Source organism: Aythya fuligula, chromosome 20, assembly GCF_009819795.1.
Source record: "Aythya fuligula isolate bAytFul2 chromosome 20, bAytFul2.pri, whole genome shotgun sequence".
NCBI classification, from domain to species: domain Eukaryota; kingdom Metazoa; phylum Chordata; class Aves; order Anseriformes; family Anatidae; genus Aythya; species Aythya fuligula.
This window is the reverse complement of record NC_045578.1, coordinates 7,187,977-7,257,617: the sequence shown is the minus strand read 5'-3', so window position 1 is coordinate 7,257,617 and position 69,641 is coordinate 7,187,977. Positions and strand designations below refer to the sequence as shown.

Genomic DNA, 69,641 nt, shown 5'->3' with positions numbered 1-69,641 from the left:
ACAGCTCCTCAGCTACACGCACTGCTCCAGGGTCTCTGGGCCAGCTTCACAAGGAGAAGAAGATGCACGGCGTGGGCACTGGGGCAGGATCCACGTGGCCTGCCTGAAGAAACTGATCTCTTGTTGCTGGTTGTGGTTGCTTTCCCAGACAGAGCAATGCCATGTAGCCATCTTATTTAGAGACGACCTCGAAGGCAAGTTCTGCTACCTGATCTTCATTTCTTTGGCACCAGCAATGAGCACTTATCCCGCGCTGTGTCCTGGTTCTGGGAGGTGCCGTACCCTGAGCGTTGGCTTCGGCAGCTCTGCCCCTCAGGTGGTCATTTCTGCAGAGCCCCGGCCAAAGGGAGGGGACAGCTTTAACTGGATTAACCTCCAGAAGAGAGTGTGGGGATTTAAGGATTAAGGAACCGAAGGCAGCCAGCAGTCACCGACAGAAAACCTGCAGTGAGAGAGCCAGTCCCTAGGCAGGAGATACAGCCCTTCCCCAGCTGCACGGTGAGAGTGGCGGCGTTTTTAGCCTTGGAGGTGATACAGTAGATGGTATTAGGGATGCAGGGGACATGTAGGGTGTTTTTCTTAACACTTGTGTATCAATTCAAGGCTCTGCATAGTTGGCACCTTTGTAAGAGGAGCCGTGGAAGTGCTGAGTGCTCAGGTGAGATCCCAGACCTGGCTCACGGAAGATGTGTTGGTGTCTTACTCCGATACAAGAACACCTGGGTTCAGGATGCTTTTAGCCCTCCTAACCCCATGCACTGCTCTCACCCCCTCTATGCCTGCCCTGAAGTGTTTGTCATCCCTTACATTTTTTCCACCAATGCTGTTCCGCATCCCCTGCAGGGAAAATCCTGGTAGATGGCAGGATTGGTAGGAAGACGGGGAAGGATCGACAAAACCCTGTTACTAGGGAGACACGAGCTGCAGCATCGTCTCTGATGGCCGGGCTGCCGAGGGGGGAACAGATGGTGGGAAGGAGCTGGGATTACGCAGCCGAGCACCGCAGGGCCACGCGGCTGTAGGGCTGGGAACTTCAGGGGTCGGGCAAAGCCAGGCGTGTGCCAAAATTTAGCCTGGAGGTGGCTGTGTGAAAGCAAGAACCTGGCCAAAACGTCGGACTGTACCCACCAAGGCCAGGCTGTACCCGCTGGCAGTGACATTTACAGCCCAGGAGGGGAAAATAACCCAACAGAGCGCTGCTTTCCGGGTCAGAAAGGGCTTTTTCCTGTAACCTGCAGGAACGTGACTTCTTTTCCATCCCAGGAGGACGGATGGCTGCTCCCAGCTTTTGACACAGCCCGGCCTTTATGGCAATATGATGTTTCGCAGAGCCTTACGTTTCAGGAGCGCTGCTCTCACCTCTCTCTGGGGGCAGATGTGGGGCAAAACTGCGGGTCTGGACCGAGCCGTGGGTAAATCAGCAGGGGCACAGTGATCCTGCCCGAGGAGAAACACTGCCAGAGCTGCTCTGCTGGAGTTACATTAGGATCTGTTCTTCTCCTGTTGAACTTCCAGGCTGTGTGCACGAGTGTTGCAATAAGCAGGGCACTGGTTCGTTAACAGACGAAGAGTACTGGATGGCTGCAGTGCTGGAATAGCTGGACAGCATTTCCTTTTTTTTTTGTTTTTAATCTCTTTCCTCCCACAGCAATTTGGACTGGAACCCAAATAAACAATAACAAATAGATTTTTGGAGGAGCTGGCTGGGAGAAATAACAAAAGTCAAGGGGCCGTCATTATGCAACTCAGCTCTGCTCGCATCTGACCGCTCCAGAAAGCCTTCTCTCACTCCTCAGCTTCATTCCTTTCTCTTTTTCCTTCCACCCCTGCTGGAGGAGGTGCTGTTGTATTTTTGTATTTGCTGCCTTGGTTTTGGTCCCCCCCACCTGTGGGGAAGGCACACGGGGCTGGCCGAGCGTAGGCAGAGCCGTGCTGTGGGGAAATGCCCCACGAGAGCGCACAAACCCGCTTGGATCAGGCAATAAAACAGCTCGGCGTGTTGGCTCGGGTTCCAACAGCATGGCACTAATAGCTGGGTGTGTGCTTTTTTTTCCTTTTTTCTTTTCAAATAACCAATTCTGGGTATTTTGTAGCTGCTGTGTGCCGGTTTTAGCAGCGGTGGTCTCGTGGGAGTGGGCAGCCGGGGGCTGTTCTGCTCCCGGGGGCTGAAGGATGGGAGCGAGGGGTGTGCCAGGGGGGATCTGCAGCCCTTGCCTGCCCTCCAAAGGCTCCGCTTTGTGTCCTGCACATCCAGACAGCTGTCCCTGCCATTCCTTTCAAAGTTTTGCCCGAAAGAGCTGCTTTTATTCCTTCCCCAAGCCGAGTCTAGGGGTGAAGAGACTTTCCTGCCGCTTCCTCCGCTGATACAGAGCCTAACCTCCTGCTGGGAAACCTCTGCCAGCCTCCTGCTCCTGCTCCCCCGCTGTGCTCTGCTCGAGTCCCACGGCACGCCGCGGCCGTCTGTGAGAGGCAGCGCAGATGCTGCTGCATCCAGGCACGCCACACGATGTTCTTGCTTGGATACCCCCGTTTGTGCTTTGTTTTTTTGCTTCTCACGAATGCCAGGTAACAATCAACACTTGTAATCGCGCCGCTGAGCACCATTTCAGATCAACCACCACTAAGAGCTGACAATTTCAAACAGGGCTGACCTCCTGCCCTCCTCCCCTCCCGCCCGTATTGCTTTATAGAGGTCGAGCATCATGGAATTAAAAACATAGAGTGTTGCTCTGCTTCCTTTTGAGCCTGTATTTCACCTTCTTAAGTCTTAAATAACTTCCCACGTGCAGATTTTTTTTTTTCATCCAGAAAATTGTCTTCTAATGCTTGATGCAAGAGGCCCAGGGCCTCGTAGTTGGGTAGGTCATGAAGATATCTGTGCTGCTCCCAATTCATCCCCTGCGTCGTCTGCTCCTTACGTCAAGGGGGGATTTGGCCGCAGCTGGGAGGGATTGGATCTCGCAGGAGCCGAGTGGGTGAGAGGCTCTCTGCCTGCTGGCAGGGAGAGAGATGCGCACGTGTTACAGCCACTGCTTGGGTTTAGGCTTGTACTCCTGAGATTTTATGGGGTGAAGATTCAAATTAAACATGCTTTAGAGATGGCTGCGTGTGCTTCTGTCCGCATGGCAAGCAGTGGAAATGACAAACCTGCCCACGAGTCGGAGCTGTGCTGGCACAGCTGCACAGGGTGGGCACAGGGCACAAATGGGGCCAGTATCCAGATAGCTCCCCTCCCGTCCCAGCACAGCAATAATGCAGTATTTCGTATGATGCAGGTGGATCAGCAGTGCTTTGGGGACCCGATGATTAAGGGAAAAGTCAAAGCTCTGGGGCCGAACTGTGCCTGCACAGAGCCCCGGAATAGCTCCCTGGTTTTTGCTGTAGGTAACTGCAGTGGGATACAGATACAGATACAGGGGCTGTTGTGAGCGTGCACCTGTGTGCAAAAAGAAGAAAAAAAAAAAAGAAAGAAAACAACCCAAACTTATTTTTATTCGTAAACTTGATGCTAACAGGAAGATGGCTGATTGCAAGACAAAGACCCTTCCCTTTGCAGCGTACCTCCCTTCCTTCCACCCTCCTCCTCCTCTTAAAATAGCCCTTTGGGTTTAGGAGCAAAACCCAAATATTTCCCTTTCTATGAAAGCCCATTTCATGTTTATCCATTTCAATGGGAAACGTAACTTTGGTGGCTTAAACCAGAAGCTGGTGGTGTGCATCAGCCATGTCTGCTCTACATCCTTGTCCCTTGTAACGTGTGAGAGTACTGCTCATGAATTATAGAAGATCTCGGCTGCAGTCCCAGGTCTCCAGCTTCTCCTCGTACAGCTCCTTACCGGCTGGTTTGCTTCCCCAGCTTCCTCAGCCCTGTTTTGTTCTTGCTGCCTTTGCCTCTCCCAGCAGGAAAGGGGCCCTGAGGCCAAGACCTCGGCGATGTCGGGGATCTCTAGAAGTCCCACCTGGGATCCAGCAGTGTACGTGTGCATGTTTTTGACTTGGTCTTAACCAAACTACACCTGTGACATCAGCAACGATTCCTGGTGTGAAAACTGGAGTTATAGCACCCATGTTTATACAGCAGATGAGTTTTCTCACGCTTGTCCCATCACCGTAAGCAGTTGTTACTGCTGTGGGGAAATGAATGCCTGAAGATTTAAAGATTTCCAATGGACAATTTCATTATCTTTGCCTGAAAGGAGAGTAAGCAGATACCTTCAAGGTTCTGGGAAGCATTGCATTTAGCAGAGAATCATGATTACGTTAAATACCAGTCTTTACTGTCATACGTGCACTGTGTTGAAAGGCCAGCTAATGTTAGAGGAAAGATCTATTCGGGGAGACGACAGATTTTGGTTCTTAGTGTCTGTACCTCTCTAGATGGTGCCGACTGATACGCCACTACAGTTTTTAGAGAGAAGCCATGTGTAACGCTGCTTCGGTGTAGGGTTTTCATGTGGATATATAGCGTTTGGGTTATTTTTTTCCCTTGGGTGCGCCTCTGTGATTAAAGCAGAAGCTGTTGTGCTCCCCATCAGGCGAGCTTATTTCGCTGCAGAAATTGACCGTAATCTCCTTTCCAATCTGCTCTCGCAGGGCAGCGTAGCCGGCTGTGTCACACTGGATTTCTCATCCTGCCTCTTGTTGTTCCAGTTGGAGGCTTCTCATTCTTGTGCTCAAATGTTTTGAGTTTCATTTCTGCAGTTTTCAGTGAGGTCCAATCTAAACAAAGTTTGCATAAATCCCTTAGCTCCAGTGGAAAGATGAAAGCTTTGATAAGGAACTTTTTATTTTTCTTCTAGAGCGAGAGCACAGTGTCTTTGACCTAAATATACCGGTTACTGACACAGCAAAGCGATGCAGAAAACAGTCTGGAAGGAATGGCAACCTGTGAATGAAAGCCTGGCTGCAGAAAGCTGCTGCTTACGTAGAACCTAATGCACAGAAGAAATGCGAGGAGGAAAAGGTGTTCATTCAAACTATTTCATGCAAATAGTGATGGGTGAGGGAGAAACTGCTGGGGAAAGCTGCTTGGTTACCCCTGGCACGGCGGCTTTGGAGAGGTAAAAACACTATGCAAAGCACTGCGTAGCTCTCCCCTTCCCGTCTGGGGCCTCGTTTGCTCCGCTTAGCTTTCCAAAGAACTTTAATGTCAAACTTGAAGGCTTCCTGGCAGCAGCTTCTATTTTTGAGAAGAGTTTGATGGCAGATGTAAGTATTTCCAAAGGTGGCCACGAGCTAGTTCCCTAGAGCATACTCGGGGACTTTATTAATTAGCTTCATCATTTTTAATAATGGCTAAGGTTAACCTTCTCCAGAGATCAAGGGATTCTGAAGTGAACTGGTTTTGAAGCCAGCCTTGAGACCTGTCCCGTGCCTGTGAGTGCTCGCACGCTGCTGCCAGGGCGATGCTCTCCGTGGTCTGCTCCCTGAGTCAGTTCGCACAGAGCGCTGCGGGTTCTGCTGGGCTTTGTTCTCGCTGTGCAGCTGGGGAACTTGTGAACTCTGTCCATTTATTTTTTTGTGGTCAAATCTCCCTGTTTAGTGCTGAGTGACTGCTCCTAGATGAAGTCAGGCTGGAAACAAACCGTTGTAGTTCAGCTGGCTTCCTCCTGCTGCCCCGGAAGCTCTCGCTGGTGAATTTGGGGGCATTCTTCAGCTTTTTAGCAGAAAAAGGGAACCTTTTCTCGACCCAGCTTTTCAAGTCAGCCCTTGTTTCTTTTTTACCAGCCAGAGTGTTGTTGCTGCCACTTCAGCCTTGCTGCAAATGCAGCATGTGTGGGCTTTATGCTAACACAGTTTATTTAAGAGGTTGATACAACTCTGTGAAAGTCTCTGCTACAGAAATAACGTAATAGATATTTGGCAGTCTGACTCAACCATTTGTCCTGTTTTCTTCCAGCAGATGATTTGAGATCATTGATAGGACCAGCCTTACCCAGGGCACGCTGCTAAATAGACATCAGTTGAGTATTTATTTCATCTTGGAAGGTGCTGAGCTTTGTTCCTGCGTGATATCCGTGACTTCTGGTCCCCTTGACTTTAGGGGCTTCTGTTCGGTCGCTTCTTTGGGCATCTCATGCCAGAGCTGTGCAGACCTCAGGTACCCCAGGGTGGCTGTAATGTCACCGTGTCTGTGTCAGCAGCTGAACTGAGCCCTAAGGAATCCAAACGTGCAGTGGATGCTCACATCTCTGGTGGTATTGCGTTAGGAGAAAGGCTGTGGCTGCAGAAATGGCACGCTCTGCAATACTCAACCAGACTGGGGTATTTATCCACGCATTTGTGTATGTTTGAACAACTGGATGAGATCTAGCCAAGGGAAGGGTAGGCAGGGAACTAGGAGGTCGCTCTTTAATTATAAATCTGGAGTTGTTCACATGACAGTGGCCTGACAGTGATCAGTGAAAAGCCTCTCTGATGGCACGGCTGCATCTTGCTGCGGGTTTGGGGGGATCCATGTTAACTCAGCTTCTGTTGTATAAATAAGAAGCTGCCGGTTGCCCTTCGCTAAGAGAGGTGAAAAAGCTTCAAATTGGCTGTCTCACAGCATTTTAAATTAGCTTCTGTGCTCTTACTCTTGCACAAGACCTCAGCTGATTTAGTAAGGATCGTTTTTAAAAAGAATACTATTGACTTTGAAATTTAGCAGCTTCAAGAAACGAGAATAACTTGACATCCAGTTCTTGGTCTGCCTTCCTGTAGGGAATTTGGGATCACTCACTAGTGGTGTTTGTTACTGTGCAGAAGATTTCTATAAAAGCATGCCAAACGATGGAAAATAATGAAGTTGCTCACACAAAAAGTAACACCTAGCCAAGAGTTAGAAAATGGAGAAGGGGAGAGAAGTTCTGCAAATGTTTAAGTGTGCACTTTACAGCTATTAGCAAAATGTTGAGGCTTGCAGGGTGACAGAAACTCTAATCCTTGTCCAGTTTGGGGTGTCAGTGCTTTCTTGATTTTGATGGCTGTGGCGTGCTCACGCTCCTGATACAAACACTTCCCAGGCATTGTCTGTGCAGTCAGGTATGTTGGCATAAAATTGTGTGCAGCAAGCAGTTATTACCTTGGAATCACTTTCAAGGTTTGCAAGATGTGTTTTCAGGGTGTAGTCTGTGTGAAGAGGAGTCTGTGTGAAATGTTCCCTGGTTAGTAAAAGTGTTGTGAATGTTAGATGCATGCCTTATGCTAATAATCCTATCTCGTACAACAAAAGAAGCTGCTCTGATGTTCCCAGTGTTAAATGCAGGCAGACAGCTCCAGTCCCTGTCCATAACGCAGACTGAATCTCGTTTATCGTTGCATCAGTCTGCAGAAAGGAGGTTTCTAAGAGCAGAATTGTTTGCGTGACATGGAGTGACTCCCATTGTATGGAACAGAATAATGCTCAAAATTTTCTCTCTTCTCCCTTAGCCTTTTGATGACAGATAGTTGGCAGCGGATCAAAGCGCAAACAGGATTAATGTTTTGCATATTCTGTCCTACACGGCCTGAAAGGAGCAGAGATGGAATTTTTTCATCTTCCACTTTAAACTGCATTTAATATGTGGCCTAGTTTAGAGCTATGCGACTCATTCCTTCCGTTTCCCCCGAGGCCTGTGTTTCTGGTCAAGGAAAGCAGGGCACGACTCCCTCTGGAGCCTTTCGGTGCTGCTCAGCTCCCTCCTCCGTGCAGGCCGGGGCCGGAGGCTGCTGTGGGGCCGGAGCAGTCCCACATCAGGGGGCTCCACATTCCTGCATGGATGCTGTCATCTCCTTCACCCTTCATTATGGTGTGGGTGCCGCAGGGTGTGGGCAGCCCAGGTTGGGAGAGGAGCTGAGGCTCTCGCTGCCGCCACCACCAAGTGTGGGATGGCAGCCACAGAAGTGAAGCGGGGCGCTGCCACAGGCTGTAGGGACTGGGGTTGCTGCCCAAGCACAGGATCATAATGATTCTTTAATCATTAAGGTTGGAAAAGAGCTCCAAGATCATCTGGGCCAACCATCACCGGTATCACCCACTAAGCCGTGTCCCCAACCACCTCGTCCAACCTCTCCTTGAACACCCTCAGGGACGGTGACGCCACCACCCGTCCCAACACCTGACTGCTCCTTCTGACAACAAATATCTCCTCATTTCCAACCTGAACCTCCCCTGGCACAACTTGAGGCCATTCCCTCTGATCCTATCACTAGTTATGTGTGAGAAGAGGCCAACCCCAGCTCCCCACAACCAGCAAGCTGCTCCTCAGAGCTGCCCCCAGAAAGGGGCACCCGCAGGCCGTGATCCACCACAGGCCGTGATCCACCGCAGGCCATGATCCACCGCAGGCCGTGATCCACCGCAGGCCGTGACCCATGCCCTGGTGCAGCAGGGCACTGGCAGCAACGTGGCCTTCTGACACGGCCGAGTGACGGGGAGCGTGTTGTTTTAGCAGACACGTCAGTCGGAGCTGCTGCCTCCAGTAAAGGCTGCGCTCGGCCATGGCTTGGCATCGCCTGCCCTGTCCTGCCTCCCCCTCTAGTGTTGCGGCTCGTCGCTGCAGCTCCACCTCGCCGGACACTTCGGGCTTCGTGTCTCTTGCAGTTGCAGGACTGCAAGGTGTGCGGGGCTCAGCACAGAGCTGCCGGCCAGCTGTGTGGTTATGGGGTGCTGGTGTGGGAGAGGAGAAGTAGCAGTGGTTGGGTATGTGTGGTATGGGAGCGCTGGAAGCGTCTTTTTGCATCCCCAAAGCCTTCTGTCCATGAGATGTTACGGGTGCATTTGCAAAGGAGGTGGTCAGTGGGGTAAGGTGATCACAGGGATGTGTTAGCAGCATTCAGCCACCCAAATCTCAGCACCCTGTAAATAGCAGGACACAAGGGGGATGCAGCGAAGGAGCATTTTATGCACTGGGATGGCTGTCGTTGCTGAGGAGGAGGGCAGAAGCGCCTCGTGACATCCTCAAAGTGAAGGTTAGTTCTGCTCCAGATAGCATCCCAGGCAATGCATCTCTTGCTCAAATCACACTTGTCTACAGCCAGCCAGCTCTATTCTGCATAGATGTGCTCCTGACACAAATCTGCTACATTTATGTCTAATATTAAAGAAATCCTGTAAGAGCTTCGGCAGAGACAGATGGTGGTTGACTGGGCTGTGTCTAGCCTCCTCCACATCGAGCTCTTGAGGGCTGAATTTTGAGTGGAGCCACGTTAACGAGCTGCATATTTCAGGCTCTTCTCCTGTCATTTGTGGGACTTCTGGTTATGGCGTGCCAGGCTTGCCAGTTGCTGTGACCTGATTTTTTTTTTGGCATGTGGAAATGGCCATTCGTTATCATTACCATACTGAAAATGTTTGCATAGCTGGGCTTCCTGAACAGCACAGTAGAGATTGCAAGTGTTCTTTCAATTGTTTTTGTTCTCTGGACAAATACGTGCTCTTGAGCTGTTTTGGCTTACTCAAAAAATAAAAAATAAAAAAAAGTCTTCAGCTATCCTGCATGTATGAGAGCTCTTCCCCCCGCTCTGACCTCTTCCCTTGTCTGTGTCTCCATGTCCTCTCCATGCCCCTCATCAACTTTTTCACCAGCCCATGGGGAATTCATCAGAGTCTATGCTCTGGCAGGATCTGAGAAGTTCCAGCAGTAGCACACACCCACAACAGCTAGTGGTGCTTTCGGAAGGACTTCAGATAGACAACAAATTTGTTCAGAGGAATTTAACCGTGTGGCTGGCACCGGCTCCCAGCTTCTTGTCTTGCTGATCTTGTCTGGGACACTTGGCACGCCAAGGCCCCCAGGTGATGCGCTCTCCTGGATGCAGGGCGTGTGGTTCCAGTGTCTTCCTTATTGTCCCCCACATCTGATACTGCCATCCTAGTGCTGTGAGGTCGCTGCATCAAGTTGTGCCACCCCAAGTGACGGTGTGGGGCTGGGAACTGGTCAATAGAATCACAAAATATCCCAAGTTGGAAGGGACCCACGAGGATCATTGAGTCCAACTCCTACAGCTGGTCAAAACCAGTGAAGACAGCTGTGGTGCTGCTGTCTTTGTCAGCTCGTGGGGCTCTCCTGCTGATGGTACTTGAGTGACTGGTCTTCTGCAAATGCGAATCCTTATCCTGCAAATCTTGTGTGCAACTTCTGGTTTTGTTTTGCTTTTAACATTCTGCAAGGACTTCTAATAAGGAGCCATCCCAACAGAGCCTCACAAGCTGTGTAAGTTCTTGCAAGACTCAGCAAGGAGGAGTGTGGAGGACGTTCCACATCCCTCCATTTCTGCAGGCAGGTCTCCAGAACCTAGTGCAGAGTCTGCCCAAGGTAATCCAGACCTTTGTTTTCAAACTGGCACCTTTGTTTTCAAACCCAGATATCAGCATACAGATAGCTGTCTGCTCTGGCACAGCCCGAGGTGAGTTTAGCTCTGCACATCGCTCCAGTTTGCTCTAACTGCTGTGTGGCACCGAGGAGGTGGCCTCTGTGGCTTCTGTGACGATGCTGGCTGCCCGACCGAGCGTGTGGTCTCAGCCATCAGAGCTGCCCTTTTCACCATCGGATTTTCCGCTCCAAACCACTGGGAAGCGCCTGCACTTTCCGGTGCTGGGGTGAGAAATAAAATATGCACTCTCCTGGGAAGTGCTGGTGGTTCGGATAACAAATTTAGGGGAAGAGGGCAAGGAAAGGAGGTATGTGAAGTATTTAGGACTGACTTAGACTTTCTTTGCTTGCTCTAGAAATGCAAATACTTGCTGTTTTTGTGCTAGTTAAGCACGAGCCAACTTCTTAGAAGTGCTCGATACCTTGCTTCTGCAAACTTAACATGCTGCTGTTACCACCCGTCAAGACAAAATACACCAAAGTGCAGAGAGTAGCATGGTCCATGGGATAACCACTGGCCCTGAGGTGTTAAGCAAGCAGTTGAAGTGCACAGAGACTCTGGCCACCCTGGGAGCACAGATTGCCAGGACAGCTGTCCAGTGTCTGGAGCCGTGGACAACCGTCAGGCAGATAGGTCTTGAGCCAGTGTGGTTATTGCAAAAGCTTGAATAATGGAAAGTGACTTTATGCCGTTGGATTTCTTCTTTCGCAAGGCCAGCCTCGGGTCTGGAGCCCAGAGAGCATCCAGAAGTGTCCTGCCAGCCCCTGAACGCAGCTGGAGGGATGCTGACATCCCATCGCAGCAAGGAGGGCTTGGCTCCCCGCAGAGAAACTCTGCTCCCCAGGTGGCTGCTTTTCACCCGTGCTTTTGCACCTTTCTGAATGATGCTATGGCTTGGTTTTTGTTGTCTGTGGAAGGCATTGGGGCTCCCATTTTCAGAGACGGGCATGCCAGCTTCCTTATCGAGCTGCTGAAATGCTGAGCTAATTCTAAGGTATGATGAGTAAAAGGTATTTGTGCCAGCTCCTGCTTGTTGTCGATGGTCTGCGGGTTTTAGCTTGAGTTTGTGGTTGCAGGTGGTTCCCAGTGAACTCCTTCATGGCCTTGTTCTAGTTCTGTTCTTCAAAATAGAAGAATAGACTCAACACAAGCTTTGCAAACAATAGAAGAACAGAGGAACTAAATTCAAGTTTTGCATGCAGTAAGCACAAGAATGTACCTGAAAAGATTTCCAGGCAAAAGCATCTGTTGGTACAGTTCTCTTACAGAAACTTAACCTACTCCACTCCTCCCCTTTTCTGAGCCTGATGCTTAAACCTGTTAGTTCCTGTGTGTTTTGGTAAGGTGTCTGTTCCGGAGTCGCTCCCTCTCCTGTTGTTTCACCGGCTCTCCTGCCCGGGCAGCTGCATGCCCACACTGGTAGGGATGAGCGAGAGGCCTGGGATGTGCAGCTCCTCGTCCTCTTCTCCGCTGACTCCTTGGAGAGCAGACGCTTCCCCTAGCCCAGATCCCTTCTGTGCCTTCTCTCTGTCTCCATCCGCGTGCCATGGTCTGTAAAACAGAAAGCAGCTCGTGCATCTGCTGCGTTGCTGTCCCGAAGAAAGCTGAAGGGGAAGAAAATGCTGCTCCCCTTGGAGGGGACCGTGCGGTCCCACCTGGCTTGTCCATGGGAGAGCAGGGCTGGCGTGGGTAGCACCCCTGTGGGCAGAACGCCTGAGGGCTCTTGCACCCACCTGCTTGTGTCCAGCCAGACACAAAATCATCCTTTTGCTTCCTTTGGCTCCCTGTGCCGACCTCTGGTTTTCTTGGGATGCCCCTGCACGACCGAATGCTTGGAATGCTTTAAAATATGTTCCTTTCCGCAGGCCCGCATAAACACAGTAAGGTTTCACTGATTTAAAGCAGATCCTGTACTCCATCTTCAGCCAGTGCCTGGCAACAGATACTTAAATGCCCTGTGACGAGGAATTAATTGCTGAGATCTCTCTGCCGAGGTCTTGCTTTGGGCTTTAGGAGGTATGCCTAGTGAAATTCCCCAGTGCACTGGAGGTTGTGTGTATTAATCTTGCATCTAAAGCAGCGTCGTATTTCATGTTGCCACTTCCTAGCCTATCTGTGCTCCCCAGCTCCTAGCTGGCAGCTTTATTACTTTCTGGTTTTGTGGGCTCTTAAACTTGATTGCTGACACCAGAATACGAATTAATACGATATATATAAAGATAATTAAAAAACATAATGTTTTTGCCCAGAATTAAGCCACGTGTTTGGCTCTTGGCCTGCCATGTTTGGCAGGGGTCATTGGAAGGAAATGTGAATGCCTGCTAAATCCTGCACTGGCAAAAATTCTTGTAGGTCGACTTTTAAAAGGGTCGTGAGTGAACATCAAGTGACAACCGAGCAGAAAATGAGTTCCTGGGTAGTGACAGCTACGTGCAGAAGCAGTGCGGATTTCCTTTGCCTTCTGCAGTCAAACCAGCGAAATGCAAGTCTTTGGATTCTGCCTACGTTAAAGTATATTAACCCTTTTTTTTTTTTTCCTCTCCTATGTGTGCAGGAGGCAGACAGCGGGGAAGAAGAATGCCGGTCCCAGCCCAGAAGGTAAGATTCTCACTTGGGGCTTGTGGGAGTCTCCGAGGACGCTGTTCTTTGTGAAGTGTTCCCCGGTGTTTTAGTTTATTTTGGTTTTGTTCTGCTTGTTTTATTCTGGATTTTTTTTTACCAGCATAAACACACATAACTTTCTGTCTATTGTTAATCTTGTGTAATTGTCTCATGGGTACCTTCCTAAAATATATATATATATATTTACATTTAACTGTGACCTAAGTGATGCCCTCAGTCAAGGGGCTACTGCAGCAGGAAATGGGGAAAAAATGATGACACACTAAAAACTATACATGGGGAACAGTTCACAAAGATACCAGTGAGTATATTCTCCAAATTGCTGTTTGCATCCGAGGGATGGATGATGTGTTGCCTATAGCCAATTCTGAGTAAGACGGTGATGCTGCACTTTATGTTTGTGGAGACCTTGAATTTTGGGACCAAATCCTGGTTGTGTTCTCCTTATCTCCCGCTGACGTTGTGTGCTGTACCGTAGGGTTTGGCCCAACATCAGAATATTCTGAGAAGGATGGCCACATTCATAAACACTCTGCTCTCTGGTTTTAAGAAGTCCCTGTAGCCCTCACGAGCTGAGCTGGGTTCTGTGAGTTAGTGGGAGTATCACAGGAGGTGCTACTCTTTTCGTTTTAATTGGGATTGTTTTGTATGGAGACGTGCATTCTTGTACGTGCCAGTTTCAGTTGCTTCAGGAAGAACTTGTTTCGATTAAATGCTTATATCTGAAACCCAAACAAATACTGGAAGTCATCTGATAGAATGGTGACAAGTATTAATGGTGACAGGTATCTGGTGTTTTTGTAATGTAGTCGTAGTCTCAACAGTAGACCTCTTGAAAGCTTTTTCTCCTACCCTCTAAGCCATCAAAAGAATTATTTCATCTAAACTTAAAATAAGCAACCTCAGTATATAACTGGGTAACTTGTCCAGCAGCGGGAGCACTTTCATGGCTTAAAATGTTGCAGCCAAACCTTTGAAAGGAGTGAGATTCCCTCCAGGGGGAGTAAAGGAGAAGTGAAGGTGAAGTAGTTCTCCCTTCGTGAGCTCTTTGGCTGTTACAGTTCTTTGCTTAATGCCGTTTGCATGGGTACAGAACTACAGAAGCTGTCATTTTTAGTATTTAAAGGGCTTCAAAAAGATGCGGGCCTTGGTTTTGGGACCAACTTGGATGAATCTGCAAAAGAAAAAGCAGTCGTGGTTGCACATTCCCATGACTTCAGTGTAGTCCTGCAATTGCTTGGCTCGGGGAAGGTGACTGTTCTGTTCCCTCCAGGCTCCTACCCTTAAATGATGATTTAAGAATCGCTGTTTCTTCATTTTACAGCTTTCAGGACTGTTAGGAAACCTGGAAAACACAATTCCCAAAGGCTCAGACTGAACTCAGCTAATCTCCTAATTTTAATTTCTCTCTTAGCCTTCCAGCAGTCACAAGATCAACTCATGACCTGTCTCAGTATACATAATGTATTGGAGGGGATGGGAGGCGTTTCATTGTTGTGGGCACTTAGCAACAATGGTAGGTTAGGGCTGAAACAAACATTTCTTCTTTTAATATACTTGAAATAACTTCCTAGGGTAGGAAATGACAACCTGCTGCTATGTGATGATCTGAACTCAGTGACTCCTGTGGCTGGGGTCAGAGAGCTAACCAAAGCCAAGATCCTTCGTAAGGAAAACACGGGGATGGGTGTGAAATGTGTTTGATTACAGTGGGATAAAAATAAGGGTCAAACGTGGTAAGTCATCAACCTGAAGTCCTGCTGTGGAGGAGCAACAGATGTCTGTAAACAGCTCTTGAGTAAATTTATCTAATCCCCGGTTTTCAGGGGAAGGTAGCAAGTAGTAGCTGTTAAAAAATCCAGCAACCGATCTAAAATATCCTCCACGGCGGCAGAGAAATGTGTTTCACACATGAGCTGAAACTTGCAGGTAGGTACCTCAAGAAAGCCTGCAGCAATTCGTGTATCCAGGCGCTGACCTGTGTGTGCTCTTTGAGGGCTCACACCACAGACGCTGTGATTGCACAGACTGGAGCCTGACAGAGAAGGGAAAGGAAGTGTGTGGAAACGGTGTTTGAGCTTCAACCTGCTGCAGGCAGCAGTCAGATGACGTGACGAGTCTGCACTTGCCTCTTCCTTGGGGTTTGCTGGCACGAAGGGAGCATCAGCACACAGCTCAGCCCGTCCTCTCCCCTAGCAGCACCAGCCCTCGACGTCTGCTCTGCCGGGAGCTCTGCTCCTTCCTTTAGGATGCTCTTAAGAGTGCTTCTGCCAGCACCACTGCAGACAGGGTGAGGAGTTTTCTGCTCCGAGTTACGATCTGCTTAAAGGTTTTCCCTGAGAGGTGTTAAATATTAGAAAGAGAGCTCGTGTGTGCTCTGCCACTGGCAAACTTCTGTGCTCTCTGGCCGACTGTTTTGTACTGATGCAAAGCGAAATGGTTTGGTTCTGTGCTTGAGGGAGATGCTAAGGGATAGTGAACAAGCACCTGATCTTTACAAAGACCTCGCTCTGTTACTGAAAATTGCAGAAAAGTATTACTGCAAATACCTGGCGCTAGGACAGTAGGTGAAAACCAGTTTGGCTTTCCCTACTCTTCAAATTTTTCAGGATTTTTCCAGAACCCCTTAACCCTGCTCCCAGTGAAGCCCCGGAGGGTCACTGCACCCTGCCGTAGCTGTCAGCACTCTTGATGTTTTGGGGTGAAATCCCCAAATCCTTAGCACGAGTCCATATTCTTGCTCTGCAGCTCCTGACCAAGCCAATCCTTGTCACCTAATTCTTGGTTAATGAGACTAAGACGGAGCTACTGCACAGGCAGGTGTACCGAACGACCTATTTATTACGTTTATTGCCCTCATAACTACCTTCTAGACATTTTTATTAGCTATCTGGAAGCTGTACAGGGCCTGCTCCTCTCTCCTGTCCCCACTCTTGTTGCTATCACATGGAACTGACTTAATGAACCCCCCGTGTTAACAACCTCTGCGTCACCCCAGCGTCATTAAAGCTCACCTAAAATGCAACGAGCTCTGAGTTGTGCTTACACCAACCGGCTTCATACCGTCCAGTTTTTGTGTGCCCCGTGCCAGGGTTGCAGGGATTCAGCATCTTTGTTTTGCTGACAAACGACATCCCCGGGGCAGCAGCGGGCTGCAACCTCTGCTGGCTGCGCTGCCAGAACCTCTCGGTTGCAGTTTGTGTTTGTTGTGTTGAAATGGTGCCTCTGCTTCCCCGCGAGCTGTGCGCTCACCACTTGGCACACCTTGGAGCAGCACTCGCTGCCCCAACACAGCCTCTGAGGCCGCACAGAAGCTGCTGAGAATAAAATTGAACCTGCAGTGCTCCCCGGCCAGGCTGCCGGGACTTCCGAGGAAATCTTTGCGCTTTTATGGCCTGCTGCTGGGTCAGGCTAAAGTCCGTTTGCACAGGTAAAGCCACGGGGCCTGGTGTTCCCTGGGAGTGCCACAGAAAGTGGTCGGGTCCTGCTCTGAATTTGGGGCTTGCCACCTGAAAATGTTCTCTAAAAGTGCTTGTCTGCCCCGCCTGAGGGGGGAGGCTGCGTTACTTTTGCAGCCCACGTGTGCTTACCTTCTGCTTTGGTTTTCTTCTTTAGTCAAAGTAGTTCCTTCCAGGAGTGAACTGGGAAGGAAAACAAATCAGATTATTGCTGTGATAAGAGTTGGATGTGCCAAGGTGCCTCAAGGTTTCAAGCTGTGAGTAAATACCTTTTGTTTTAAGAGTGGAAGACGCCAATTTAATGCAGAAGCTTATGGTTAATTACTGCACAGAAGTTGTTTTCAGCTACCTTGATAGCAATGCATGGGTTTCCTTGTGCGAGGTGTGGAAGGTAAGCCAGCTTCTTTGATTTTTAAGCTGAGACTCCCTGCAGGCTCCTCACCACCCGAGGGTCACGGCAGATGTGTGCGGGTCCCTGGGAGGAGAGGAGGGACCGGGTGATTCCACAGCCACTGCACTTCAAAGGGCTCTCAGCATCCACACCGAGATGCGTGACTCTTCACCATCCTGTGTCGGTTGTGACTGTGGGAGATGGGTATCGCTGCCATTTGGTGCTCCTGTGGCAGGCTCTGGTTATCTTCTGTCACCTCTGGTTATCCTTAGAGCACATCTCTCACGTTAGAAGAGACTTTGAATACCATGCACTGCCCGTTCTGGCACCTAAACCTTCCTTGTGCTTCCTTTGCTTGCTGCCCCAGCTGCCAAACCATCATTTTGTCAGTACTTGAGCTGCAGCTGGATCTTCTGGTGGGTCTGCAAGGCACTTTGTTAACTCCACATCTTGAGTAAGAGGGAGTTGCGTGTGTGGTGTGCAGAAGAGCTTGTGTTTATCCATGCCGGAGATTACTAAGCTCCTGTAGCACGAACCTTATCTTCAGAATGCATTTCCTGAATCCATCTTTCTGTCCTTCCTTTCGGTGACAGCTTAGTCTCTCCGTGGCACTTACTACAGCTGCTTGTGGAGAATGTAATACCAAGATAAAGAACTGCTCTGTTCATCTGCCAGCTCTGCTGACCGCTGGGAAAAGTTCTGCGGGCCACGCAGCACGATTCCTGAGAGCCTTCGTTCTGAGTGCCAGGTGTTTCATCACCAGACTGTGAGCAAAGGTATAGCAATTGTAGTAAAATCAGGTTTATTAGATTGGTAACAGATACCTGCAGGGCTAGTTTACTGCAGGTTTGCTGTGGTTGCAGTGTGTTCAGGCCAGTCCGATTACATACCCGTGGTTCACAATAAGCAAGAAGAAGGCTTGAGACTCGGTCCTCGTAGCTGAAGGATCAAGCAAGTCCGTATGACTTGTTGCATTACCAAATTCCTAGGTAAACACACGCTGCTATTGCAAGGAGCTTGCTCAAAATATGAAGGCTTACGAAAAGTCTGATAATTTGTCATTGTAAGTGTGTGAACGGAAGAGAATGAGGAACAAGGCAAGGACAAACTTGGAAGTGAGAGGAATGAAGGTGGGTCAGATCCTTCAGCTACCACGAGGGTCTGCTCAGCGCCGAGCAAGCCCGGAGCAGCTGCCCCCCTGCACTTGTGCTCCTCCTTCAGAGGTTACAAAGGAGGGGCTGACGGGGATTCCAGACGTTCTTGTGTCTCCTGCTGAGCATGAACCAGGTTCTCTGGGCCAGAGGAGTCTAAGCTGATGAAAGATTCCAGTGGTAAATAGAAAGGGAGACTCCAAAATAGCAGCTCTGGTCCCTTTCCTGGTAGGGTACCTTGGCAAGGCTTGAAAGTTACACAGCAATCCTTTGTTTTCAGCTCTGCGTGGATTTCAGGCACTCAAATGTATGGTGAGAATCCAGCAAGGGTTTCTGGACTTACTGCCATTCAGTGCTTTGGTATCTTTGCATCAAACACATTCCTTTCTAAAATTAGTTTAAAAATCAGGTTGTGCTTGACACTTGAGCGGATTTACCTGTTCCTTTTCTATAGGTCACTGAAATAGCACATTGCTGTTTCATCATCTCAGCCATGTCAGCTTGGCATTTCTTCTTTGCTGGACTCGTAGTGCTGTAGTGGTTTGCAAGGCTCTGGGTTAGCGTTTCAGAAGCAGCACGGATGTTCGCATGGAGAGCAGCTTGCTGCATAAACAGGATGCTTTGCAGTTGCGTATCCAAAGAGCTACTTTTCTTCAAAGCTGCTCTGGCAATCGCTTGAGTGCGTGTGGAAAGCAGCTCTCCAGGAAGCTCACCATGTTAAACATCCTTGCTGGGAGCAGGAGAAGGCAGCTGTGGGCAAGATGTTTCAGCAAAAGTCTCTCTGTGCCTGGCAGCGTCCAACATCAGCGCTGGTACCAGACCTTCAGCCACGCTGCTCGTGTCCCTCGTGCTTCCCCTTTGGTTCCAGTCCCTGCAGCTCCCCGTGCTTCTGCAGCTGTGCAGCGGGTGTAATTGAGCCTTGACCTCTTTGTGTCAGACCCTCTGAGATTTAACGATAAGCAAACTGTACAAGGATTGGGTGTGGGTTTTGTGAGGGAAGGGTTTAATGAAGTGATAATATTGCAAAATAGGTGTTGAATTCTCAGCTGAGAAGCCTAATCATTGATCGTGATGGGCAACTGACCAAACGGGCTCTGAAAGCGTGGTTTTGTTCTGTCTGTGATGCTTATCGCCCTACCTCTGCTCCTGTCTGATTCTTTGCACAAGAACTGAAAACAGAAATACTCTTTGACAGCTTAAATAACCAAATTTAGAGTGTGGCTTCCTGTTCTGACTGGTTCTTCAGGATTCAAGTACAGTTTTGCATGCTTTCCCGGTTCCTGCCTCCCCCCTCTTTTTTTTTTTTCTCCTTCTCCAAACCAGATACAGGCTCCTTTCTCATTACTTTGCTGTATTTCCCTTGCTGTGCCTAACGTGCGAGTGTTGCCTTGGTGGGTGGCATGCCTCTTAGCGCTGGGAAAGTTCTGTTTCTTTACACAGTATCTCCTCCTGCCCTGCGTGCGTTGGCTTGTTTATGACCACTGCTACCGAAATGGCTTCGTGTTGTGCTGATAAATGAGACGAGATAACACAGTTGTCTCTGGTTTTTGTGCTGCAAGGCGACTTCTCACTGATGCACTTCTCCCTCCGAAGTGGGGCACCGGGGCAGCGGTAGGAGACCAGCACAGGAGGTGCTGCTATCAGAGGCTCAGTCTCTGCCTGCTCACAGGCTGGCTGCAGTGACTGAAGGCTCTCCCCAGCTAAGCCATCTGTTTGTGCTCCTAATCCGCTCCATCTCAGCTCGGACTGCTCACTACCGAGAGCTCCACATCCGCCGAGCCGTAGGATGAGTTAGCTGACCTCTCACCAGGAGAGAAGGCACACTACAGCCTTTGACTCCTGAACAGCTGCAGAGTCTAGCACCCCGTCCTTAAAATCTGCCTCGTAAGACCCTCTTTTCCCCACCAGGCCTGATGCCGAGACAGCTGCCTGTGTGGGGAAAGATCGAGTAGAGCTGCCAGTGAGAAAACAAAGCGCTGCGCCCCGCCTGCGCACACGGAAATGAACTTGCTACCTCTGATCTCTGCGGCTCTGCCTGTGCAGGGCTCTCGTGCTCATCTGCGGGCAGTGACGTGTTGTTTTCAAACTCTGACTTCTCACAACGACGGTGGAAACAGCTGCCCGGCAGGCCGGAGCAAACTTTCCGTACGTGCCGTGAAGGTGGCCACGCGGGCACTGCAGCCGTGCATTTCCCAGGAGAGGGAGGATGTGATGGGGGGTGTTTGTCCAATGCAGCAGCCCCAGAGTTTTTGCCATAACCTGGAAACGTGGGTCCAGGCTCTGCATTGCCTTACCTATTACACTGGTGCTAATAGGTCTAAATTCCATGCCTGGCAACATCCTGCTGTCCCTTTTACCTTGAACATGGCTAACGTTACAGCTGCAGCCCCTTCCACAGGCTCACCCTGCTGTGCTGGAGGAAGGGAAGACTGTTCCTTGCTCTTGCAGAGTACCTGGACTTTGGGCAAACTTAAAATAACACCTAACCCTTCTTAGCCACTGAAAGCAGTTTCTAGAGACACGATGATAACAGCTCATGTTCATCAGGGTTTTGTTGAATGAGGGAACTGAGAGCAGCAGAGGCTTGCTGGCATACAAACCGAAATGCAGAGAGGTGGCTGGGCCCGTGTGGGACTGCGTTACGAACCAAACGTGCCTGATAAGACAATCCCTGCTCCCACTTCAATCATCTTCATGCGAGCAGACGCCCAGCAAACCCCTGTGAGATAGGTGGGTGGGTTGTGGTGACACCCACACCTCTGGGTGGTCTGACCAGAAGCAGCAATTCAGCCTTAAACTGTTAATCTTGGATGGCACCACCAGCTCCATTAACGCCCTCTTTGCATGTGGACACTGCGCTGATGACACCCTGTCCTGCAGCTTGCTTCTGCAACTGCCAAATCTGCAGATGCTAATGCAGAGCCTGACCAGAGAGCTTCGTGCAGTTTTACTGATGGCTGGTGTAGCCAGGCCTCGGCTGTCCGAGGAGGATCCCATTTTCAAGCTGCCAGCTCCGTGCGGGACGTGGATGTACCCTGTTAGATCACTGCAAAGTGAAAATGCACGAGGAAGGTAAGGCAGGTGGGTGCACGCTGCTGTGACTGCGGCTTTAAGGTACAGACACTGGGGATAATGATGATTTTAGGAATAAACTGCACCTTTTTCAGCCCTGCTGTCTGCAGAACAGAACACTAACAGCCAGGGCAAGAGACTCGTGTCTAGATTTTCTCCCTCCAGCCCCTTGAACATCTCTCCAGGGGCAGTTCTCCGGTCCCTCCTTCCGAAGTGCCTGGCCGTGCATCCTCAGCGCTCTGTCCTCATTTTTTATCGGGATGCTCCGTGCCTGGCTCTGCCTGCCCGCACGGCCGGTGCTTGGCTTTCCAAAGGTCCACAGATGGGTACTTTTATGGCATCTTACACCATGCGTCTAGCTGGAGCTGATGAGTCTGCGTGGTGTTCAAAGGTTAGACGGAATCCTTGCTGCCCGGTGAGAGCGGTGCGGGGCCGAAATCACAGACTGGGGGCTTGGTTACTGCCCGGCCCTGCAGCAGCGTGGTGGCACTGATCCTGTGGCCTCCCCAGGAGTGTGAATGCCGACCCACAGCTCGGCCACGCGGTGCCCTTTCCCCCCCCGCAGCAAAATGTAATTTCATGCAGCGGGCTGGGAAGCGCCTGAGACCCCGGACGGATTTATTTCCAGCTTGTCACGCCGTGATTAATGCCTGGGCTCACATGCCCTGTGCTTTAGGCTCTTACCTGTCATCGCTGCGATTTCGTGCGCTTCGATCTCCGCATGCATTCACCCCAGCAGAGTGCAGCCGCTCACAGCACCGAGCGGTTCCTCGGCTCTCGTGTCCCGCTGCCTTCGTCTCCATCCCCTCGAAGCCCCTTCGTGCTGCCCCAGCTCCTCCCGCAGGCTGGTGGGCTGACGCTTCAGCTCTTGGATGAAAATAACGCGTAAATGGGCACCGGGAGCCGAGGCACCGATCTGATTTACTCTGCCTGACGGCAGGGCCACTCTCGGGCTAATATTCCAGTCTTTGTGGCAACAAACCCAGACTGAAAGCCCTTTTATTAGGATGGATTTCAATATGCGGACTCTCTGAGCGTTTCCCACTCCTGCTTTCTGAAGTTTCTGAAAGGAAAGAGCTGGGATATTGCTGTCTTCATTTGGTCTCCTAGCATATGGAGGCGCAGTGCTTGTGTCCGTGTTAATCCCGGGCTCGTTCATGTGCAGCCCCATTATCCGGCTGTTAGCTGAGCCTAGAGGACTTCCACATAAGAATAAGGAGAGTTAATCACCGCGCTTGTTTTTAGCAGTTTTGAGGGCTTGCCTTTGTGATGCTAGTTGCAGGTAACAAGCCTGACATCTCTCTGGGCTCTATTTAAACGCAGTTGTTTTTCCACAATGCTTGAATAAAGCCCTTCAGTTGTTAATTAGAATAGAGGAGAAATTCTGGGCTTGTTTTTCAGTCTCTGAACGTGTGGTATGCGTTACTACCGATGGGAGGTTCCTGCCAGTCTCTTGACCTCTGGAAGGATTGAGTTACCCTCCATTTCTCTAATGCTCTGATTTTTTCCATCGCTTCTTGCAGCTCACTTCATTTCTGTTCAGCAAAATGACTTTTTTTGGCACCGCAGCGAGCTGGCACGGCATCTTCTTTACAGCTGCGAGGAAGAACTGTTACCAGGGATGTGCTCTGGGCTATATGAGATGACGTTGCTTGAATTAATGCAGCCCAACCATGTCCTAGCAGAACTTGCAGAATCACGAGTTCTGCCGCTTCGTCTTCCCCTGGGACCGCTGGGAACGGGGCTGGCGGGGACCTTTCAGCGGGACCCAGGGCGGTTGCCACCGCTTGTGTCACTTTTAGAGCTCCTCTGCCCTTTGGAAGTTTTAGTTGGAAACAATCCCTAGCTGAAGCTGTCTTTTGGCCTCTAGTTCTGCTCCCTGATCATGCGGGCAGTTCTGCAGTGATGCCCTGGCAATAATACATTTTTTTTTTTCCCCGTTGGGGAGGTGTTAGGACTAACACTGTGCTCCAAACCCAGGGAGTTTGGATGGCTGCCTCCATCCTCACCGCGTTTAAACCCGCTCCTTGCAGTGCCAGCTCTCTGGTGCCGTGTTACCACCCCGAGCATGTGCACCGCCCGAGAATAGCATCTTGTTTGTGTCCCCTTGGGCTGGGACAGCCTGCATTCCGTGGGAAGGGGAAGGCCGAGCGAGCCTCCAACCCTTCTTCCTTGTTTTCCTCCGCATGAAGCAGGGGGTGCAGGACACAGCTGGGCTCTCGGGCTGTGTCTGATCTCAGGCTGGTGTGTGTGGGGCTGTGTGGGGCTCCTGGTGGAAAACTGCACGGAGGTGGTGGAAAAATCCCGGGCAGTGGACGAGGTCTGTGGGCAGGAGCCTCCTTTCTGCCCTACAGGTGCTGGAGCTGGGCATTAAATAGCTTCGGGAGGTGGCTGCCTGGCTCCTGGGCTGGCAGGTCGCTGAGCACCATGCTTCCAGCCACCACCGCCTTGCCCTGCCTCCTGCGGGCAAGGAATCGAGGCTGATCCACCGCCTGCCTTCCACAAACCCCATTGGGGTGCTGCAGGGGGGCTGCAGGGCACCCTAAAGCCCACCCAGCCCCGGCCCCACAGTGCCACCAGCCCGCATTGCCCACCCAACCTGGCCTTGGGCACCGAGGGACCCCCACAACCTCAAACACGGGTGTTCCGGCCTCAACCTGACCGAATGAGGAGAAAAAAAACCCAAAACCCCAAAAACCGCCCTAAAACCACCACCCCCCGCTGCCCCCCGCTGCCCCCAGCCACGTGCGGCCGGGGGCGTGGCCACACCACGAGGGGGCGTGGCCACACCATGAGGGGGGCGTGGTCACACCACGAGGGGGCGTGGCCACCACGAAAGCGAGTGCGGCGGGGGGCGTGACCAACAGGGACGGAGGCGTGGTTATGGGCGTGTCCAGGCGGGACGGGGGCGTGGTTATGGGCGTGTCCAGGCGGGGGGGCGTGGCCGCCCCTGCGCAGTGCGGCGGGGAGCGGCGCGGAGCGGGGGCAGCGGCGGCGGCGGCGGCAGCGGCTCCCCCCCCCCCCCCTTCAATACCCCCCCATGCCGCGGGGCCGGGCGGAGCAGCGCGGGGCGGCCGGGCCGCTGGTGGCGCCGCGATGATCCCCTACTTCTCGGACAACGCCGTCATCTCGCAGGGAGCCATCGCCCAGCTGTGAGTAGCAGCACCCGGGGAGGGGGGTTCCCCGCTGGGGTCCCCGGTGCCGGTTCCCTCCTCCTGTCCCCGCTTTGTCCCCGCTCCGTGCCCCCCCCTCCTGCTCCGTCCCCGTCCCTCCGAGCAAACTTTTCGCTTTCCGGCAGCCGCGGCTCGTCCCGGGGCTTTCCCACCGCCCCCGCTCGGTGCCCGCAGGGGCTCGTTCCGGGGAGCGCTGAGCCCCGGGGTGCTGAGCACCAACATCGCTCAGCACCGGGGTGCCGGCCCCAAATCGCCTCCTTTACCCCGTGGGCTGCCCGGTAGCAGTACTCTGGGCAGCACTTCGGCTCGGTACGGGGTTGTGGGGGTGCTTTGGGGCGGTGGGGAAGTTTTTAGGGAGGCAGGCAGCGCGGTCAGGTCCTGCTTGAGGCTTCTCTACCGCTGCTTTGTCCCATGGAGGCATCACAAAAGGTTTAAAGATAGCAGGAGAAAGCACCGGGGGTCCCATGGGGGCTGCGTGCCTCTATCCAGGAGCCCTGGCAAAGCCCCGAGCTGCACGGCGCTGCCCAGCTCGCGGTAGGGACCCCTGCTTGTGCTCGGGGTGGAAACCCGTCCCAGGACTCCGTGGCCTCTTTTTGGAGCACAAGCAATCCCTGCTGCGTTGGGTAATCAGCTAAGTCTCTCTGAGCCTTTCATACCTGACCCAAAATGCTTGTAATTGGTCTTTTTTTTTTTTTTTTTTTTTTTCCTCCCCGCTCGCTCGCGGCGGTGCCTGTAAGTGTTCCAGCTCTCCCTGCGGTTGCTGATAATGAAGGTTTAGCAGCGATTTACCTGAGCTGTTCTGTAGGAGCAGGAATGCAAATTGGCCGTGCCCTGGGCTTTGGGAAATAAAAACACTTCTGCGATTGTGGGGAGAAAACCCCAAACCCCAACGAACCCGCTGTAGGCTGAAGCCCTGCCTCACGGATCGGTGGGGTTTCCCGAGCTCTGTCAGGTAGCTAGGTAACAATTTCAGTGCTTTTAAGGTGTTTGCTCTACACGCTGCTCAAACACTGAATGCAGGCTTTGAGGCCGTCCGGAAAGGGACGGAAGGAGAGGGGAAACGGGGTGCTGGCAGCCCCAGCTCCCACCTGGGCGCAGGGCGCACCCGTTCCTCCTCTGGCTGGGGAGATAACTGGGTTATCGGGGAGCTCACGCCGTCCTTTGCCTTTCCTGCAAGGAAAGATTAACAAGCGTGAGAGTGACAGAGCTTTTAGCCCACGCATAAATGTCTGCACGAGGCTGGATTAATATTTTGAGAGCGGTCTCAATCAGGACAGTGTCCGGGGCTGGCACAAGAAGGACCTGTTTTTAAATTTACACTGCTCTAATTACAGGTTCCTAAAGGCTGGGTAGTATCAGGCGTCCTGATTTCCTTGTGGGCAAGACCTAAAAATCTAGATTTTGTTCCTTTTGAAACTTATTCTCTGCGGAACGAGGAGGACGTCGGCGACCCAAATGTTGTCGGGAACTTGTGTTTCAGTGTTCTTTAGTAGTTGTATTTGGCTGGTCAGCTCTGGCTTTCAGAGATCAGCACAAATTGCTCCTGTGTTGACGCTTTTAGCCACTAACGTGGTCAGCTGCCCTGGGTCTGATTCATTTCAGGTTCACAAGGACTCAAATCCGTATCTGAGGGACTTGGGTTTCTCCAAACGCTCAGGATTTACGGCTGTAACTTGTTCCAGAAAGTCTTGCTACTCTGGGTGAACCTAGTGGGACTTCTGCCGATTTCCTGGCTTTACTTTTGTGTGGGATTCAGAATTCGCTTTGGTCTAATGAAACCCTAAAGCAGCTGATGGAGAGATAGAAGGAAAAAAGCCAAACTTCAGACATCCTGCGAATACCAGAGAATTTTTTAGCAGAAGCAGCCTGGAGAGATTGCCGCAGATCACTTCTTCCTGTCTGCAGCCGCTTCCTTTTTCTCGTGCCAAGTTTTAGGTATCTAACTCGCTGCTGGTGCCCCTGAAGTGCTTTTTCCATGGCCCTGTGATAGCGCTGCTCCTCGTGCCAGATTCCTCTGCCGCCCGGTTTCCCTCTTTGTGGCGGTGGCAGGCAAGGGTTACCCACTGGGAGGGCACCGGGACAGCCAGCAGTGCCTGAGGATGTCGGTGGGTGCCTGCCCTTGCTTCCAAACCCCAGCACCCAGCTGTGGTTTTTAAATCCCTTGGGATTTGGGTGCGTTTTGGGCTGCGTCCTGCGCCTTGAAGCAGCTCTGGGAGCCCACGCCGAGCACGTGTTGGAGCGCTCCGAGTGTTTACTACCGCATCCCCCGACGCTCCTGGAGCCAGATGGATCTGAAAATGAACACGCTTGCTGCTTTCCCTGCTTGCTTCATCCCAGCCTGTGTCCTATTATAAGACGTTAACTGAGAGTTTTTACAACGAGTATTTTAAACATTGGGGGACAGATCGAAGCAGCACGGGTAGTTTATTCACAGCGTCACGGGTACGGCTCGGAGCTCTTAAAAAAAAAAGAGAAGTAAAACCCAGAAGTTTATCAGAACACTTTTCAGCAGAGGGTTAAAGGTAGCCACAAAACGTTGCTGCAGGCTTGTTGTCCCCCAGAACCGCTCTTCCCGTAAGCAGCAGCCCTCCGCTGGGGTGTGAAGAAGCGGCGTGACGCCGTAAGAGGAAGCTGCAGGTGATTGCGGGCGGCATCACCGCGTGATACGGACCCGTTTTATCGCCGCCACCTCACCGCACCGTGTCCTTGTGCCCGGGTCCTCATCCTTCTCCACCCTGCCGTTCACTTTTGTCTTCAAAGCCCTGCGGCTGCGCCTCGGTGCTGTGAAGTCCCGAGGGCACCTCGCTTGAAGCTGTGCCACGTGCCCCGCCAGGATCCTCGCTGAGTGCATGGCCACCGGTGCTGCGCTTTGGAGAGCTCTTCATTTATTTTTTGCTGCACGGGAAGCTTCACTTTTTCCCTGCTCGCAACGTTCCTGCTGCCAAAAGCCCTGTTCGCTCAGCAATTAGGCTGCCGTCCTCGGAGCAGCGTGCTATTGGAAATCTTTAATAGCCTCTGTAGCTCCCGAAGTACTTTAGCATTGTGCTGAGAATCGGTGATACTTCAGGTTTGAAGAGATGATGCTCGGAAAGCCGGTGTGTGCGGCTCCAGGGGACGGCCCCAAACCCAGCAGGGACACGGAGCAGCATTCGGGCAGCCCCTGGGGGTCCAACCTGGCCCCTTGCCCCTGGGCACAGCACCTCGTGCTGGGCTTCCCACTGCCCTGCAGGGCTGCCAGCCTTCTCTCATCTTCCTTCCTCTCGCCCCGATAACAAATATGACGTGTAAAAGGTCCCTTACTACCTGCTGAGCACTAAAAGCCGTGCAAATAAGCTGTGGTAATTGGGTAAAAGTAGCGTGCTGCCTGCTCCGGGCTGATCATTAACCCAGGCAGGGCCCTATTGTTCATAACTACTTTTCCTGTTTGGCTTTTCCTTTTATTCCCCTGGAAGCTACGGGTGTTTGTCTCGCTGAGCCTTCCTGGTAGGGGGCAGGGAGAAGGATGGAAGGAGAGGTTATGGGATGAGGTTGAGGGATGGGAGAGGTTATGGGATGTAAAAGCAAAACTTGGGCAGCACACGAGGGTTCCCCACACCACCCAGCAGCTATGAGGTGGGATATTTTATGGGGGAAGCCCCCGCAGGGCTGCCCAGCTCCCCCCAAACAGGCTGCGAGGGGCAGAGGTTGCCTCTGAGAAGGACTCGCCATCGTCCTGGAACTTCTGCAGATGCTCCTTGTCTCTGGAAATGCTTGGGATTTTTTGCAGGATTACGAAGCAGAAGGACCCGGGGCGAGATTATCAGCAGAAAAGGACCTTTTGGGGCCGCTTCGTAGGCTGCCTGGGATTTTTCCACAGGACTCTTACTTCCTCGTACCTTTATCAGACAGCCCCTGGCTAAAATATTGCTTCATTGTTTTTTAAACAACTTCAGGCAAACTTTCTCGAAACGTTGCTCCCGACCAGTGCTCGCAGGGTCAGAGAGAGTTTAAAACCCCGCATCCCGCTCCGCCACGGGCTGCGGAGAGCTGCCGCCTCCTCTGCATCGGTCTGGCAAACAGCATCCAAGTTATCAGCCCGTATGGGCCTAAAACTAGTTCAGCAAATATTTTTTCTCCAGTGTAATGGCTGTAATGTGTCCAGAGCAACTCTGCAGCTTGAGTTTCCAGCCGCGGCGCCCCGGAGCAGCTAGCTGAAGGCTACCAATTAATTCCCCAAATGCAAGGGGGTGAAATTCCCCCGCTGCCCTTCAACCTTGCACGGCTGTGCTTTTGGTGATGTGTCCGGCAGCCAGCCCCTTGCTTTGCCTGCTCGTGTGGGCCGGGGCTTTAATTTAGCAGCTTGGAAGTAACTGGAGACCGGGAGCGGTGGCTCTGCAGCCACTTGTGACTGCCGGGGGGGATTAGCCAAGTGCTTTGCGACAGGGAGAAGCCTTCTGGTTCAAGGACACCAAGCAGTCGCAGCTGGGGAGGAGAAAACCCTGTAGGGGAGAATAAAACCTCGTCCATACCCCAGTGTCAGCTGGGGCTGAGGGTGCTGGAGCAGCCCAGCCTGCGAGGGTAGGGTCAGCCCCTCTTGGAGTTGGCAGCTTTTCCCATTTGGGCATTTTTAGGGATATTAAGGCCACAGGCTCCTCGTTCAGTGCATTTTTCTTGTTTATCCCGTACTTATCTGGCCCTCCTCAGCCCTTTGGAGTCTGTCGGTGTATTTGTAATAAGCCATTTAAGAAGCGTGCTTTTTCTCAAAACACCTTTGTTACAAGTAGGCTAAACCCGCGGGCTGCTGAACCAGAAGTGATTTAGCCCTTTCTGTAAACAAATGATCTTTGTCACTTCGCAGTGAAGCCCTCGGCTTGCCCGCACGCTTCCCACAACGGCTGGACGAGGTCCGTGCCGTCCCCCGGCGTGTGCTTCCTTGGCTCTGGGGTCTCGGTGACTCCTGCGTTGGGTTTACACGGGGAAACTCCAGGCTTCTCCCTGGGGAGGTGCAGGTTTGTCACAGCTGGGTTCTGGCTCTGCAGTCCCAGAGATGAGCTGGGATACGTCTGTCCTTTGGTCCAGCGCTGCCTCGAAGCGCCCTGGCTCCGTGGGCAGGGACCCGGCCCTACAGAGGACTGCTGGGGTGAGCTGAGCTTGGGGTTAACTTGGGTGAGTTTGGGATTCATTCGGGCGAGCTGAGCTTGGAGTGAAGCACCCTGACACCAGCACACAGGCGGCTTAGGAGCCGTCATCTGCTCTGCACTTGCCTCCCGCATTTAGAAATCACCTCCTTGCCATGTCTGATGAGCTCCGGGGTGTCTCCGATCTCCTTGCACCTCCTTCTCCAGCATGCAGAGAACGGATTTGCTCATCCAAGCCTCTGGTCTCCCCGCAGCCTCAGCCCTCAGGCTGCCCAGCAGGTCGCTTTGTGGCCAGCAGTGTCGTCACTTGGGCACGTTCAGCTCACCGAGACGCCGGGTGGCTTTCCTGATGTCCCGGGGCTGATAAAAGGCTCCCAGTGGCAGGTGGGACTGCAGCGGTGTTATTCTGATTACCCAACGATAACCGACTCCACCAGGCCATAATTTCAGGGGAACCTTCAGCTGCACACAGCTACAGATAAGAGAAGCTATCATCGGTTTCACCTTTGTCCTCTAAAACTTGGTCTGTGGGTGTCTTGCTTTCTTTACCTTGATGCTGGATTAAAATGAGCTCAGAGTTGTGCCCACACCCTTTCATTTTATTTTTTTAAAGCTCGTTGAGTGGCAGCGTGCGACGAGTTCGTCACTGGCCGGGATGATGATGATGATGGTAGTTTGGTGGTGGTTTTCCCTTTATTTACTTTGAAAAGGAGGAGGAGAAACCCAAACCCCAGCGGGAAGCGGCACAGCTGCATTCCTCCGTGTGTCGCAAGGACGGAAAGCCAGTTAGTCTAAATAAAAACAAATAATTTGTCAGCACCATCCCTAGCCCCCCTGCTGCTTTAGCACGGCGAGAAAGTTGCAGGAGAGCAAACGGAGGAGCGGGGCCGTGCCTCGTTAGCAGGCGGGGTGCTGAGTGCGGGAGAAACACCCAGCTGCGAGCCGGGCCGTGGGACATTTGGTGTGTGCAGGGAGCTGTGGGTTGCTGAGCACTGCCTCCGAATGTCAGGGCTGTTGGATGCACCCAGAGGTGGGGGTTTTTGAGAGCAGGTCCCTCTGGCAGCAAGCAGGGAGGGAGGGAGATGTAGGGCGGGCGCTCAGCGCGGTGCAAAACCCTGACCCCACTGCAATGGTCCTGCTTTGTCCTCGGTTCCTTTAAGCACATCATGAAATGCTTCGTGGGACTCGCTCACACTCAAAATTAAGCAAATATCTATTGTAGAGGCTTTTTAAAAGCTGTTTAAGAGCCTTTTCCCTAAAGTACGCTCTGTTCTTAGAGGCTTCTTCGGGTCCGTGCTCGGTGTTGCATTGATCGCGCTGCTTCCACGTGTGGTTTTTAAATGGGTTCTCATGTTTTTAGGAAATACGAGGCCCTGTGTTAAGAGCTACTGAAAATTGGCTGCCAAAGTGCTGAAAGTGCTAATTCTGATGAAATTTAGCACCTGATTTCGCAGGGATAAACACATCTGGAATCTCTGCTCTTTGAGTTCAAGCTCTTGTAAAATAAAACTTTATTTAATGGGTTTCCAGCCCGAGACCTAGTCAGCTAAACTTCACAGGGTTCTTGTGTTGAGTTAAAAACGCCTTAAAACACACTGAAAAGAGGAGTGCTGACATCTCCTTTAGCTGGAAGTCACGGGAAGATATTAAGAGTAAGTTAATTTGCAGCTGTGCCGAGGAATCTCAGATGCAAAGCTGCTGCAGGGCCGTGCTTCGGGGCGATGTGTGCTGGTGTTGCCTTTTCTTTCCTGTTTTATGGGCAGATAGCACAAAATATGCATGGTTCAAGTGATGCTGCTGCTTATTTCAAATTTGCAAGGGTCTATATAAGCACCTTGCAGTGCCGTTGGATGGTTTGAAGTTCACTTGTCTGCTCTGTAGAAATGTTCCAGCTCCTTTCCCCTCTCGTCCTGCCCTTCGCTTCAGCCTTTCTTTAGGCTCAGAGATGCAGCGGTGCTGTTGGACATCCCCCAGTCTGTCAGCTTCTGTTTAAAGTGGTGTATGGTGAGTGATTAATGGAAATTATTTCAGGAATAAAGGCCTCCTGGTAAGCCGATCCCTATTGAGAGGGCCAGAAGAAAAGCAGAGTCACAAGGGGTATCGTCTCCAGGAAGAGCTCGCCGCATCCGCGGGGGGAAGAGTTGGACTGGAGAGCAGTGCTGAGTCTGCATGTTGAAATGCGTCATAATTATATCTCAGGGTCTAATTCGGAGAGCTTTTCCTGCTCTCTCTGGATTGTCACTTACACCAGCAGGACGTTGGAGTGTTTTTCTCTGCTCATTGCCTTCCCTTCTAACGGGGTGAGTTCTCCAAAGGCCGGGCTGCCCCGCTCTGCAGCGCTGCGGGGTCAGGGAGCCTAAAGTGATGCTGCATTTCCTCTTCGGTTTGCAGCTTTAAAACAAATCTCAAGTTTGTGTTGGCCTTGCTTATGTTAAGGACTCTCCCCCCACTTACATTAGCCTTAAAGAAAAGATACAGATGCATGAAACTACTTAAACTTTAAAATGTTTGAGTCTGGCTACGATGCTTACTCACTGCTAACCAACCCAAACTTCAGGCTGATGTTTACAGCCCTGTTAAACTTTATTCCCTCTCAATTGTGGCTGAGCTATTCCCTCACACGAACTCACAGATGCATTTGCAAATTGGTCCACCAGCTAGGCAGGTGAGCAGATCATTGCCCTGGTTATGGGCTGTATCAGCACAGTAGGAGCTCCGAGCACCTTCCAGTTCACATCAGCACCCAGTGAGCAGCCACCTGCCGGGTTCCCGTCCCTCTGGAGCTGCTCACCACCCGCTGCCCTCTGTGCCAGCCCAAAGGGGCAGCCAGCTCCGAGCTGGTTTTGTTCTTCTTGCTGGAAGCTGTCATTTAGGGATCAAGGATGGGGAGGATGCAAGGAGAACGAGAGAAAATTGGAAGTGCTGAGTACTGCAGAAGTTAAAATACCGAACAAATAACTTCCTTGTATTATATGAGCGAAGTCCAACAGCCTCTTGAAGATTTGTGATGCTTTGGGGTAATCAAGCATCTGCTTGTTTTTAGCACAGAGGAAAGGCTTATTATTAGGCATTGATTTCTGTGCGGGCAGACAGAGCCATCCTTGTTTTGGTGCTGTGCTCGCAGGGGACCATTAACGTGCGGGCAGCGAGGCTGCCACCAGAGCTCCCCCAGCACGATTCCTCCGTGCCGGGTGCTCACGGAGTTGAACTCCCCCAGGAGCCCCCAGGACTGGTGCTTACGGGGCTCTGTGTCCCCAAAGTGCTGAGCATGCTTGGCCTAAATATAGCTGCCCCCAAAACCTGGGTGGTGCAGGATGGCGCGGTGACCTTAGGATGTCTCATGTGCCTTGGGTCACGGCAGTATTTAAAGCATCGGGGTCCTGGGGGTGGTGGGCTCACGGGCAGGGCCGTGGCAGCTGGGAGTGGTGCCACCACGTGTTTGGGGAGGTCTGGGGAGAAATTAGGGAGCTGCACGTGGATAGATGTGGTGGGAGAGCTTGTGTGTGCGCTGGGTGTTAGCCAGCTGCTGCAGAGGTGGTGTGGGGTGAGGGCGATCGGTGAGCACCGAGATAATTCTGGGGGGGAAGAAGAAAAGATCAGCACGTGTCAGCCAGAGGGGCGCTTTTCTGGAGATAACTCATCAAAACACTATTTTTTTTTTCCTTTGATCCTTGACGTGGCAGGTTCTCCTTATGATGTTTTCTCACGCCGATTAAAGTGTTTTTAAAGAATGTATTTCTGGAGGTGTTGGGTGGGTGCTGGGGGCAGGAGGAGCTGGCAGGATGGTGGTGTGGGGCACGAGGTGGTGCCCTCCAAGTGCAAGTTGGAGTCCGTGGGGCTCCATCTGGGAACGTCTTGACTTGGAGACCTGGAGGAAGCCCTCGGGGACTATCGTGTAAAGCAAATTCCTTTCGCAGCCTCGTTTCCTGCCCCGGTCTCTAGCCTAAAGCCCCGTGCACAGAATCGGGTTTCTGCTGTGAGTGCCGAGTGCCCGGATCTCGCAGTCAGCACCCCGGTTGTGTTAGCTGCCCTTTCTGGTGCGTGAGCTCTGCGTTGCTGGAGGAAAAATCCTTTGTGCTCCTCTGCTGCCCTGCATTCCAGAGCACGTCAGAGCCCTGCTTGCACAACTCGTTTTTCTCTTGCTTTGGGGGACTTTTCTTGCCCTCCGGGTGCATCCCCCGGAGCACAGCCGAGGACTTGAGGCTACCGGGGAACTCAGGCAGGCTTTGACATCTGCAGCAGCTGGTGAATGATAAAACAACTCTGGGAACTTCTTCTCGAGTCTGCCTTACAACCCGCTTTACTTCCCTGCTGCAAACTCAGTCCCCCTGCCCATGAGGGAGCGCATCTGGTCGGTGCCCAGGGGATGTGGCTGGGGTGAGTTTCTCAGCCCAGAGCCGCTGTCTTTGGTGCCATCTCCAATGGATGCCACTGCTCCGTGTTTCTGTTCCATGTAGCATGCAGAGCTTCAAAGGGGGATGCCCTGCAGTTTGGCCAGAGCAAGAGAACCAGGAGGATGCCTGCTTTTCCCCCGGGGGCTTGAGCTCTGGCTGCTGTGATGGCCTGAAGCAGGAGAGGTGAATGTGATGTCCTGCCAGAGGCGCAGGCTTTGCTGGCATGCCCTGGCTGCTCCTGCTCTGGAGGCTGCAGAAAGGTTTGTGGGGTTCAATTCAAACACACCTGGTGGCAAAGAAACACTAATGACACGTGAGCACGATGTTTTTTTCCAGCAGTGGCCTCAACCCACAGGCTGTTAGCTCGGCAGGGTGCTGAGTGGGTGTCAAAACTCCCTGCAGCTGCGTTGGGTGACCCGGGGCTGCTGAGATCCCCTCTCTGATACTGCCTGAGCTGCTTGGTCTGTGCAGCTCAGGTGGCTGCTTTTTGCTTGCAAACACAGCCAGAATCATCAGTGCTCCCCTCTGCAAGGCTCCGTGTGTGCCATGAACCCCTCACTTGGAGCAAGCAGAGGGGATGCCCTTAGGGCTGTGATGCCTTTAGAGCTGAGGCTCGCACCCATCACCCCACCTTTGGGCATCCTCTGCAAACAGGAACTTGTCCTGGCTCTCAGCTCAGCCCCAGCAGTTGTCCATCGTGGAGACCAAAGCGAGGGAGAAGATGGCTTGGCTAAGGTGAGAAGGGCTTGGTTGGTAGGACAGCACAAACTCCCGTGGGCATTGCAGCCCTCCCTGTGGTTGTGTCGGTGCAGTCGCAGCCGAGCACTCTCCCCAGGGAGCCCCACCTTGGAGCAGAGGAAATGCCTGCAGACAGCCCTTTAAGGGGAGAGGAAAAAAAAAAGTCACAAATGCAGATGTTGCTAAAAACGCAGCGTGCGTCAGGCGCTGGGGATGGGGAGGGTTCCCACGCTCTGTTTGTTTTCCTCCTTGGGCCGGTTCTGAAGTTGCAGAAGTGCTGAGTGGCAAGAGGCTGCCGGGCTGGAGAACCACTTCCCCTTTCTCTCCTTGCCCTCAGCGGTGTCACCTCTGTTGACAGCACCGCAGAGCCCTTTTCGGGAAGCCATGGCCTTGTTTTGCTCTGCTCTGGGCTCGTTTCTGTTCTGAACCTCAGAGGGGCCCGGCCGTGTCCGTGCCTGCTGCCAGCTGCCCCTGCTAATACACACAGCAGCACAGAGCGGTCCTGAGGCTTTTCCTTGTCTTTTCCATCTCCTGCTTCTTGTTGTGGGGTTTTTGTTAGTGACGGCTGCTGCTTTGCTTTTCCTAGTCCTTTTCCTAGGACTTTTCCTAGTCCTGTGCATGAGGATAACCGGCTGCCGTCGCTGTTCACCAGACTTAAATTGTGAATCATTTCACCAGGCTCCATCACTCAGCAGAGCTTAAACTGGGAGCCAAGCATTGCCCTCCTCTATAGAAGTCACAAATACTGCTGTAGTAGGCAATAATTAAAACAAAGTGCTTTAAAAAGCAGGCAAGGGAAAGAGGGAGGATGAAAACTGATGCACGGGTGAGCCGGAGGAGTTTGGGCACTGCTCTAGGCAGGGATGCTGGAGCTGGTGATGCTCTCGCCTGGAGGTTTGATGGAGCAGGACCCTCAGATCCCAGCTGTGCTGACCGCCCTGGGCTGGGGCTGGTGCTGGAGGAACTGGGGTTTCATCCCTCGTGGGCATAAAGCAGGCGATGCCATGTCCCATGCCGTAGGGAAAGAGCCAGCTCCTGCCTGCTTCAGCATGGACCTGGGCACTGTGCAGCCTGTTCCCAGCTCCAGCTGCTGCCCCTGGGTCAGCCCCGGGGTTAGTTTTGCCCTGTGTGATGGGAATGAGAAGAGTCCTAACCTGCAGCCCCCTACCTACGTGCTGCTACCCGCTAGAAGTGGTTAAATCCCTTGGGGTGAAACCTCGGGCACAGGCTAAGGGCTGCTAATGCTGCCTGGAGGCTGGGCTGATAAAATGAACTACGTGAGAACAGGCTGTGATTGCCGGCTTCTTTCTCCTCCCTGACGTGTGTTTGCCTCTGTGGTGAGGTTGTAAAGGGAGGAAGAAAAGGTGAGAAGTCTTCTGAGTCTGCGGCCTGGTCTGAAGGAGCTCTGTGCGCCTGCTCTAGTACCCAGGCTTTAAAAAAACTGCAGCTTGAGGGCTTTCAGAGGATCTGTGTGCCAGCAGGAGCAAGGAAGGCTCAGGCAAAATTCCTGACCTGAGCAGGGTCTGTGCGCTGTGCCCAATTATTTCTACTTCTTCTTTGGCACGGATAAGGATCTCTGATCAATTTTAATTTGCAAAGAGTAATTTTTTTTTCCTTTTCAAAGTTCTGTCTTGCTGAAACATTCAGTGCGTGTTTTGATGTCTGCTATAATTCTAGAAAACAGCCTGGGGAGAAACCTCAGTGAAGAGGGTGCCGAGGTGCAGCCTGCACAGCGGGGTGGGCTGCGGGTTCAGAAAGGGGCTTCCTGCATGTGCATCTGCCTTGCTGGGGCTCCAGGAATTTGATTGTGTGATCTCCCCACCAGGAAAACAGGGAGATGCCCGGGCGTGTGCGTGAGGTTAGGGGGAAATCCAGCCGTAACGCGGGGTTCGTAACTCCCCGGTTCAGGACCCCAGCAGGTGACGCCTGGGGGTAAAGCAGGAAGCCAGCTCGTGGCACGCTGGCTCCTGGATCTCAGTCACACATGATTTCTCTCTGATGCTGTTGTCTTTGGTTATGGTTAGATACCGATCCGCCCCGAGGAGCCACCAAAAAGTGTCCCTGGGGCAGCAGCAGCGGGGACGTGGCCCTGCAGGCGGTGACCTGGCGCGGCGCAGCGCTCGCCCTCCCTCCGTACGTAGAGGTTCTTCAAATACATGGCGGGGCTTTTTGCCCTATTGTTATTTCCTGGCCCTTGGCCCTTAAGGGAAGGGAGTAAATAATCATTTCTGTTACTTGCTTAAGCAGAGAAAGGAACTGAGACGTTCCCAGTCTCTTCTTTGGTTGACAAGGACACACCGACTGCTTTTTGAGGGCATGGAGCTGCTGCGGTGCCTGATGCCAGGGACTCTCCCATCCTGTCTTATCGTGCTCATCAACCATCCTGTTGACTGTAGGATTGTTTTTGGCTTTCTTCAAAGCGTGTACGACTATCTCATCACTTCTGAGAAACGCAGGAACCCTGAACTGTGCTGCAACAGGATGGCTTAATTGCAACATCTGTAGAGAGCTCTGCTTTTTCCACGTGCTGCAGCATTTTAGAGGGTTACTGGAAGATGTGCTCAAACTCTCAGCTGTACCACGGAGCTTGAGGACTCCTGGTATTGCCCCTTCCCACAAACCTCTCTCCTCATTTGGCTCCATAAAGGGCAAAATCAGGGCAGCAAGTGATGTCTGAATTGAACAGCATTACACTTTTGTTTTTAATTTGTCGGTCTGTGAGTAAAACATCACACAATTTGTAGTATTTTCATGGCTTCTTAATCTGTTGCATGCACTAATTAATTTTCTTTTGGCTAACTGCTGAAGGAAGACATTTGTTTCTACAGGGCATCAGCTGTGCCTGAACCACAAAGCACGGGGTTAACAGGATCCATAATCGCAGCGATGCGTGGGCTTGCCGTATTAATCACCATTTAGAAATGTGGATCTCTCATCTTGGCTTTCAAGTCCAAAATATAGCCATAGGTTAATCCCCTCTGCCTGCTCAGGTTCCACCTCTGTGGGCAGAACAGCACCTGGCACATGTTCAGCTTTTCGAGGTTTCTCTGTGATGTTTGCAGTACTTTTTGGGGGAAGTTCTCTACCAACAAAATAATTTGAGCTAAATCTATTTTGTGCAAAAGAACCGGAGTATTCATTCCATGAATCCAGCCTCTCTTGTTGCTTTTCTCCTTCTAAAAACAATAAAGCGATTCCCTGGCTCACTGCTTGTGTCTCTTCCCTTGCAGCATCAGCGAAAGCTTCCTCACGGTGAAAGGAGCGGCGCTCTTCCTGCCCCGAGGGAACGGCTCCTCCACTCCCAGGATCAGCCACAGGCGCAACAAGCATGCAGGTAGGTGCAGCTGAGGGCTGAGGCTCCTCTGCTCTCCTCTTTCCCAGTCCACCTTTCTCAAATCTGTTCTCAACAGATGGCACACATTGCTTGTTTGCACCAGGTGTGCCTTAGAGCTACATCTCCCAGCCTCAGGACTTAGAGATTTTATACCAGTAAGAAAAAAAAGTTTCAGTACTCCTTGTAACCCAGCAAAATCAAACAAAAAGAGTGACTTTGGGGCAGTAATCACGGCATTGTGAAGGGTTAAGAACTGCCACCCCCCAAAAAGGTCCTGCTGTACCTTCTGTGTGAGGGAGGATTGCACTCAAAGTTTTCCAGTGTTGTGCTGGAAAACCTGAGGTTAGATACGAGATGAGTAATTGCCCTTCCTGATCTGAAAGCAACTTCTGATGGAGGAAAGGGAGGCTGCTCACCTCTGCGTGGTGGTGAGGAAACTTCTGAGCAACGTCGGAGTGACTTTGCAGACGTATCAGCAGTGAATAATGTGGAGGCAGGCAGAATCCCGCCCCCTTTATCACCTGAACGTTAGATTTGTGTTTTGGCTTTGACTCTTTGTTTGAAAAGTCAGTCTGAATAATGAAACTCAAACATTTCGGGGTAGGTTGTTTTCCGATGTGTGAGCGGTGCTTATTCACTGACGGTGTGTTACAGGGATCAGATAGTGTGGGGTTTTTCCCTGCCACTAAACTATCAGCAGGAAAAAAACAACATGCAGACCTTCGGGCTTTGTGTATGAGGCAGAGGCAGAGAGGCTGGAGCTGCCTTTCTTTGCCAAAAAATGCCCCCAAAAAGGGATTTGATCTGGTTCCAGGTGCAGGTTTCTTTGTGCTCTGATACCATCAGAGTGTCACCCAGCTCTCCATCCGGCAGTTACTGGGCTGATCCACCTCAAAACCTGTTCGCAAACGTCTTTATAGGAAGAGTTTAAGTCAAAAGGCAGTTAATTACACACAGCTACACATTACACACAGCATAATCAGTACCCAGATTGCTTTGACTGAGATGCATTAATTGCCAATTTTCAAAGGAAAATAAATTGTTCTAAAGTTAATTCAAAGCTGGCCCTTCTCATTGGAGCTGAAGTGGCTTTACCTTGCACAAGAGCCCAGCTGAAAGTTGGACAGGTTTCCCTGTGAGCCCATGTGAGGCACTGCAGACAGCTTTGGGTCTCTCTTGTTGCTCACGTTCTACTTGCTACAGATAACCTATGAGAGGTTTGGAGAGCTTGGTGGAAAATCGTGGTGCTTGGCTAATCGGCACAGAGATTTTGGAAGCTGGGCTGCCAAGAAAGCAAACCCGGTGTGTTGTAACTGCTTACAGCAAGGTGCTCTGTATATAAGAGGCTGGCTTGCCTAAGGGATGGGATTTCTGTTCTTAGAAGACTTCACTTAGGGGTGAGTGTTCCAAGGCATCAGCGCTCGTCCTTTCCTCAGCTTCCCAGCTGGTCAAGTGATACTAATGCTGTGGCATTTTTATAAGGCACTTGGAGATTTCCCTGCAAAGTGTCCTTTGAATGAGCACACCCCATTCATCTCTTCTGTGGACCTTCCTGACCTGCAGCATGTGCCAGCAGACCAAGGCACCGAGGGATCCGTGTGCCTCCTTCCTGAGCAAAACATCTGTGCCACCAGAATTAAACCAGCAGCGTAGAGAGGGTGGTTCAGGGAGCGGAACCGGCCGCTGGCGGTGAGCTCGATGTGCAGCACAGGAAGCAGCCTCCTTCCTCGGCCTCTGATGATCCGGGCTCTGCTTCCATCCCGCGTGTGTCGAGGCTTATCTCTGGCACACAAAGCCAGAAGGGGGCTGGGGAGCGGGTGTAACTTCCCCGTACATCGTGCCTTTGGATGCAGTCGTGCTTCAAGTGGCCGCGGGATTGCGTTCCGGGAAGGCTCCCTGACCTCCCAGACCTCCCTCCCTAATTCATCGGGGCGCAAGAACCCAGTGTGAAGAGTAAATGCGTAACAGGAAATAATTAATGCTCACACCCATTTCTTTAATTGTATCACCTTCAGAAATGGAAATCGCTTGCTGGCAGACAGACTAGATAAGGCCCCAGCTGTCTGCCCCTCTCCCCGGGTGGTCCTGTGCGCCGTGCCACCCGGATCTAGGTGCTGGGGGCTTGCTTTCATGCTCTGGTGGTGCTGGAGAAGGCCAGAAAAGGATGCAAATTCCCTGGGGCTTTTGCCATCTCTGGAATACTATAAATCGGTTTTAAGATCCCATCTGAGCACTAATGCTTTGCACCTAGCCTGCCAGCTCGGAGGAAACAAAGGCATCTGCTCGCTGCTGGACAATGTGATAGGAAGCAGCAGCCGTGCCAGGAATGCCAGCAAAGCCGGCAGCTCTTCACAGGGCAGGATGTGGTATCTTTGTGCTGATTCTGGCATGCTGAAACCTTCCTTTGGCTTTTTCTTCATCCAGCAAGCTTACAGAATGCCTTGTGTGTTTGGGGCTGGAAGTGCTGCACGTCGAGTGAAGCTGGCCGAGGAAGCAGTGCTTTGGGCTCCAGCTCTGCAGCTTCCAAGGCTGGCGGGACAGGCTGGTGGGCAGCCGGGAACAGGAGAGAGTGGAATAAACTTTCTGAGGGTTGAGGGTTAACGGAGCTCCTTGCCTGAGCCTTGCAGAAAGGGGTCTTTGAAACCTCCTCAAGTATTATTCATCTCTGGGAACTTCAGCTCCTAAACTGGTTCCTGACGTTGAGTTAGCGGCAGCAATAGGTGGAAGCTGTTACGTTTTGGGGAGGGAAAAAACAAAATGAAGCATCTTCTGTTTCACGTTGCTTCAGGCACGTGGATACCCCAAATTGGGTGCCTGCTGGCACCTGCAGCAGAGGGAGTGTCGAGCCTGCTGGTCTCCTGGTCCCTGCTGCAGCTGGGGTTTGGAGGAACTGAGCAGGGCTCGTGCACTGGTGTTGACACGGGGAAATCCTGTCTCCCACTGCACCCCTGGGAGGAGAAGCATCCGATGGATGAGCTGGCCTTTCCTTCGTTAACTGTCTCCCTAAATACTCGCTGGTTAGGGCAGCGTGTGCCAGCACCGAGAACAATGTCCTGGGGCAGGAAGCGGCTTCGGGTGCCCGTCACCTCTGCTGCTTTGTGTGGGACTGCTCTAGCACGGCTGCTCGCCTCGATTTCCCACCCCCCAGTGAAAATGCTCTCCCGGAGCATTGACTCATTCTCCATATGCTGAAATGTGTCTAAAGGAGGAAGGAAGGGGGGAGCAGTGCATGCTGCGTCCTGTGTAGCCCGCTCTGCACAAGCTTATCTTCCTCCCACCAGGAGAGGGGCTGCAGCAGCAATAAGTGATTACAGTGCTCTCCTTAAGCAGCGTTTTCTTTCTTTCCCTACTCCTATGTGGCACTTCTGGGTGCTGTCCCATGCCCAAACTTCCCTTATTTCTACAAATCCCCAAAACTTTGTCCCAAATGCTCCAGCACTCCTGCTCTTCCCAGCAGCGTTGCCTCAACTTAGCTTCCCCACTGCATAGGGGTGGCAGAGGGCAGGAGAGGGAAGGCTCCTCGGCTTGACAATGTGTGCCACCTGGCAGCCTTGAGCTTTCCTTTCTGGGAACGCAGGTGAAATTTCCAGGTAATGATCAAAAAAAGCAGCTCGTTGCTGGAGGTGCTGTTGCTTGCTGATGCCCGGCGGGCGATGCGCTGAGCAGAAAGCTTGTGGCTCCCTGCGGGCCAGGGAGTAGAACACAGGAGCAGTGATGGAAAGCACCTCCTATGTCTGTCAGTTGTCTGCTACTTGAGGATCCTGTGCCCCTCGGGCCTTTTAAGATTTCACAGTTACTGTGTGACTGATATTTTTTTTCTTTCACTATTTCTCAGCCTCACCAGTAAAGGAGTAGCAAGCATTTTGTAGGAAAAATTACAGTTGTCGTCTTCAGGTGGTAATTCCTAGATACTCTTGGATGGGGTTGGCACAGAACTGTGTGGGCTGTAAGATGGGACCAAACCTCACCTAGAAGGGGACCCTTTTGTCTAGGTGAGAGTTTTGCTTGGAGTACTAAGTTGGTGCAAAAGGAATGGCAGGCTCCTGATGTGAGCCATGCGGTAGATGAGATGTTGAACCACGAGGTAGGGTCTAATTCTTCTTGGCTTGCTTTGCCTTTTAAAGGAACAAAGAGTACTGAAACTTTTTTTTACTTCTATTCAAAAGATAACAGGATTTAGCAGGAGAGAGCATGGTGAAATGGGAACAGGTGAGCACACAGAGCAAAGAGCAGCTGACTAAGAGCTGGAGTTTTGTCATCTCGGGGTGGGTGGAAGTGGCGACACTCACTGTGACGTGTCAAATTTCCTGGGGGACATTTGCTCTGGCTGGACAGCGAGGAGCTTGCATGTGATTTAAAGCTATTTTTGAGTGTTCACCTTTCCTTCTTTCCTCCAGGGGATCTCCAGCAACACCTGCAGGCCATGTTCATACTGCTCCGCCCAGAAGACAACATCAGACTGGTAGGCTGGCTTTTTGCTTATCTCCTGCTAGGAATATAAAGGTTAAGTTCCACTTGACAAATACACCTGTGTAACTCCCAAAAGCAGTGCTGTGTGTATGTGCCAGTGGTTTCATCGTCAGGTCTGGGGAGTCCTCTCAACAACCACAAGGGGAAAAAAGCAACTTTTTATAAAAAGGCCTGCTTGTTCAGGGAGACAAATTGTATGGCAAGCAGACTGCCTTTGTCTGAACCAAGTACTGAGTCATTATGTGCTCTGGCAATTGTTACAGTCCTTTCTGAGAAGCTGGGTAAGTTAACGTGGTGTCCTATTAAAATATCAGGAGTAGGTGACTTATGTCTGACCAGCACAAATACCTGCCTTTCCCTGTTAGCTCAGCTGTATTCCTCACTCTGCTCTAACTGGTTGCATCCCAAAAGGCTGAGGCTTATCAGGAAGGAACGAACAAGATCCCCTTGTGGCTACGTACCCATGTTGATTCCTGTCTTTCTGCTTTTTTGGGTTGTTGCATCCTATAATGATAGGTTGAAAACCAAGTGCTGCCGTTTATAGCATTGATAGGCTGCATTAGAGACCTCCAGAAGCTGAAGAAGAGCAGTGAGGAATTTGTCTAGGACATGTTGAAGTGCTCTACAAGGTCAGGCATGACTGCAGTGCCTCTGCATCTCTCATCACTTCATAGCCTGAAGTTCCTTTGCCGTGTTGTCTTGGTGCATCTTAGCAACGTGTGCCCAAAGCAGGATTGCCAGGCTCAGAAGTGTTATTCTGGCACCTCTACTTTGTTGAATCCTCCTGAGCTGTGCTGGAGCCGGACTGATCTTAGGAGTATAGTTATAAAACAGACCAAGTTACTACAGAGTGCTTTATCTCTTAAAAACAACCACAGAAACTAATTTGTCGTAAGCAAACTGAAGGACCTACTCCCAAATTTTGTCAGGCACACCTTGCTGTTGTGAAGATTTCAGTGAAAGTGATGGGACTGGGGGGTTCTCGGTGTTTTTCAAAATCTGAGCCGGGGTTAGAACACTGGAAGCTATTGAACAAGTCATTGTTCGGCGATATCACTGGCTACATTGTGTGATTTGGGACAAATTAGCCTTAACAGCTGAATGAGGACTTTGTGGGCTGAGACATAAACCCTTTTGTTCAGAGCTACATTTGGAATGCTGAAATCTTGCATGAGGTTAAGTTCGATAGTCTACTTGAATTTAATTGATTCTTGACGAACGAAGGGTGTGCAGAGCTGCAATAGACTCTCTCATAAAATAGTAGATACAAATGAGATTTGAAATATAAACAGTACCCAGAGAAATGCATTCTTGTCTTCTTGTGTTGGCTGCTGTCACTCCGAGGGCAGGCTTCACAGCTCAGAGGGCAGCGGAGGAATCCAATCCTCTACAAACCTACACTTAAGTTCTGGAACAACTCTTGTTTCTGTTGGAGCTACCAGCAGAGCTTTTAGCTCCAAATGAGCAGAATCAGAGGAATGGTGTGAGTGTAAGATCAGTAGGAAGGAGGAAAAGGAGTTGAAAGTGTACAAACTGATGTAAAGTATTCCTGGGGCTCAGCGGAGCAGGGAGTTGTTCACTTACCTGCGTTTAATAATAAAAGAATACTTCAGAAGACTCAAGCTCTTCTTTTTGCCTTCAAATCAAATGCCCCAGTGAGAACTGTGATCCTGTTTGAAACACCTGCTATCCTGTAGCATCAAAAAGATGAAAGGTCAGTATGAACTTACACTTTGGAAGGTGCTGTTCATGAGGGCAGGTAAAATACTCAACGCTTCTGATGAAACAGGAACGCAACAAAAGCTAAAGCTGGCTTGTGTTTAGGTGAGCGTAAAACTTAAGCAAAACATTGCTGATCCTGGAAGGATGCAGAGAACTTCTTGTTCATGAACAGACTATAAATAATGTCACCAAACTGAGGAGAAGACTCTGTGCAGATGAGCTGTAGAGAAACCTTCCCATGTCATCATGGTCTCTGAAGCTAGGCCATCCTCCATAGGTTGATTGGGATTTCAAATGTCTTAATTTAAAAGGCAGCAGACCATTTAGTTACTTGGTGCACTCCTACTGTTGGGTAAGCATAAGGACTTAGTGCTTAATGAAGAGATTAGGCATCCAATTTTCATTTGCTGAGCATATTCAACCTCTCACAGTAACTTTTGAGCTTGGCTGGTTTAGAACATGAAGCTCACTTTTACATTATTCCAGCAAATTTAGCAGAATGCATTATCTGCTCCACTGATGGCCCTTTGCTTTGAGGGAAGGATGGAAGTGTTGGTCTGGAGAGCCTCAACAAGCCATGCCCTGTTTCTCTTAACTGGTCCCCTGGAAATCCTCCCCCAGTGACGTGGAGCTGCGTGACCTTGGGTCGCTGTTTGGCCAGTCCCCTGCTAAAGGGTCTTGCATTAAAGCCACACTTCTAATTACTGCTAGCCAAATTGGTTTAGCAAAGTAAGTTAGATTATGGTAATCCTCTTGCTGCTGCACTGTCCTCGAGCAGCAAACAGCACTCGTGGGGATGCCCTGGATGTGGCAGCTCTTGGCTGCCTGTTCCTGCTTTAGGCAAATCTTCCTTGCTCTTTGAGGTTTGGATCCTAATGTCGATGCTGACTCTAACCACCGAGACCTCGGTGACTGCTTGCTCTTCTAGGTTGAAGAGCACCCTTTCTGTTTTGCTGCCAGTGGTTGGTTGTAGAAACAGCCTCCCTTGGCAGAACACACACCTCGAAGGCCTGCCTGCTTTGATCCGCCGCCTTCCCAAAGGAACCCCAGTGACTCAAGGCTCAAGGAGGAAAATAAGGCTGGTTTTAGCATGACTTACCCTAAAGAGACGGGGTGGGGCACAGTCTTGCTATACAGAGCACATCTGTCCGCTGGCATCAGCCTTTGGGTACCTTCTGTTAGTCTCAGACTAATAGGACAAGTCTAGAAAGCGCAGTGAACACTTCTGCCTGCACTTGCTCTTCCACCCCCAGCACCAGGGCTGCTGCTCCCCGCAACACTGGGAAGCTTTTCAAGCTGCTCTCAGCATTTTCTCCTGCCCTAGAGAAACAGTGAGCTCTGATTTAATTGCCATGTGCTGTTTTAACCTCTATTGTAGGTTTGGCTGTATCTCGTGGCTGAGAACTGGCTGGTGGATAGGCGAGGGGTGAGGAGTCCAAAAAGTGTTGCAAGTAAAACGTTGTCTGCTGCAGATAGGGATAGGCAAGGCTCACAAAGCTGAGCTCCCTTCCCCGGGCTCCTTGCAAAACAACAGTCTGTCTGTACAACTTGCTTGAGTCCCTTCAGTTCTCACTTCCCTTTGGCTCCTGGAGGAGCGTTACGCCTTGGTTCAGGCTTTCAGGAACTTCCTCATTGGTCTGATGCTCACGACTTAGCTGCACGAGTATGGCGCAGTGCTACAGGAACCTCAGCTGTCTGGGAACAAAACCCTGTGAGGGTGAAAAGCGTGTTTGAGCCTTGCTGAAGGTATAATGCTCCGTGAGGGTGCATAAACCAGGGCCGTGTAGGCTGCTGCTTCAACGCAGCCTTGGTGGGACGGAGCAGGCCTACAAAAAAGTATATTAAGGCCCTGGGAGCACCCCAGCTGTCGAGGAGAGCTTTGTGTGTAAGAGCAAGTCACTTCTCCCTGCTCTGCTGGTTCCCTGGCCGAGCAGTACGGGCCATCACATCCGTGCAAGCTGTGTCACCGCTTCCGCGCCTGCCGCTCAGCATGGAAAGGTGGCTCGTGAAGGTAGTGCTGTGTGTCCTGCTGCCTGCACTGCTCACCTCTCTCCTTCGTTTCCTTAGGCTGTAAGACTGGAAAGCACGTACCAGAACCGCACCCGATACATGGTGGTAGTGTCTACCAACGGCAGGCAAGACACGGAGGAGAGCATCGTCCTCGGGATGGATTTCTCTTCTAACGACAGGTACGTGTGCTATTTGTGTGGGCAAGTCCTTGTGTTCACCACGTGTTGGGTCAAGTGCAGAAACCACTGGCTGGTATCTGCTTTCTGGAGGCTGCTTCAGGTTTTCCAGCCTAATGCCTTTTTTCAGAAACAGGATTCCAGAATTGAAAGGAGTTTAAAAAAAAAAAATAAAAAGGGAAACAGCACAGGTCAGCGTTTCCTCCAAGTCTCAGGCCTGAGTGAGTACATTAAGAGCCCTAAGTGGTCTCTGAAAGGCAAGGTCCCTCACCCTTGTATCTGCACATGAGACACAGGGGGGACTTGGATGCAAAGAAGCAAAGCTGTGATTTGAGAAGCTGGACATCAGGGTTCAGGAGAGCACTTAGGAAATCGACTGCCAGGCAGCGCTTTGCCAAGGTCAAGGCACAAAGGGCCCGATGGGAATGTCAGGGTTGCTGATGGCACATCTGACACAACGCGTGTTCTCCCCAGGCATTAGTGTGTCATCGCTCTAGCAAAAGCTTCATCGATTTTAATTGCTGCTCACCTCTCCAAGGGCTGGAGAACGTGGCTGGGAGCAGCTTTTGCTGCAGGAGTGACTGCAAGCCAGGAGGCAGCATCCCCAGCAGCAGAAGTTTAGAGGGGGACTCTTTGGAGAGGGCATGGGGGAGCACAGATCTTTAAACGAATTTTAAATAAATCTTGGTCTACATAAGAAAAAAAAATATGCAAAACATTTTGGAAGTTTTAGTACAGGCACTTTTTTTTCTAGCTCTGTTTTTAGACATGGAAGTGAATCTTGCTGATGACCACAGTTGGTAGAAATTACTTTCAGGCAGTTAGCAGGGTCACTAGAAACCTTTTGGAACTATTTGGCCATGAAATGACCTTCCCAGCAGCCTGCTGAGCACAACAGCCACCATGCTTAGTTTCGAGTGGCTTGATTGGGATGCTCAGCTCAAGGGATGCCTGCTGAAAAGGGGGAACAGCCCAATGCTGCCGCTGGCTCCCGGGTCCCTGCCTGTGCGTGCGTGCACAGCTGCAGCTCAGAGATGCTCTCAGGGTAGTATAAGAATAACTTGTCCTTGCACAGGTTGCCGTGAGCTTGGAACCCGCTGTTGGCTGTGATACACCAGCACAGCCACCTTTGATAGCTGAGAGCTCGCTGGCATCCGGGCTTTAATAACATAGCGGGGTTGTTTCAGCTTTCTCCTAGAGTTACTGAGGTTGTGGATGGTCAGTCTGATCCTCCCTCCCCTAGCCCACTCGGTATTTATAACTCAATATAGACTTGTTGCTATGGTCTCTGATAAGCGGTTGCTGAACAGTATCACTAAAAATACCCCGGCCACCTTGGGAAGCCTTTTAAAAACACATCTTTCCATGAGCTCATCTCATGTTGTCAACAGAAATAGCTGCGTGCCGCAGTGTCTCCTTGTGCTGGGCACCGGTCGCTCCGAGGCGTGTGCGTTTACAGGGCTTCGTGCCTGCTGACCCTCCGAAGCCTCACGTCTTGCCCTCTTCGCCTACTTTTTGTGAGCTGCAGGCACCGATGGGGGCTGTTAGGGCTGGTGGAAATCTGAGAGCAGCTAGAGCAAAGCCTAAGGACAGGAGGCGAGTGGCTCTGACTCTTCTCCAAGATGCTGCCTCGATTATGGACCGATTTTGCAGCTTTAAGACTGCGCTTTTTTGTTTGACAGCCTGCTGCAGGTTGTGTTGGGGTTCTTCTGCCCATGCCTTTTTTCATCGCTTGATTTCTGCTTTGAAATTGGCCTGTTGCTCAGCCTTGCAGAAAGCAGGTGACCATGAGGGCAAAGAGAGGAGTAGGATCACCAAGAGGTGGCTGTGCTCAGCCTGTAGGTGCAGGAGGGAGTCACCCTACTACTACACCACACTGGTCCCAGTTCCCAGCACCTGTGGCCGAGGGACAAACAAGAAAACAAAGCTGGGGATTGCAAGATCAGAGCGAGAACCAAACCACTTACCACTTGAGCCTGAGCTGAATTAATCTGTAAAGAAAGCCTTGAGTTGACCCAACACTGAGAGCCTCCTCTGACCTGTGTGGAGCTTGCTGCTTCTGAATCCTGTTTGCTTTTCCCCTGGGTTTATGTTAACCCTTTAAGCTTGGTTGAAAAAGCACTGCTGTACCTTGTGTCTGGTTGATAATCCGTGCCAGACACCTGTAGAAAACAACACTGACTCTGTTTGTTCCTGAAGCAATCGTGGGATCTGTTTTATTTATTTTTTCCTAATGAATACAAACGTCTGCAACCATTGCTGTGAGATCTGGATAATTGCATGGTGCTGTCGTAGATGCCCTGACCTCCTCTCTCTCATTGCAGTAGCACTTGTACAATGGGTTTGGTGCTGCCGCTGTGGAGTGACACCTTGATCCACCTGGATGGGGACGGGTGAGTGTCCTTTGTACCTTCTAGGTCGGTAGCAGAGGGTCTTAGCCCATGCAGTATGGGGTGCGGAGGAGGCCTTAAATGATGTCAGGGCCTGAGCAGGTCCAGCAGGCCTCCTGCCACTGACCTGTCCCGGGTTGGTAGACTGAAAGCCCCTAAATCACAGCGGCTGTCACAGGGAACACCCATAATTGACTTCCCTGTGAATAAACACGCACCGAGACAGTGGCTCGTGTGTGTGTGTTTAAGCTGGAGTAAAGGAGCTTTTGCTGCTGAGTGGGTGTGTAGTGAAAGCTTCTTAAAGGGATCCTATTATGTGTTCCTCCACCACGCTTGCAGCAGGCAGCGCTCTGCTGAACATGAAGTAAGAATGATGCGTCTCTGCCAAGCAGACGCCTGACTTGCAGGCTCCTGTTTGTGCCAGTCACAAAGGCTGTCCGGCGCAGCGCTTGGAATGACTTTTCTTTCCTTGGTAGCTGCCCCAGGATCACTTTAGCTGCACTCTGTTGCTCCCAGCTGTGGCACTGAATTTGTGTTGCCAAGGTAATCAGCACAGCCCAGCACTGTGCCCCTGTCTTAGTTTTGTTCCTGAACAGCAGCCGCTTAAAAAAAAAAAAAAAAAGTCACTTTAGAGCTTTTAGCCTGCTATTTTGATCTGTTTGCTAGCTGAACTCAGCAGTGTGCACATAGGGCTAGTCCTTTGCTGTTCTAGCGTGCTACAAACTCTGTTGTTAACGGAAAACCTACTTTTGGAACACGTTTTTACTGTGCCTTTTTTCTTCTCTCCAGTGGGTTCAGCGTATCAACAGATAACAGGGTTCACATATTCAAGCCAGTGTCTGTACAGGCGATGTGGTAAGCACTTACTGTAATCTGTCCCAGTGATCCTTTTTCCAAGGTGTTTTGGCTTCTCGGGCTCTTAAAAAGCAGGTGCTGCTTTGCGTTACGGGTATCCTGAGACCTGCTCAACAGCCAGCAGTCTCCTTCAGAGACAGGGAAGGAAGTTTGATGCCAAAGGAAAAAAGAAAAGCCTGCGAGTGCTGGTAGGCAGCAGCGAGCTCATAACATTGCTGGAGCCGCGCCTTCATTGCAGCTGGGGGCAGGAGGGAATAGGGCAATTTTCTTTGCAAAGGGCTGCTGCTTTGAAGCTCTCCAAAGCAGAACTTGCTATTAATGCGAGCATGCATTTGAAATATTTTATTTGACGTAAATAAGGAAATACACGCTGGATGTATTTTAGGAGTCTCTGTTTTCAGTGAGACATGTACATTGTGATAGCAAGAAGGAAAGAGAAGCTGCCTGCATTTTTCTTTCCTTTTAGGGTGGTTCATGTAAGAATGTAGTGGCCATTAAAGTATTTCTGGCTCAAGCTTCTTTGCATTGCAGAAATACATCCCCCGTCAGAGTGTCATGCTACTGTGTCACCCCAGTGATTTTGACCTGGATTCTTCTGATCACAGTCAAAGATTTAAAACAAGCTAAAAATAGGGGAGAGGGATTTGTTTCCCAGCAGCAGCTGAAGAAACTTCTAACATCCCTCATGCAGTGAGGGAGGGCAGACACCCAAACACCTCAGTGAAGTCAAGCCCTAAACCCTTGGGTGTGCAGCTCTCTATGTCTCGTTCCTGGATGTCCCTGCCCTGCATATGGAGAGGTGACAGCACTGCAGGATCGGTCAGAGCACCCGTATGGGACACAAATGCTGTGCATCATATTCACAACTTAGGCAGTTGGTTTTGGAGCCAGTGACACAGGTGCCTCTGCCCTCTGAATTTTGGGCATCTTTGCTGCAATCCGGGCAAGAGGAGTGTGTCTTGGCATACCTCAGTTAAGGCAGCAGGCTCTTGCAGTGTGGTGATCCTTGCAGGACAGCCCCTGCCCAGGTAGCACCAAACTTTGTACCCACTGGGTCGCAAGCAGCACCCGGGATTTGGCAGCTGCTTTGTGCTCAGTGCCAGCCTGAGGAAGAAATAATCCTGCAAGTATTTTTCCTCTTTCTAGGTCTGCCCTGCAGAGTTTACACAAGGCTTGTGAAGTGGCGCGAAGCAACAATTACTACCCGGGGAGCCTCTTCCTCACGTGGGTCAGTTACTATGAGAGCCACATCAACTCCGACCAGTCGTCGGTCAACGAGTGGAATGCCATGCAAGATGTGCAGTCCCACCGGCCCGACTCGCCCGCCCTCTTCACAGATGTGTAAGTCGGTCCCGCTCCGCTGAGCAGAGGTGTTTGGCTTTTGAGCAGTGCAGTCTCCAGAAGAGGAAGCCTGGTTGCACAGACTTTGCTCTTAATTAGGTACTAATGAGGAGAGATTTCCTGTTCAAGGTAATAAACGGACCTGGTTAGGTAAACACCGGTGCTGGAAGTTTTTTGCCCTCTTGGGGCTCCCTTCCATCTCCTCCAGCCTCTGTTTACATTTTGTTTGTTTACCTTGGGCTTTAGGCTCTCGTATCTTTGCAAGGTAAGTGCTGTGTTACTGCAGTAGAGATAGGTGTGGTGCAATCTGCTGCCTGGGCCTTCCTGTTTGCTAGTTTTGTCCTCTGATTTCCAGGCCTGGTGCTGTCTGGAAGGAACAGGTTTCTCTGGACTTTGCTCTTACACTGAAGCGTGTCTCAGCACATGTTTGGAACAACATGGTCTTTTTTCCTTACACGGTTCGTTTTGGTGTGAAGCCTTTAGGTAGGGACTTCTGAGTCTGTGAGCTCAGAAGCATCCTCTTCGGCATCCATCTGATACACGAGAGAATGAGGACAAAGAGCAGTGCCAGTTTTCTTGGCTCTGAGGAGCTCTTTAAGCATGGAACAGGGCTGTCTGTAGGTCCCAAGCTGTCTCCAGCTAAATGCTTGGATGTCTGGTGATGTATGGTCTAAAACAGTGGCTGACGTAGATGCGTAGTCAGTTTGGAAAGGCAGAATTTATAGGCTGTCAATATTCAAGGGTTACAACCTCTGTAATTAGTAATTGCTGATGGTACTGATACCATTTAACCTCAAAGTACTCTGTGTCCAGATGTGTTGCCAAGTATGAGGGCTTAGTTGCCTGGTTTTTAGGAGAAGAAATGACTTCACAAGCCCCAGCTGCTTTCCCAGTGTAACGGTGCCATTGGCTGATTTATGCTCTCAGAGATCTCATTTTGTTGGAGTTCAGTGAGTGAATAACAATGCTAACGCAGTTATTCAGCTGTGAACAGGTCTTCACACTTGATTGTTTTTTAATGTATGAGGAGGGCGGCTGAGAAGTTTTGGCAGGGTGTCAGATTAATACTCTTGTAGCTTTTCATATATATATATATATATATAAAAAATATTTTAGGTAGCCCACCCTTTCCCCGGTGGCAGGAATTGAATTATCTCCTGGGGACACCTGGGCAGCATTCTCTTAATCGATTCCTGGAAAAATGCTTGAGGTTAAAGGCACCAGGAACTTTGATGGTTTTTATTTGTGACCCACCAGTTGGGCACTTGTAAAGCAGAAGTGTCTGTGCGGTCGCCATCCTGGCAGCCTTTCAGAGGAACAGAAAAGTGGTGGGAGATGTTACCGCTGGGCCCCTTCTGAGATGGTGATGGGTCAGGCAGCTCTGTGCTGCTGCTCTGTTGCAACTTCCCCTGGTGTTAGTCAGGCTATTTTTGCAGCTGGTGATAAGGCCCCTGGCAGCAGAGGCTGGAGGAATGCACAGAGGCTTAGCTGCCCTCTTCTCTCCATGTAAGGAACTCTGGAGCTGTTACCTTTCCAAGAAAGGTAGGGAGAGGCTCAGATATTGCTCCAGAGAGTATAATGCAGCCTTCCCAATTTAAATTTTACCAAATACCAGAGGGTCTCTGGATGACTACAATGGATTAGGAGAGTTCAGTTGGTCTCTTTCATATACAACTGGGAATGTAAACCAGGCTTTACAGTCACCTGAATTCCTTTCAGCTGAGGATGTGCTTGGGGAAAGTAGCAGGAGTATCTGAGACTCTGTGGGGTATCCAGGCTGAACAATGCCAGTTTTAAAAGTGCCCTAAGTTTGGTTCATTTCCCCTCCTGTTGACTCTGTTTCTCTCTTGTGATAGCCCGACTGAGCGGGAACGCACGGAACGGCTAATAAAGACCAAGTTAAGGGAGATCATGATGCAGAAAGATTTGGAGAACATCACATCAAAAGAGGTGAGTGGGGAGGGAGCAGCACCGGAGGCACTGTTGCACAAAGTAGAGAGCTCTTTTGGCCATGAGAAAAGACCAAAAGAGAAAACTTCACGTGGTTTCCTTGCGTTCTTCCTCCCCACCCAGATACGCACTGAGCTGGAGATGCAGATGGTGTGCAACCTGCGGGAGTTCAAAGAGTTCATAGACAATGAAATGATAGTGATCCTCGGGCAGATGGACAGCCCCACGCAGATATTTGATCACGTCTTTTTGGTAAGTCTGCCAGCAAGTTCCACAGAGTTCCAGCTGTGAGCACACCTAGCCCTTCTCACCGTGTCATGGGTGAAACTGGGCTTTGGAGGAACTTCAGGGATCTCCAAAGGAGAGGGTGGCTGGTCCCAAGGTCACATAATGTTAAGCAAGACACAAAACACTAGGGCTGTTGAGCACTGCTTGGCTGTGCTAAGTTTTACCAAATACCAGCCAGTCTGTAGTCCCTGTCACTAGAGGGTGAAATGGAAAAAAAAAGTCTTCAATTTTAACTTCTCGGCGCTGTTTCCACTGATGTAAGACTCATTTTGTAGCTTCAGCTGGCCAGGGTACCCACACATCAAGTTCTTGGGAAGGACTCAGCTACAGCAAAGAGGGAGGGGAGCAGTTGGCACAGGCTGTGTAAAATTCAGGTGGAACGACACTTTTACAGTATGGAAAGTTCTGAGTTCATGCGATCCAGGGGGAGCGGAGGAGTCGAACCAAGAATCCTGGAGATCAGTCGCTTAAGGAAACATAAATGTTTCGCCTCTTAATGTTTTGCTTGCTTAGTTGCCTTTCATTGCTGCTGGGGCCTGTCTAATTGCTACACCTCCTTCTGGTGAGTCAGCACTCCGCTGGATTTCCCAGCCCTGGAGGAACGGACGCAGGTTTGGTTGGGCTGCCTAGCCTGCGAGCTTGGCTCGGCTTTAAACAAAGCCATTCCTCTTGGACCAGCTGGTCTGGCCAAACGGAGACGGCCTCTCCCAGCCTCCTGAAGCTTAATGCTATGGCTCAGAAGGGATGGGGTATGTTAATGTGAGTGCTCCCAAGAAATTGTGGTGGGGTGGAGCCAGGAAACTTCAAGTACCTCCGATGTAATGTGTTTTTGTGGACTAGGTGTTCCCAGGAGAGGCTTGTTACAGGATTACAGTGCTAGGCAAAGGCAGCGCAGGCAGCTCAGTCCAAAGCAGAGCCTGGAGTCTTGGCTCTGAGTACGTTTAATGGGAACAAGACGATTAAATAAAGTTTGCAGGCAACACCAAGGAGGAGGGCTGAGGCTAATGTGTGGGATAAAATGTTTGCAAGCAGGCCCTGTGCTGATGAGCAGCAGTTTAATTCAGCAGCGTGTGTACCGCAGGGCAGAGCTGTGCTGTGAGGTCTTGGGGAGGCCCAGAGCTGCTTCCTACCGGGTGGAGGCAAGAGCCCTGTGGGATCCTACGTAGGGAGTGCTAAAATAACACAGCAGGAAATGGGAGACCTGGTGATGTTGCTGATTGTGGATCAAAGGACAGGAGAAAAGGCTTTACCCACTGCAGCATTGTTCTCCATACCTGTGGAAACTGGTGCTTCCTGGGTCTGAATTAAATTGACCCTTCCTTGGCCAGAAGGAGACAACATAAAAGCGAGTCTGGGGGCTAGTGTGGTACACCAAGAACCACAATACATCTGTTGGCAAGTACTGAACAGCACACCACAGAGCCTCATGGTCCTCCTTCAGGTTGTGCGCAGCTCTGGACTTTGGGATTGACCAGGTCTGTGGCCACAGGCAGATTCTGCTGGAATCTGGGCCATCGAGGCATGAAATGTTTGCCCCCCTTTGTCTTGCTCAGAATTCAGAGTCCCATCTGTGCTGAACCTGTGAGCGATGCCCTCATTATGAAGGTTTCTCTTGGGAAGTAGTTCAGCCGCGTTTTGTTTGTTGCATCAGGATAAGACATCTTGTTTATTGTGTCAGGAGGAGACACCAGACTTGTCCTTGATCGCTGGCAGAACAGTAACACGGCCCTCCCTGGGTGTGTGCCTACCTCTGGATGAGGGCTGTGCGTGCTCAGGGCTTCTCTGCGAGCTCTGTAGTTGATGCAGGAGCACGCCTGTGAAGCAGATAGCCTGCACACCGTGACTTTTGAAGGAAGCTGTTCTCTGAGTGGCCTTGTCCTCAGCTGAGCTCTTTGTGTTTGGGCAGGAAGCAAGCGGCTTGGAGGCCCTGGGGAAGAGAATTAGCTCACCAGGGTAAAGCCTGCTTGTTCCTGTGCTCACACAGGCTTTGAGCTCAGGGAGGCGATGTGTATATCAAGCAAGCTTACAGTGTTGCTGCCTTTGATGTGCGAGATGGGTGTTTCATGTATAAAGAGCACCTGGATGGCTTGAAACACCAGCAGCCTCCCTTCTGTGGGGCAGAGCTGTCAGCAGCCTCCAGGGAAAGGGTGGAGCGGTCTCATCTTTGAGGTCGATTCCTCAGCGGTTTACAAGAAATGCCAGGGTATGGTGCTGGGCTCCTGCTTTGCAGAGCTGCCCGCTGCTTCGGGCCGGGTCTGGTTGATGGGGTGAGATAAGGGGCTGAACACCAGCCCGGTTACCACCCTTCTGTGTGCTCCTCTACTCAAGAGACACCTACACTTGGCTTGCAAGCTTCCTCAGGTTCACTGGTGACCATCCATCCCTCCACCAGCTGTCTGGCCATGCCTTCCTGCTGGCTGATGTGTCTCTGTGTGTGTTTTCCCTGCAGGGCTCTGAATGGAACGCCTCCAACTTGGAAGACTTGCAGAACAGAGGGTAAGTAGCTCCAGGCCATCAGCTTAAAAGCGAGAGCTTGGCCTCAACACTTGTCTATGCAACAAACTCTATCCTTTACCTGCTGTGTAACCTGAGTCTCATTAAAGGGTTTGCAGATCTGAACAAGCTCTCGCTTCCTCTGAAATCTGTGTCCCACAAGCAGGCACCCTAAAGTAAAAGAATCCCGTTCCCTGACCTTGACTGACATCCCCTTGGCAAACGAAGGAGGCCAGCAGTGATCTCACAGCTATAAGCAGCAGCAAGCTGCAGTTCCTTAGCTGGGTGCTGCGGAGTTGGCCCCGTGCCCTTTGCTCCAGCCTGGTGCTCTGGGCTGAGGCCTCGCGATTACAGAGGCCTTCTGGAGTCTGGACCTCCGGGCTGTGGCAGGAAGGAAAACGTGTCAAAGAGAGTTTGTTCCTTTGAGTGGGGCCCAGAGGAAACCAAGTCCTGTCGCTCCTTGGCTTAGGTGGGCTCCTCTGCTTTCTGCCTTTCCTCTCTTTCAGACCTGAGCTTAGTGTCCTGTCTCTAGACCAGGTGGGTCTGAGCACCAGGATTGCACAATTAAACCATTATTTACAGGCTTGGCTTATTTATGCCAATCCATTGGGAGGGAAAAAAAAAAATACTAATCACTCTGCTGAACTGAATTACTTCTGCTCCATGGAGAATCAGTATATCAAAACTGACTCCCCTTATTGAGCTAAGGGTCTGCTGTGGTTTCCTTGGGTCCCACTTGACTGCTAACAATCTCAGACCTGCTAGGGAAAGGGGATGTCACTCCCTCACAGTGCTCTTCTGTGTTACTGCTGCAGCAGGGGGAAATATTCACAAAGGGGCTTCGAGAAAGCATCCAGACACTAACTCAACAGTCTGGGCAGGAGCTCCTGTGGTACAGGTGGTGCTAACACTTAAAACAGAGAGGTGGTGGGGGCAAGCAGAACAACCTGACTATGCAGGAAGAGGCTAAGCTCTAAATCAGGGGCTGAGCTCTGAATTGCTCAGAAAAAACTTTTGTCTGCGTTAGCCAATGCTTCCTTGTGCTAAGTCCTCATTTCCAAGGAGATATGTTCAAGACTGCAGCTTCTAATGCTTTGAGTTTTGCCAATCACAAAGCAAGGCGAAGCTGCTATCTGGCAGCTGTGATGTCTCTGAACTCACTGTGCTCTGCACGCTCTGCATTCTTATCTGCTGTCTGTTTCCTTGCAGGGTGCGGTATATTTTGAATGTGACTCGAGAAATAGATAACTTCTTCCCGGGCCTATTTGAGTACCACAATATTCGGGTGTATGATGAAGAAGCAACAGATCTTCTGGCTTACTGGAATGACACCTACAAATTCATCTCCAAGGCAAAGTAAGTCTTCAGAACAAACCCATTTAGAAGATGTATTACTAACCATTTATTATTCTTCTACTGATTTTCTCAACTGCTTTTCTTCCTTGCCTGCCTATTCATGTTGTAGTCTTTCTAAGCGTTTGGAGTTGTCTTCCACACATTGTCATTCTTACAGGTGCTTGTAAAAGAAACAAGCAGGACTAATGAGTGGTTTCTGCCCAGTTGCAGTCCAGGCAAATCGTGGAGATCTGTAGCAGAGATCTCACAGTTTGCCTGCTGCTTAAGGAGCGCAGTGGATCTGCAGTGTGCTGGTGGGAGGGAAAGGCAATAACAAATCGAGTAGGGTTTATCAAAAGTAAGAAGTAAAATCTTGCAAACTGAACACAAACATAAGCTGCTCCCTGCTTTGTTAGGTAGTACTGTGAAGCCCACAGTCTGGAAGTGGGTTCTTGTGTGACGCAGAGCAAACCCTTCCCTTTTACAGGATAAATGCCTGGGTAGGTCTCCGAGCTGTCAGTTACGCCGAGTAATCTGATAGTGGATGTTGGAAGTAGTCCCTTTTTGCTGCAAAGAACTGCATCCCAGTTATATGAGCTGCCTCCAGCTAATTCAGCAGCCTCCTTAAGGGAAAACTGGTCAGAAAGCAGATTGGCATATGTTGCCTTTAAAGTATTATTTCCATTAGAGCAGTCTGTCTTCTCTTAACCACAGCTGGTGCTGGCAATTTCTCATAGACTTTAAAAGCTGACTTGTTTGAGTATGGCTCTCTTGAGCAAGTTACAGAGATTTATTTTATTTAAGATGGTTTCTTCAAAAGACATCACTGTTTCCCCTTCAGTATTGACTTTGAAGTGTTGTCATCCTCACAAGTGTTCTTCTGCCCAGAATATTTTCCACTGGGGCTTGAATGATTGGGCCTCAGCTCTGTGTGTGAGGTGATGGAAGTTGTTAATCTTCCAGGTTGGACCAGTTACCGTACCCCTTTCTTTGCACTGTCTGCTTGTTAGTCAGAGGTTCGGGGGTTTTGTTGGTCACCAGGAGCGTGGCCTCCCTGGTTGTCCTGTGGGTACTTCACATGGCTGGCAGTTGAGAAACCTGGCACTTAAAGGAGAAAATTCTAGGTGCCAAATCAAAATATTCTCATCCTGCTCTGTGCCAGCGCTGCCCAGTGCATGGAGCAGACAGATAAGGGCCTGCTAACCTCCCTCCTCTGATTTCATGGCTGAGAAACACTTCTGAATTCCTTGGGTGCTGGCTGCCCTTTTGGGCACTACCTGGACCAGCCTCCCCCAGGCAGAGCGGCTGCTCATCATACTCAAAGGCTCTGTTTGCTTTCCTTTCAATGAGAAAAATCTCTCTCAATAGGGAGAGAGGTCTGGGAGGGGGGTAGGCAGGGTTTCTTACACCAGCCCATAGCACTGTTGGTTTTGTCTAGCCAACTGCCAAACCCAGTGTGTTGTCAGTAGTGCAGGGATGCTATATCAGTCTTCAGCAGTTTTCGTAACAACTGATGTTTGTCCACGTTGTGATAAAAGCTTTGGAAGAACTCTTGTAACAAAACCTGTTAAGAATATTAAGGTCTTGTTCTTCACTTTCTTTGTGTCTTGCCCCAGTTTGTAAATTGGATTACCAGATCACATCCAAGAGGCTACAAGCAAGGCCACAGTGTTGAAAACATGTTTGATAGTGCTCAGGGAAAGAAGTCGCTGTGCTCTTAAGCTTCTCAGAGGCTGTGTTTTCTGCTTAATGACTCTTTGCCTTTCTCTTGCTCTAGGAAAAATGGTTCAAAATGCCTGGTGCACTGCAAGATGGGAGTGAGCCGCTCGGCGTCCACGGTCATTGCCTATGCCATGAAGGAGTACGGCTGGAACCTGGACAGGGCCTACGACTACGTGAAGGAGCGGCGCACCGTCACCAAGCCCAACCCCAGCTTCATGCGGCAGCTGGAGGAATACCAAGGCATCCTGCTGGCCAGGTGAGCGGAAAGAGTGACCCAGATTTACCCATTTTAAGTCATAACACTTAAATGATTGACTCTGTTATTTTAATTAAGACTTTCATCGCTGCGTTAAGTAAGGTCGTGGTTATCTGAAGGAAGATAGTGCTCTGTTTGCCTGGGTTATCTCAGCTGAGCTTGGGAAAATGTGTGTAATAAAGAGTTTTTAGGAGCCTGTTTGGCTTCTAGGGTTGGTGGTTGGTTTGTTTTTGTTTTTATTTTTGGAGAGTAGCATCCTCTGAGCTGCTATCTGGGCGCAGCATTCAGATCTGTGCAGGCTCCAGCAGAGATAAACGATGTCCCCATTGCTTGTAACATCACTTGGCAGGGAAGTCGCTTTGTCTCCATCTCAGCCTTACAGTTCCCTGTTGAACATGCCCCTCCTCAGCAGCTGGTGCGGTTTTATTTAGATCCCTTTGGTGAGTGTTGGTGTTAGGGGAGGGGACAGGATGTTCTGTGCATTGCAACAGCAGTGTTTATTCCTGCATGGAGTCCTGAGGCTGGTCTGGAGCTGGGCCTGGGTATGGGCAAGTGTGTTGTAACCCTGAACCTATCACCTGATTAGCAAAAAGACATAAATATTGCAAGTTTCTGAGAAATCTGCTTGTAAGTTCTGTTAAGCAATGCCTCCACGTGATCAGCTGGAAGGAGGTAGTGATACTCCGTGTTTCACCAGAGTACAGTATTTTGTTTGGGATCCTGGTGTGCCTTGCAGGGGAGCAATTTCAAGCAGAACTTACCCAAGCTGTCCCCTTCCTGCCACAGGAGGTGGCTCTGTGCATGTTTTGACCCACGTATTTCACACCTTAGTGCGGTTGAAATGTGCCTGCCCTTTGCTGTTCTTCACAGCAGCTCAGGTACCCACGTGCTGTCTTCAGGACACCTAGGGCACTCATCTCTGTCCTCATCTTGCTTTTGTCCCTTTGGTCTTTCCTATTTACTTGCAAAGACCTCCCTCCCCTTTCTGTGCTCAGGATTTCTCCGTCCACCTGCTTCCAGCCCTCTTGTCATCTCTGCTGCTGGGCCAGGTCTGGATTCCTGGTTTTTACACCAAACCCCTGGTGTGACTTCCTCCTATCACTGCAGTATGCTTCCTCTTTCTCTCTCAGCACAGACGAGCAACATGAGGGCATTTCCCAGCTCATTTATTCCCTGTTTAGGTGCACCCACAGGATCTTTGTCCTCCACCTCTTCCCATGCCTTCCTCTTCCCTGTTTCCCAAATGCTGGCTGCCACAGTGACTCTTTCTACCTGAAAAAGCAGGATTCTCCAGATAGGTCACAGTCAAATAGATATTTTAAGAAATGCTGCTCTCCTGCACTGAGGAAACCATTTGAGACAAATACCACACCTGCCTTGGCTGCCTCATGTGATGCCACTGCTGGTACCAGTAAATAAAGGTCAGTGCTTAACTCTGAGCTAGAGGTGACCTGAGCACTGTGGTGTGCTACATAGCGCCGGCAGGCTAGGAAATTAGATCTCTCTGGGGTGCCCTGGATGGACAAAAAGAAGCTTTTCAGATGGGAAAAGCACACCGACATCCTGTGCAACCCTCACAGGTTGGTGAGCACCTGCGAAGAGCCCTAGGCTGGCAGCAGCCGGTGTGCCACATCTTCAAGCCCTGCGATAGCTTCAGGTAATCTGTCAGCCTGCGAGCTGGTGGCACACGTACAAAGCCACCCTGTACAAACATTCTGGTTAAGGATGTTTTTTTTCCTCTTGTCTCTTTCAGTATTTTTTTTCCTCGGGAGGTAAATCTTTCTTGCTGCCAACATTTGCGTGGTGTGTGGCTCCCCTCCCACTTGAGCGCAGCACAGCTCCTGACCTACTCTGCAAGTCCCCATATGAACACAGTTACTCGTGAGGCTTTAAAAAATGCAGGAACACTGCATTACATCTGTGCGTGGAGGGCTAAAAAGCCTGCAGTAAATGAAGCTTCACTGAAGCAAGGAATAGCCTCCGTGCTGCAGAAACGGTCCTCCTTTATGCGGTTCCTTTCTCGGCTCTAACTGCTTTTTCTCCCCTTTCTTGGCTGTTATTTAGCGTTGCCCTCTGGCTGCCTTGTTTATTCCCGTGGTATTCCAGGCCAGGTAAAAACAAAAAACAAGAAACCATCGGATTCACGCTCATGTGACTGCTCAGATTTCAGAGGGAAGGTTTGGGAGGGCAGCCATGTGCTCGCACTATCTGGTTACAGTTTTGTGCTGGGCTTACAGCAACTGGGATATGTTTTCCAGCTGTAAAACGAAAACCCCCTGCCTGCACAACAACACGTGTGCTGGGCTTTGGAACAGCTGTACTTCCTGGGGCTGGTTAAACCATCCCCTCCCTCCGGTGATAGTGACAGAGAAGTTAGCCCTGTTTCTTTTATTAGTTATGGGTGAGTTGCAGCAAAAGAGTGCTTGGCATTGCTCGTCCTTGTGCGGTTTGTGACCCAGCAGCAGTGGCTTTACATGGGAGCCTGGAGACCTGGCTGCAGTGTGGGGTTGCCACAGGAGGCTCCAGGTTCAGTGCTAGCACATCCATGAGCTGTTTTCCCCATCCTGAGAAGGCCAAGAGTGCCTGTGGGCTCCAGGAAGGGCCATGGGCTCCTGTTCTTGGACCTGTTTTTAGCACCTCTCGCAGGCTGTAAGGCTGGAGGAAGCGTGAGGTGACAAGCTAACAGGATGCAAGGCACCTACCCGGGGCTGGCTGACATCTGTTTTGATTCGCAGGTCAGGGCTGTGCTAAGCACGTTTGGTTTGTCCTTGCACAGAGGCAATTTTGACTTTCAAACCACAGGCACAGCTGAGCGCTGAAGCAGCAGGGCTGGAAGTGCCCCAGCACGAGGTGCTGAGCCGTGGGCAGGACTGGACCTGTAAGCTGGTGCAGCTCTGGTGGACAGAGTTTGAGGAGGGTGTTAGGAAAGGCTTGAAGCACCAGTGAAGCTCAGAAAACATCAGCAATTCTCCCCAGGTCACCCAAGCAGAGGCACAGGCCATCCTTGCCATCCTGTATGGAGCCTCAGCAGGAGCCTCCCTCATGGACAAGCCCGGTTCTGGTGCTGGTGTCCTGCTTTGCTCCAAAACCCATGAGGGATGGAGCACGTACACCCCGCAGCAGTGCCCTGCAGCATCCAGACCTTCCTCTTCTCCTCTGAAAGGACCTGGGTGTGCCCTGTGCCACACGTGAAGGCTGCAGCTGGTTTATGGGGCTAGGCAGCTAAATCCACGACGGATCATTTTCCTTAGCTGTTGGGCACCCACAACTAAATTGCTGCATTATAATTAGCTCAGTAGCCTCTGTTAATTAACTTATTGCAGCCCGTGGATGTGTCTGGGGGCGCCTGCTCACGCTTAGCAGGGGACGAGGAAGCTTTGGCCAAGTCTCCTGCAGATTCGAGGACTTTTTGTGGTATCTGCTCTCCTCCTAGGGGCAAGCAGTGGAAGCACAGCCCTGTGGCCGTGGTCACTCTGCAAAGCCCTGGCAGATGTGGCCAGCTGGTGTGGTTTCATGGCGAGAAGTTGCCTCCTTTGCTCTCTGTAAGCCCAGAACATGGGCTGTTTCTTTTTTTTGGCAGGTGGGAATAATGAAGCTGGTGCAGTGCTTTGTGACTGCTCAGACCTTTCTAAAGGGGCTTTCCAAGAGCTGGAGAACTTTTGACCTTCCTTCCTGTGGAAAAGCAGGTGGTGTTTGGGGCCGCTTGTTGACTGTAGAGGATGTCTTCTGTGTTTTCCTGTCTCACTCACACACGTACACACACACAGAGCCCTTTCTGGTTACCAGGGCCTGGGGATTGACCACTGAAGTTATTCAAAGAGGGAGCCACAAGGAAATGGGGCTTCAGTGCCACCATCCAAGACCAGGGACCCTGTCCCATCTGGCCAGTGCTTACCTGCTAGCAAATGGATAAGTGTGTGTTGGCTAAGAACCAGATCCTGTAGTCAATTAAATGCTGCAATTGATTGAGTACGCTGATAAAAACACTGCTGGGGAGTACGTGTGTGTGTGGAGCAAAACAGTGCGGTGGAATTCAGGGGCTGGAAAGCAGCGTGGCGTTGGATCAACCTCTCCAGCAGCAGGTTTGGCCCTGAGATGTTTAGGTTCAGCTGCACTTGTGGTTGATGACTCTGGTATTTGTCACGGCTTTTCATGTAGGCTGCATCCTCTTAGAACAAGGTGGGTCTGGCCCTGGTATGTGAAAACACAGCTCAGTGTTTCCTCTGCTCTTCTTTCCCACAGCAAACAGCGCCATAACAAGCTGTGGCGCTCGCACTCGGACAGCGACCTCTCAGACCACCACGAGCCCATCTGCAAGTCCGGGCTGGAGCTGAACAAAAAGGAGATCACCAGCTCGGCCGACCAGATCTCGGAGGCCAAAACCAACGACAACCAGCAGCCCATGTCTCCCATCTACTCGGCCGAGCTGGACAGGGAGCAGCAGCTCCCAGAGGATGCCAACATGATCGAGGAGACGTGCGTGAAGGAGAGGAGGATCCACCTGGAGTTCACGTGTAGAGACTTCCACGCTGAGCAGATGGAGGACAAGCTGAACCTCAACAACATCAACGGCTGTACGGCAGGGTGCTGCGTGGATTCTGTCCCCACGGATAACTGCCATGCTTCCGAGGCCTTAATGCAGCTCCAGCGCCCCTTGGAAATAACCGAGTTCCCGGATTTGACGGTGGATGACCTGGAAAAAGATGCCCTCAAACCTGATATGAACGTGCACTTGGTTCCCATGGAAGAATTCACTTCGTGCTTGAAAGACTTCCCCCAGTCCCCAAACCAGAATTCCCTGAGTCCCCAGCAGAACGCCCAGCCCGAAGTGACAGACCTCAGCACAGACAGGATTGATTTCTTCAGCGCTTTAGAGAAATTCGTGGAGCTTTCTCAGGAGAGCAGGTCACGCACCTGCTCCCACTCCAGGACAGAGGAGCAAGGGAGTGGCAGGAATGGGGTCCCCAGGGTGCCCGCGCTGGAAGTGCCCCCAGCTGCAGACGTGGGTGCAGATGCTCGGAGAAACAGCTCTGGAAACTCCCCTCAGGCATCCGATGACTCTTCCACAGATGAAGAGCAACAAAAGGTTAAAATAACTTGCTTGTTTTTTTTTAGGAAGTACTGCTCAAACGTGGCTGTGGGTAGTTCTGCTGGGAGCTTGCTGAGGGCAGGGGATTTTCTAGGTCTAGCTGCCAGTGAACAGGGCCGCCCTCAGGGGTGGGATTGCTAGATAACTTACCCTTTTCTCTTCTATTTAGGTACTTGCCATTTTCTGCATTTTTTTCCTTAAACATCTATTTACTGGCTACGGCAGGGCGCTGGCTGAGTCAACCCTGCCCTGCCCTGGTCTGCTGTTCTCATGAGAAACTTATTTTTGAGTTTCACATCAGGAGAGCGGATAGGTGGGACTTGACCCATTAGTGCAGCTGAACAGCCGAGGCCAGCCAGCATCCTGAACCTGCGCGGATATTCATCTGACTTGAGGAATCCACCAAATAATGGGACAAAGCTGGCGCTTTTCCCTAGTTGGAAAGCACCGGCACTGGGACAATAAATTGGGGCAGGTGTAGAGCTTCCACCGATGGAATAAAATGAGCTCGTTTGGGCCCAGGGTGATGGAGTCAGGGACGTCCTGGTTGGCTTCTCTCCTGGGGCAGAGAGAGATTTGACAGAATTTAGCAACCTCTGCGTTTAGGTACCTTTCTGTCCTAATTGCTTTCCACCCTGCAGGGCTCTCACAGGGACTGATGGTGTCCAGGGCCATCCTTTTCTAGGAGCCTCTCTTATTTAAATTCCACCCTGCATTGCTTGAATCTTTTCCATCTCCATGTGAGGCAATAAGGCTCTTCCAAACACAAGAGGCCGACGCTCTCTCCTGTGATTTGGCAGCAGGAGCGTCTGTGCTGCTGGGGGAGCCTCTCTGGCCATTTTCCTCGGGGAGTGTTTCAGTGCTTGGCCATTCTGTTTTTGTTTGCTCCCCTACGTGAGCAGAATCTTCCACGTTTTCGGTTCAAAACTGCACTTTTAGCAGCATCTGGATTTTTTTTCTTTTTTTTGGTTAACTGAACTATATTTAGGGAAAAAAAATCCTTTGGAATTCGTGGCAATGAAATAACAATTCTTAAATCTCAGCCCAGGTGGAAATCCAGCCCGGAATATGTTACGCACAGTCCCAGAGACAATATTGCTGCTGTGTTGGTAATCGCTGTGTGCTTGCACATTAGCACTTGTCCTTTCTGTTCCTTTTGGGGGGTGCTCCCCCACTGCTTTTAGGCAGCTTGCTGTGTGTCAGCACAGCCGACCCGTTTGTAATTCCCCTGTTTGTGCCTTGCAGGAGGTCCCCGAGCTGCCTGGCGCAGGCCATCTCACGCAGTCCCACTCCGAAAACGCCATTTCTGTGAAAGAAATTATCACGGAGATCGAGTCCATCAACCAGGGAGCAGCACCTGCCCAGCAGAAGGAGGCTTCAGCCACCGCCACCCAGACACCAAAGAGGACCACGGGGCACGACCTGCCGGTGGAGGCGCTTTGGGTGTCAGAAAGGGTGGAGCAGAGCGAGGGAGCCTGCGCTGGACACCAGGAGAAGGAGAGGGACCCTCTGCAAGCTGAGCGAGACGCTGCCTCCTCGCCGCAGCTCTCTTCCTGTAAGTCTGACCTGGAGGAGAGCAGCCCTGCGGGGGAGCAGCAGAGCTCCAACCCGGAGCCCAAGTGGTGCCCCGGCTCTGTCCGGCGAGCCACCTTGGAGTTCGAGGAGCGCTTGAGGCAGGAGCAGGAGCACCAGCACGTGCCCCCAGCCTGCGTCTTACCGACCCGCAAGAACTCCAGGAACGACTCCGCTGCTGCCGAGCTCCTGCCCCGGGGGAAGACGGAGGAGCCACCCCTGGAGCTGGCTCCAGAGGACAGGGCACGGAGCGAGGAGCTGCTGCCCCCGGGGGCAGAGCAGCCTGCAGGCAGGCACCCACCCGCACCTCGTGCTAATCCTGTGCAGGAGCCGCTGCCCGCAGAACCCAGCCCGGGGCAGGAGGTGCAAGAGCGCAGGACGGTGGTCTCGTTTGATGGCACGGAAGAGCCAGCGCTGCCTTCCCTCCTCCCCAAAAGAATCGAAATCATCGAGTACACTCCCACGGTCAGGGCTGCGGAGCTGGCCGCGGCCGCCCCTCCGCTAGATGAAAACTTGAACCCTTCGTTGGGCTCTGAGAAGGCACCAACCTGTCCCGGAGCTCCCACGCTGGTAGATCTGTCACTGCCAGAGCACGCGGTACAAAAGCAAGCCACCTCCACCCGGGGCAGCCCCAGTGAGGAAGGTGGTGGGCTCTCTCTTCACCCCGGTGCTGCTTCCCCCTCTGCCCAGGTGGCCAGTACGCCTTCAGCCAGCCCCGATCGCTCGTCTTACCCCTGTGTAGTTCACCTGGAAGGCGTCACCGAGCAGAGCACGAGCACAGACAATGAGCCAGTGGCGCCGTGTGGCGCTGAGGGAGATGCAGATCTCCCCTTCAGGGACAGCAGCCAGCCTCCGTGCCGGGGCAGTGCTGGCTCCTCGAGGCAGCTGAGCGGCGAGGATTTATCCAGCCACCGTGCCGAAAACATGGACCTGCTGGACATCTCCTTCCTGTGCTACGGCCTCCCCCACAGCTCCAGCAGCCACAGCGTGGAGGAGCGCAGCAACAGCCCCGGGCTGGTCAAGCAGCGAGCGAAGGAAATAGAAGCACGGATCCGGCACGCGGGGCTCACCACGCCTTCCCACATGAAACGCTCCGCGTCCTTGGCCAAATTGGACTGCCTGGACCTCTCCAAGGACGACTTATCCGAGAGGCAGTCGGCCTCCTCCAACGCCCACCCCCCCGTGCTTCTCACCTGCGTCGCCCTGGGTCGAGGCTTCCGCGGGGGGAGGCTGGAGGAGGGCTTGGAGAGCCCGTGGGGGAAGCACCGCCTGTCCTCCCCGCCGGCCCTCGGGGATCCCAAACCTGCTCAGCATTTTGTAGAGCAGCTCAGAACAGCCGAGTGCATTGCCCAGAGCAAGCCGGTGGAGCGACCGCTGGCTCAGTACGCCAAAGACTGTGGCTCCAGCCAGCAGAGCTCGGCTCCCGGCACGGCTCCCACGTGGACTACCTCCTCGGAGGGTCCTCCGCTGCTCCTGGACCCCTTGTCGGCAGCGCGGGGCCCGGCTGTCGCCCCCCGGCAGCAGCACGGTAGAACTCACCCCTTGAGGAGACTGAAAAAGACCAATGATAAAAAGCGGACAACCAATCCCCTCTATAACACCATGTGATCCCGAGCCCTCGGCTGCCATTTCCTACAGAGAACCCGTGTGGTTGCGTTCACCCAAGGGGCAGGTGTAATATAAGGATCATGCACTTTATGGGTTAATTTTATATATATATATATATATTGTCATTTGACTGTTCCTGGCGCATGTAGGTGTGGGTTGGTTCTTCTGTGTGTGACTCTGACTGCAGGACTGTTTGGTTTTTTGTTTTTTAATTTTTTTTATTAACTCAGATAACCTCAAACGTTCTTTTTTTTTTTTTTTTTTTTTTTTTTTTTTTTGGCTTGTTTTAAAAGAACACCCTTACCCAGCAAAACGCTATCGGCTCGCTTCGGCAAGGTGGAATGTTGCTTAGAAGCAGGTCCTAGTCTCTGACTTGAATTTTTTTTTTTTTTTCCCCATGCCACGAAATGGTGCTGGGCAGCTGGGTTGAGAGCCCACGTAACTGTGAAGGCTGTGCCAAGACCCCTTTGTTTGGCCTTTTCTTTTCTTTCTGCGAACTGGAACTGCACGGTGCTGGCAGGTCTCATGGAGCTGCTCCAGGACCAGCCCCCAGGCTCGGTTCTGCTGGCGAGGAATGCACGGGGTGGGCTGTGAGCCCCCCAGCACCTCTCAGCCCCGCTTTTTTGGGGGCTCAGCTCCTCCGCCAGCTGCCCCATCCTCTGTTACCCCAGCCAGAGCCTGTGAAACCCGGGTGTTCTTCTAAAACAAGCGCCTCGTTAGGGTGTGAACCCTTCCATTACTTGAATACTGCTGTGGGCCTTCCAAGTTCATGGCCATATCATCTGTCCTCTGCCCTCCTGCTGCCTCCCCTCCACCTGAACGCTGGTCTGGTCTCGTGCTGCCTGAGTTTTCCTCTCCCCCTGCCATGCTCACGGGCACTTCTGTTCGCTTCCCGACCCAGAGGCTGTTGAAGTTGTTACATGATGTATTCCCCTCCTGAATGCAAAGCTTTGTCCTCTCTGCTGTCACTCCTACCACTCAACCCGGAGGGAAGATCTTTTCTGGAAGTCTTTTTTTTTTTTTTCTTTTTTTTGCCTAAATTGTACATACGGTATTTATATAGATTTTTTGTTGTTGTTTCTATTTTTTTTTTAAGGGCAAGACTGCATTCTGTAAACTGGAAAACAAAACCACCTGACTCACACTCAGTGCTGTTCCTTGTAATCTGCACAGAACCGGAGTGGCTTTGACTTTGTGAGCCGTCTTCCCCTTCCACCAGTGAGCCTCGATGCTGGCTTTTGCCAAATGTGTCCCGGCCCCTCCAGTCCTGCCTTCACCCCTGTCTCCCTGCTGCAGGAGGGGGTCTGTGCCTCTGCCCCTCTCCCTCCTGCCTGAAGCTGGGTTTCAGAAGTGCCAGGGGGACGTGGCCAGCCCTCCCCGAGCCATTCTGCAGGTTCTCGCCTCCCCTCGCGCAGCGCCTGCTCCCACTTTCAGCTCATTATTTACGGTTCCCGAGCACTTTGGCTAAATCCAAACTCCTCCTTTCCAGCCGTGCATGTCCGCAAATTACCCGGCTGCTGTCGGGAGCAGAGAAAAAGGCACTTGAGGGCTGCAGGGGAGCTCTGGGTCCTGTCTGCAGTCCCGTGGCAGGGCTATGGCAGGGCACGCACGGCGTGTCTGAGCTGGTGCCTGGCGCCGGCCCAGGCCCGCTCCCAGGAGGAGCTCAGCAGTGAGAAGATGCAGAATGGCTCCAGCTGCTGAAAGCCCGGCATGGAGAGGACATGGGGTGGGAGGAGCAGCGGACGAGGCCGTGCCTAGAAAGCAGCACCCATGCTGCACAGCCGTGCGGGCTCTGCTGGGCCGAGCTCGGCTCCAGCCGCAGAGGAGCAAAAAAAACCTAGAGTGTGGTGGAGTATTTGGGAAGCAGCACAAATCCCCATTGGGAGAGCTGGAGCCCTGTGGCAGGGCAGATTTTGCAGTGAGCAAGGTGAAGTGAGCCTGGGGTGGGATCCCACCTCCCTGCCCTCCTCTAGATCCGAGGGATCCTTCGCTTCCTTGCCTGGGCTGTGCACACAGCCTGGGCTGGAGCGCAGCCCGAGGTGGCCCAGCAGGGCCCTGCGGGGGTCAGGTAGCACAGTGGCCCCAGCCAACTCCCTGCGAGTCACCCAAGGCCCTGAGCTGGGAGGCCGGCTCCTCCGGGACACCAGGAGACATTTGGCTTCTCCCAGACAGCTCCAGCTGGCTTTGGAGCCGGGCAGGCACTGAGGAAAGGCCAAGGGCCTCGTGTCACCCGCTGAAGGGCAACTTCAGCCCTCGCCTCCCCCACTGCCCTCCGCACACCCCGCTGCCCCCATGGGCAGAGGGACTGGGTGCCCCGGAGGGTAAGGAGCTGCTGGGGAGGGAAAGCCCTGTGTCATTTGTCCCCTCCAGGAGCAGAAGGGTGATGGTTTGGGGTTTTAATTTTTTAATCTGGTGCCTGCTTTTTGCAGACCAGCAGCGCTGCTTCCTCCCAATACTCCGCTCCTCTCTGGGGGGAGCCGTGCCGAGCTGTCCCAGGGCAGGTCCCTCTCCTGCAGAGCGATGAAAGCCTTGGGGGCTGGAGGCTCTGAACTCGATGGCAGAAGGGGAGCGGGCTGGAG

General features: G+C 51.5%; 1 protein-coding gene across 1 annotated transcript; it reads left to right on the top strand.

Annotated features, from left to right (window-relative positions):
* Positions 1 to 24,125: 24,125 nt before the first annotated feature.
* SSH2 (slingshot protein phosphatase 2) lies at positions 24,126 to 67,246 on the top strand. Its single transcript, XM_032201192.1, has 14 exons — positions 24,126 to 24,181; positions 37,682 to 37,785; positions 42,183 to 42,247; positions 46,045 to 46,166; positions 48,488 to 48,556; positions 49,343 to 49,408; positions 50,555 to 50,749; positions 52,606 to 52,699; positions 52,823 to 52,951; positions 55,437 to 55,483; positions 56,690 to 56,836; positions 58,593 to 58,793; positions 63,036 to 63,879; positions 65,128 to 67,246. Exons 1-14 carry the CDS (start codon positions 24,126 to 24,128, stop codon positions 67,060 to 67,062), a joined length of 4,074 nt encoding a protein of 1,357 aa, XP_032057083.1. The 3' UTR covers positions 67,063 to 67,246.
* Positions 67,247 to 69,641: the final 2,395 nt, after the last annotated feature.

Bases quoted from the DNA above. Each gene is read 5' to 3' on its own strand.
- SSH2 (XM_032201192.1), top strand. From the start codon at position 24,126: ATGATCCCCTACTTCTCGGACAACGCCGTCATCTCGCAGGGAGCCATC. The intron at 50,750-52,605 runs GTAAGTCGGTCC...CTCTTGTGATAG, and splicing joins CCCGCCCTCTTCACAGATGT to CCCGACTGAGCGGGAACGCA. The intron at 52,700-52,822 runs GTGAGTGGGGAG...CTCCCCACCCAG, and splicing joins AGAACATCACATCAAAAGAG to ATACGCACTGAGCTGGAGAT.